This window comes from Uloborus diversus, chromosome 3, assembly GCF_026930045.1.
Source record: "Uloborus diversus isolate 005 chromosome 3, Udiv.v.3.1, whole genome shotgun sequence".
NCBI lineage: Eukaryota > Metazoa > Arthropoda > Arachnida > Araneae > Uloboridae > Uloborus > Uloborus diversus.
In genome coordinates this window covers 155,431,261-155,492,487 of record NC_072733.1, presented here as the reverse complement: position 1 = coordinate 155,492,487, position 61,227 = coordinate 155,431,261, and the positions used below count along the sequence as shown (strand labels likewise).

Below are 61,227 nucleotides of genomic sequence, written 5' to 3'. Positions count from 1 at the left end.
ACCCAATTTGCCCGGCGCGAACTTTTTAATACAAGCATGTCAAATTTAACGGAGTGCAAGTTAATTGAAATGAATGTGATTAAAGAAAATGAAATAATCTTTCCGGAAAAGTATCTTAACTGAAATTTCTAAGAATTAAGATACATTTAAATTAAAATGTATTCTTACTTCAGAACTACTTCCCTCATCTCAAGAGGGAAATCACTGCGCACACTGGCACTATCAAGGTAATCGCTTCAAAATAAGACATTTGTACTCCAGTTCTATGTTTTGCAATGCAGTACCAATAATCAGGGTTTAATTCCCATCAAAAGAAGTACAGAAGTGATATACAGTCGAATGAGTTGAATCTCAACTTACGCGAGAGATACATCCCATAAGTCGAAATTTCGCGTTGTGGAAAAAGATAAGTGTACTAATTTTTTATGAACATACTCAATTGAACATTTGTAAATACCCCTCAAACTGCTTTAACCCATTTCTTGACTGTATATTACCGTTCTTATTCATAAAAAACTGAATTTTTACTGTTTCAAAAAAACTGTGTTATTCAACACAAAATACTCTTACGATGAACAAAATCAATAGGATAAAGAGGCAAAAATTAAAGCAGTACGGTACGTAAAGTATGTAGTAATAAATAAAATGTAGCACTAATAATATTGTACAGCTCGCGCTCTCTCTCTCTCTCTCTCTCTCACACCCACCCACACACACCCACACACACACACACACACACACACACACACACACTGAGCTTAGGCTCTAATTTAGTTCAAATACAGTTTTTCAAAGGTTAAAACAATAATCTCAAGCAAAGCTTCTTTTTTTTCTTTAAGTAAAAAAAAGTAAAGCATTTGCTACCCTGAAAATTAACTTCAACTCTTTTAGACTGAAAGTTGTTTCACATTTCAGCAATTTCATAATATTTCCAATGTTTGAACAGCAAATAATTTAAATTAAGGACATATTTTGAATACAAAAATACATACAAAGGTTAAGAAAAATGTAGATGTGTGTTACAAAAATTGCTCTCAGTGTAAAAAAACTTCAGTAAACACAAAAATATATATTAAGGTAAGAAATGTTTTTAACAAAAATTGATATGAAGGCTCTAAATTTTAGGAAGATTATATTGAAATTGATCATATTTGGTCAAAATTGTCAAATTGGTCAAATTGACATATTGGTCAAATTGACAAATAGACCAATATGTCATTGATTGAAATTGGTCAAATTGACATATTGAATCTTTACTTTAATAAGAAACAGCAAAATGTTACACGTTTCAATAATTGCTAAGGAAATTAAAACTATTAATATTTTAACGTAAAAGAAAGATTTACAGCTCTATGAAGATTTACTGCATTAAGAATAAAGTCAATTGCAAATCTTACTTTAATAATGCTGAGACAATGACTTTTTTCCCCACTATTCTTCGTTTTAATTCTGTTTGTATTTTGCCAATTTCTCAAGTTCTCTGCCATTTGAAATAAATAAATAACATTAATATTGTTTTTATAAAATTTTCAAAATTCGTAAATTGAATCGGATTTTTTTTCATTTCGTTTTTATTCATAGAAGACTAAGTCGGAACCTTTACAATGTGTTTGATTTTTAGTCTAGATGTTTTATTACCTGTATCAATTGGTTAATATATATAATAATATATTTACGTACATATTCATTCTTTCAAAGTATTGTAAACAAAAGAATATTTTACAGTAAAATTTTTTTCCTGTAACAATTCCTGTAACTTGAACTAAGGCTGAACTTTCTCCCGGGGCCCTACCCAACTGGTAAACCACATCTGTGATAGGTACGGGGGATCCTGGGGTGTAGTAATGTAATGTAACGTATCAATTGGTTTATAGATAAAGAGGTTTTCAATTTATCCTGTAGCTACTAATGTAAACACTTTTTATCTGTTAAAATTAGCATTAAAATACTTGAATAAAATTATATATACAGGTTTTACATACAAAATTTTTTCTGATAAATCTAGTCCACTGATTTAAAAGTGTATTTATACAAAATTCAAGAAATGTCGTACGCTTCAAGTTTCATGTTCAGTTTCTGTAAATTGTTCAAAACTGAACGAAAATATGTTCTTATCCAAAAATGAAGCATGTTGGTTGGGAATGAGACCGTCATGGCAAAGGTCTTTCTTATAAACGATCGTTGAATTGTATTCTTTCAAAACTCATAACCACATTATAGACCAGGGTTTTCGAACTGGGTGCCGCGGCACCCTCAGGTGCTGAAGAAAGAGGCAAGATGCGCCGCGAAGTGTTCATGGTAGGTGAGTTTGCTACATAATGTCAAATAGACCAATAAGGCCATTCCCCCCTTTTTTGATGTAGCATAGTAAAAATTCGCTAGATCGTGACTTCATCGTTATCAGAAAGTCTAACTGATGATAAAGCGTTATCAACAAGCGGTCTTTAACCAGACTAAAGTGTAGCAAAAGTTATTACAGAAGATTGATGTAAAAAGAATCTGATATTATTTTTCTGCAGGTTTTGCTTCATGTGTACAAATATTCTTTTTAGTTTTTGTAGCCTAATTTATGAAGTTAAAGAACTCACAAAGATAAAGGTTGCTGTGTATAGTCATTTTTTTCCTGTGATTTCATAACCTAGAAAAGTATATTGTTGGCCGTTAAGGCCGTGGTTTGCCTTCTGAACACTCCGGTGTCCTTATAATCTGACACTGGATAATCGAGCTGAGAATATGATCATCTGCTGCACATATATGCACGAATTGTGCCCATTAATGACAAAAAGAAAAAAAAACAGAAAATAACGAATTATCAGTGGTCCCAGATATGACGATTGATCTTTCTCCCTTCGATGGAAGTAAGCAAGGAATTTTTGGTAATGTTCTTGAGGTTATCAAATGTGATTTAGTATGTCTTGATATTAAAGACTTTGAATTAGTTTTAGTTTCAAAATACTTTTTGACGTTATTGTCTTCAATTCTGCTTGAAGTAATCTTTGCTCAGAGTTTTCCTTATTAGGGTCTACGTTCATAATAAGGCCAAATCGTTTTTCTTTGTGAAAACTGTTGAAAAACATAATTGATCTTTAAATTTTCATTTGGTTTTATTTTTTTCTTAGTTTTTGTAAGCCATCTGAAATTATGCACAAGCCAGAGTAATTCAATCATAAAGGAGCGAGATATTAGGTTTTAAATTTTAGAGTAGGGGAAGCTGCTGTAATCACTAACAAAATTTACTTTTCAATTTTTGCTGGTATCTGGGAATGTTTCCCACTCAACATACTGTCGTCGCCTAGGTGTCACTGGGACGTCATCTGCTGATGATAGAGGCGTCCCGGCAACGTCACTCCCAGGCGTCTTAAGTCTGCCCCCATGTCCGGGTTCAATTTCACCCTGCAGACGTTCCCAGAAGGGCACCGTCTGACGTCCGGGAGACGGTCTGCGACTATTAAGGGACGACGCAGAGCCGTCCCAGGATCGCCTTAGGGCGTACTAACCCACATTAAAGCGACGGTCTCACGGCGTCTTAGAGTCGTCCACAGACGGACCCTTCTGCGTCAGGGTGACCGTTTATAGTGCTTTATATTCTGTGTAGAGTGAGCTATATTTGACTATTTTATTTTTTAATTCAATTTATTTTTTTTAATTCAGTTTACTTCATTTTGTAGCTCATTTAGTTACGAAATTGTTTATCATTACAATTATGATTTTTTCTTCACTTAAAAATTCATCAGGTTTACAGCACCAATGTTATTTGACAAAATGAAGCTAACTAATTTTTAAAAAATCTAAGTTAAATTAAGAAATAAAATAATCAATTAAAGCAATTTTAGTTCAGGATATTTATTATCGCTATAAAATATATATATTGAACGCCTTTCAGTTTTTTTTTTTTTTTTCAGATCAATTTTACTCTCAGATAATTAAAAGAGTTTAGTCATTCATTGCTTTGGTGCATAGTATTATGTTGTTTTTTTTTTTTTTTTTTTCCAAGCTCTTTGGAGAATGGAGAGTTCAATAATCTTTTCCTAAAGCAGCTTGAAAAACACAAAAATAGTTTGGCATATTGCATTCCTCGAAAGAAAATTTTTATTATCATTTTGTGTACCTTTTTACTTGCCTATTTATGTTTATGACTTTCCATTTTAAAAAAAATCATTAATATAAGAATTTATTACTATAGCTATTATAAGAATTTAAAATGCAAAATTTTAGTTCCATGTGATAAAACTTTAAAGAGGTAGCCCTTATTTTAAACATATAATTAGAGATTTTCAAGTTTTAAGCAACAGGAAACATTTACTTTGAATTTTCTTATACCAAGTGGCTTTAAAAAAAATCCTCTTAGTAATGCAATTTAAAACTACTTGAACTAGCTGTCAATAAAATATCTTGCCTACAATGGAGCAGCCCCTGAACTGCTTATATATTTTCACATGTATTTTATTTATTCCTTTTATTAGCTGTCCAAAACAGGAATATATATATAGTACAACTTATAGCCCAGTACATAATATTAAGATTGCAGACAAATTTTATTTTCAATTGAAAAACAATTCAAAAATCTTATTCACGATATAAAAAGTTGTATAAATGAACATGTACAGTTAAACAGGTTATTCTCAATTTATTCTCTGCATGTAAGGAATAAATATTAAACTGAAATACAGTTCCCCAAGTTGATAAAATTAGTGCACAATTGGTTCTTATCAATACACAATGAAATTCTAACTGAAAATAATTAAATACATTAAGCCAGGACTTAGTTTTGCAAAAGAAAAAGAGAAGTACAAGTAGAACAACATTCTTATGTAATTTACCTGAATTCCATTGAATGGATTCCATGAAGTTTGATACAAAGAGCAGTGCTAAAATAATATAATGAAACACCTTTTTGTCAAATTTTATACAATAGATTTCTATAATTATTGGCTGTTTCCCTTATCAGCTAGTCTGCTGAATGCTTCAGCCAGGATTTCATCTTTCCTTCGTCTATGTCATCTGATACCTTCATGTTTTTTCCAATACCATCTGGAAAAGAAATAATGAAGAGAAAAATAAGAATATTTTCAAAAATCACACAAAAAAAAAAAGGACAGTACAATATTAATGGGTTGGGGGGGGGGGAGAGAAAGAAAAACATTACTTGCTCAAGGCTCAATACAGGAAAAAGTCATGTGATTTTATAAGCTATTGTACTAAGAAAATTCTAGTTCCTGGCTTGACGAAATATTGTCCTATTCCTTTAGTCTCCACTGTAAAATGAGTAATCAAAAGATTCATCCCCCCTCCCACAGGGGCGGATCCAGAAATTTTTGTAAGGAGAGTCATGTTTCAATGGCTAACGTTGTACCACCTACGTAAAAAAGTATCAGTTAAATCCATCCCCCAAGGATGATGGCGCGCCCCCTCATATGCTACGAGGCACCCCTCCCCTAACCAAATGAGATCAAAACCCTTTCTAACTATGCCCTCCCAACTCCCTATTTTTTTCAATGTCGCAACCTGCACCACGAATCATATTTTTTCAAATTTTCATCATAAGTCATATTTCTTTTGGCAGATAGGCTGTTCACGTTACCATAAGCTTTGAATATAATGCAATAAAGTTATAAAATATTAGAAAAGCATACACAACACATACACACACATGTGGTTTGAGGTGGAAGAATTCTCTAAAAAACGTTGAACTCATTAGTCATGATTGTTATTTTGAAAATGAACAATTAGAAAACTCAAAATAGCAGTACCCCAGTAAACGAACCCAGTCACTCCTTTGAATTATGAGGCCCTGAGAAGAAATATCTTACAGAACGGGGGGACGACGACACACGTTAACATTCATTCCATGTACTATTTTTTCAGATCGAAAAAAATGAAGTAATAATAATCACAACAAATTATTGTCACATGGGGGGGGGGGTCAGTTGACCCTCCCCTGAATCCGCCCTCGCCCTCCCCTGCCCCCACACGCCAATAACATTGCAAAAACCTAAAAGGCACCATCATCAATGTTGAACTCAAAATCAATCAAGAATGTCTTCCAGTTTAAAGCAAAGGCAATATTTACTACTACAGGGGGGAGGGGGCACAAAACTTAGAAATTTCTAGTTTGATTGCCACTTCTCTAGAAATAAATAACCACCAAAAATTTTCAAAACTACTGCTTCAAAAGATGCTTTTATACACTTTTCTCGCTGAAAACATTTCTATTACTATTTTATTTTTAATTTTATTTTTTATTTCGCGATTTCATTTGAAAAATGAAATAATTATTGAATAAGAATACGGATAAAGTGTTTTATCTGCAGTATTTATTTTTATTACAGTTATTGTAAACGTTTTTACAGAACAATGCACCATTTTCCTTTGAATTTTGAATACCACAAACAAAAATACCAAAATTCTTTAAATTTGAAAGTACTAAACTAACACATTTTATAAATGTCATAAAATAGAAATTTTAGAAGTATTACTTCACATGTGCTTCACTGGCGTAGCGAAGGGGGAGGGGGGCTGAAAACACCCCCCAGAAGTATTGGTTTTAATGTAAATGCAAATTATAACACAGTAGTTTATGCATATGAAAAAGCTGTTTTGATGAGAAAAAAAAACCTTCAGAAGGTATTTTTTATCAAAAATCCCCTCCAGTAGGTACTTTTGATTAAAAAAAAACCCTCAAGAAGGTGTTTCTGACTGCACTAGTGATGTGCTTGTATGAGTAAAGAGTAAACACATCTATCCTTTTGAGTGATTAGAAAACTTAGATCAGATTTTTTTCTTTCATTGAAAGAAATGCATCGTATTTTTATTTTTCATGTTAATGCTCTTTAAGCATCCATTGTAACAAAAAGCAATGGAACACAAAATACGAAATCAAACTTCATTGATCATATAGACAGTGGCGTAGCTAGGGAGGGGCGGAGGGGGCGGTTCGCCCCGGGCGGCACTTTTTGAGGGGCGGCAATTTCTCACTTTTAATGCAAAAAAATTTAACGCGTTTTCCCAATAAGGAAATCATGCTTTTGATCTACTATTAGAAACAAAAAAGAAAAAAAAAAGTCTTCGAATTGTAAGGTTTTAGTACGACTATGGAAGTACAATTACTCTAATACGAAACGTGTTTTTCTTGTGGACATCTCAGCATTATATTGTCTGTTTTTTTTTTTTTTTTTTTTCCTTCGTCTGAACCTTTAGACGGAGAGAGGTGGTAATGTAAAGTCAAGGAACCATGTTTTTTTTTTGCTGTTAATTTTAACTATTACGGAGGAAACAATAAATTTCATAACCTTTCGTTAAATGATGAAGCTACCATTTGATATTAAGTAAGTTCCGAGGAAACCACCGTATAAATCAAGTACAATCACCGTATGCATCAATAAAAGTATAATGATTAAAGAAAGTCTAAAGTGTATATTTAGGACATCAACTTCAAACTTTAAAATCCCCATCTCATCCAATGTCTCCAAAAATAGCTTAAAGTTGGGTATTTGAAACTTAAACTTCAGAAAAATTCTAAGGTAAAGAACCCAGGTGTGCACGAAATCACATAACGTCATCACGGTTGGCTCCAAATTTCGTTTTTAGAGATTTCTGAGGGAAGACCACAAATTTGTTTTTCATCAGTGGTGAAGAGCTTAAAATGAGCAGCAGTTTTTTTTTTTTTTTTTTTTTTTTTTTTTAAGTGGGAAACGAACCTCCGAACTCTCTCATAACTTTGTCCATCAAACAACGGCTGAAATCGTGTTTTTAGGACGACATTTTCAAAAAGTTTCAAGGAGAGACATAAAAACTATCTGACTTCCAACATTTTTGGAAACATTTAGAAACTAATGCGTTTTTGATACTGCGTTTTTAAAACTTCGGCATCGAAAAATTTCCTAAGAGCTCCTGAACGTTCCCTATTTTCTTAAACGTCTTCAAAGATAGACTAAAATTGATTTCAAGTTAGAAAATATTTCGGGAGGAAAATTCAGTCTTTGTTGGAGTTAGGGGAGACCTTACACCTCAAGATACAGCCTATGTTTACTTGTTTTTCAATTTTGTTGAAAAGCTTTCCGGACAGCGCCCCCGAACCTTCCCCAATATCTTCACGTATCCAAAGATAGCCTAAAGTTGCTTTTTTTAACACTTCAGTTTCGGAAAACTTCCTTGAGAAGTCCCGACCCCATAACGTCACCAAAGAATGCATAAAACTAAGTTTAATTTTGAAAAAAAGAAAAGAAAAAAAAAGAAGGGAGTTCCAAGCATCTTTTCTACGAGCAATTCTAAAAATTGTTTTAAATTCCGAATTTTGACTTAACTTTTGGAATGTTTCGGTGAGGCTCTGAATTACTTTTTTTTCCCCATCTACAAGAAAAATAAAAAGGAAAAAAAAAGGTTTTTTTTTCTTGTTTATTAAAATCTTACTAAAATAATTTTGACTATTTAATGTGTCGACTATTTCCCATCAAAAAGGGCGGCAAATTGTGGAACCGCCCTGGGCGGCAGAAAGTGTAGCTACGCCACTGCATATAGATAGATTTCACAAGAAATATGTTTGGTAAAACCCTCCTCGAAACAAAAGTCTGGGTACGGTCCTGGGACATAGTATACAACACACAAATGATTTCTTATTTAAAAGATGTTTTTTATGGTCACAAAAAAAATATATATGTATAAAAATAAGCAATCGAAGTCCGAAGAAATGTCAATGTCTAAATAAAAAATAACCCACAAATGACAATAAAAAATAAATAAAAACATTTACACAAATAAATACAAAATTAAGGTATGAATATTGTAGTGAAAAGAAAAATAAAAAACAATCACTAGTTCAAAAAGTTAGTTATTGGAGGGGGGAGGCGAGTGGGTGGTTAGGGGCTTGACGATTTTTTACGGGGAAGTAACAATCTCAACAGATGGCGATTGAAGAAATTGCCAAAAAAAGAAGGCGAGAAAAGTAGTACAGAAAGCAAGTACAACTCAACAACACTCTGTTCAAGCAAACATGTATATCTTGAAAATAGTAATTGGTGTAAACTGTAGAAAAATTCTTTAAATCGGAAAGGGGGAGGTCTTGATGGAATGGGAATGGTGTTATTGAAACTGAAACAGAACAGACTGCACCTTTGAGTGCTTTCAGTTTCTTTTTTTTTTTTTTTTTTTTTTGGGGGGGGGGGGTATTTGAGTGTCTAACATTTACTTAAAAAAGGTTTTTTTTATTATTTTCACAAATACACGATTCTTTAACGCTATGCGTAATTTTTTTTTTTCGGGGCCCCTTAAGAAGATGGGGCCCCAGGCCCAAGCCTTAATCAGGCTCTGACAATAAGTAATTCAATTGTATTTGATAATGACTCAGTTTAGATAATTTCTTAAAATAATTCTACTTCACCCTTCAACATAACCGACTGATTTAGACTGTGTTATCTAAATATCCAACTATATATTTATCCTGACTGAACAAAACGACTGAAAAGAAAATTGAAACTTTATAATAGAAAGAGCATTTACCTTCTAATCGTTAGTTGGACAGCAAGAAGACACATCTTCATTTGTCATCCAGCTATCACATTTGTTACATCTATCATAAAGCTTAAAAAATATCATTGTCACAGCTGCCAAGAGCCAAGGCGGACCTCTTGTCAGTTTGTTCACCAAACCCCAGCCCTCCCATATTTTCCAACTAACTCGACAGACTCTTGTCAGCCCTGCATTTAAACCTGAGAACAACAGTAAGATCTCGTGTAGTTAATCTCAGAATTTATTCATTGAGACCAAGTGGTTTTAAGACTACTTTAGCCACTTTTCGTCATAGCACGGACATGAGCAAGCAATGGAATGACAACATAGTTGCTTTTGTGTGAGCATTAATTCAAAGTCATGGAAAAATATAAGTAGCAGATTTGCTACTCACAATTATGTGCTATTAAATATAAAAAAAATACAGTATAACCCCGATTTAATAATTGTCAAAGGACTGGAGAAAGTTATCGTTAAATAAGGTTATCTTTAAATCAAGGAGCGTACATTCAATGCAGTTAAATCCGGATCAGTGAAATGTGTCGCTAAATTGAGGAAATCGTCAAATCGAGTATCGTTAAATCGAAGTTACACTGTATTTAAAATAATTTTTAAATATACATTTTGGTAAATTTTATACAGATACTTATGACTAAAAAACAGCTCTAAACCTAACCATAGGAAAATATAAAAAATAATAAAACAATCAAAGGACTTAATTAAAAATTCAGTTGCATGAAAAGGGAGAGATATGGGGGGGAGGGGGAGCAAAGTTAGAACTGTAACTCTCTTAGTTAAAATTTCAGTATGAATACATTAAAACATTTGTCACAATTTGATCTTCAAGAAACCTAGCTCAACACATAAGCAAAATAACATAAGTCAATTGATGGAAATAAAAGGTGAAAAGAAAAGTTAGATTTACAATCTGACAAATAAAAACAAATATTATTTGTATTTGAAAGAAAGAGAAAAAGCATGAAAATTCAATACAGAGAGATATTACCTTTTAGACTTTTAAAATATAAGCATTTCCATCTGTTCCTTGATCAATATAAGTTTTCTTGCTTAAAAAATGAAGAAAATTATATGTAATGACAAAAAGTACAATAGTATGTTAATATGTATTTGGTACTTCATTATAGTACCCCTTGAATTTTCGATATAAGCTGTGTTGATATCACAATGTAGACAATTTTATGTAGCTTATGAAAACTGAAAACAGGCCATCACTAATGCATCGATTAATTAATCGATCGGTAACATTTTCTGGCAGAATCTACAACTTGTGATCTAATTTGACAAATTTTGTCAGGTGAAAATATCAAAGCTTTCAACTTCAAAAAATTTTTCTTAAAAACCATCTTTTATGTCCGTGGGTACAACACCCCGTTAACTCCGCGGACAGTTGCCTTTGTACCCATGGGCATATAAAAAAAATAATATATAAATAGGTCTGAGGAACTCAATCATACTCAATACATTTTTATAAGTCATTTTATATTGAAATACTTCAAACATCCATTGAAAATAACACTAAACAAAATATTCAACATAAATTAAACTTTGAAAATTAATCGAAGGTTTTTTCCCTTTTTTAATTTTCCTAAATTTTTAACAACAGTGAACTCTTCAAAAAAATTATTACTCTTAAGAGAGTTAAAGACGTTATGAATAAATGATATGTTTTTAAATAAAAAATTAACTAGATTCATGATAGTATGGCTCTCTATGTACCTACATAATAACTTCAATTTATATGCAAATTGAAACCTTTGACAAAATTAACCCATTACAAAAAACTCAGTTTAGATTAAACCAACAAAAATCTAGAAAAGTCGACTTCAAATGAAAACAGGTGGGATTGACGGTCTGCAGGTCCTACAACAGGTGGGGGTTACTTCAACACTGCCAGAAAATAACGCTAAAAAGCTAAAGTTTAATGAATATTTTAACATTATTGTATTATAGAAATGCTTAAAACTTACAATAGTAATATAGTAGCCTACTGATATTGATATGGTTTGGCTGGAGTTGATGAGCAGTAAGGGCAAAAAGCTACGCTTTGGAAACATTTATAGGCCACCTAATTCAAACCAGGGACAAGATGAACAGATGTACCGTATTATTAGTGACATGTCCAGTAAGGGATCCGTTATCATAATGGGGGATTTCAATTTTCCGGGTATTGATTGGAATAATTTTTATCCTGGTAATGGCAAAGAAGAGGAATTTTTAAAAGTAATTGGTGACTGTTTCTTAGATCAAGTTGTAACTCAGGGAACTCGAGAGAAGGCCATTTTGGATCTAGTTTTTTGTGACATAGGTAGTTTTGTTCAGGGGTTGAGTGTAGGGGAGCATATTGGAGATAGTGATCATAACAGCATTAGGTTCCGGGTTAAATTTGAAGTGTGCAAAGATGATAATTTTAGGTTTGTGCCCAATTTCAGAAACACCGATTTTGTTGCACTTAGGCAGAGCTTGAAAGAGGTTTTTTCGTCAGGGTTGGAAAATAGCGACGTAGATCAGCAGTGGACGGAATTTAAGGATAAACTTGCTAAAACCGTTGGGGACTATGTTCCATTTAGGAGAAAAGGTGTTAGTACCAATATTTGGCCTATGTGGTTCTCCAGGAAGACTAAAGAAGCTCTTAATTATAAGCAAGTCACTTTTCGTAAGTTTAAAGAAACTGGTCAGAGTGCGGAGAGGCTCCAGTATGGTAAGGCAAGGCGAAATTTTAAGTATTTGGTACGGATTCAGAAAAGGGAATTGGAGCAAAGGCTGGCAGATGACATTGATGGGAACCCTAAGAGGTTTTTTGCTTACGCTAATTCTGGGAAGCTCGAAACAGTCAAATTGGGCCTTTGGTTGATGAGTATGGAAATTTAATCCAAAACGATAGGGCTATTGCAAATGTTCTAAATAACTTTTTTTCCAGTGTGTTTAACATAACTGTATCTCAACAGTTGACACTAACAAGACACAAGCTATTATACAGCTTGAGGATTTTGTATTTTCCAGGGAGGAGGTTTTATTTCATTTGAAAAAGATTAAAGCAACTAAAGCTCTGGGACCAGATAATATCTATCCAAAAATTTTAGTTGAATGTGCAGAGGAATTAGTGGATGTTATTTTGAATATTTTCAATGCTTCTTATAACTCGGGGACGGTGCCAGAGGACTGGAAGCTGGCTAACATAACGCCACTCTTCAAGAAGGGGTCTAAAGGTATTGCTGGGAATTATAGACCTGTAAGTTTGACTTCGGTGATTTGTAAGATTTTTGAAACTTTGATCAAAATTAAGATCATGATGTTCTTAGAGACTAATAGTCTGTTGACTAGTTTGCAGTATGGTTTCAGGAAAGGTAAATCCTGTACTACTAATTTATTGCATTTCTACGACAAGGTTACCTCAGCTTTAGATAACAAAAAATGTGTGGATGTTGTTTATATTGATTTTCAAAAAGCTTTTGACAAGGTACCGCATGTTGCTCTTCTCAGCAAGTTAGCTGACATTGGAATAGGAGGAAAAACTTTACTTTGGGTTAGAAATTGGCTTACTGGTAGGAAGCAAAGAGTAGTTGTGAGAGGAAATCATTCTAATTGGAGTGATGTTTTAAGTGGGGTTCCTCAGGGATCAGTTTTAGGGCCTCTTTTGTTTATTATATTTATGAATGACATCAATGAAAATATTTCTGGAAGCATGAATTGTTTTGCTGACGATGTAAAAGTTATGGGGATTGTCGAAAATGAAGAACAAGTAAAACAGCTGCAAGAGGATTTAGATCATATTACTAAGTGGGCAGATAAATGGGGTATGGCAGTTAATGTAGGGAAATGTCAAGTGCTACACTTAGGTCATGGAAATAAGCGTATGAGATATCGTTTACAGGGTTCAGTCATAAATCAGGCAGAAAATGTTATGGATCTGGGTGTCTTTATAAATCAGGACTTCAAGTTTAGTCAACAGTGCAGTATTGCTAGTAACAAAGCCAACAAAATGCTTGGGTTCATCAATAGATCTATTTCAAACAAATCTAAGAAAGTTCTTCTGCCTTTATATAGGAGTTTAGTAAGACCTCATTTGGAGTATGCTGTTCAGTTTTGGTCGCCTTATCTGAAGAAAGATATTTTTGTATTGGAAAGGGTTCAAAGAAGGGTAACTAAATTAGTAAGGGAACTCTCAGATTTAGATTATGATACCAGACTTAATAGGCTTAACATGTATAGCCTGGAGCAAAGGAGAGTCAGAGGGGACATGATTCAGTTATTTAAATTTATCAAAATGAAAGATGTAAATGGATTAAATTTTTGCGGGGAAAGCAGGACAAGGGGTCATTGTTTTAAGCTATTTAAATCTCAGGCTAACTTGGAAATCAGGAAAAACTACTACTTTAGCAGGGTCATGGGAACTTGGAATAGCTTACCGGAAGAGGCGGTAATGAGCAAGGGAGTGGATAGCTTTAAGAGGGCCATTGATCTTCATTGGGGACTAATTAATTGACTAGGACCAGCCTAGCTGGGCCCAGAGCCTGTTGTTGGTCGTCACATTTGTATTTGTATTTGTATTTGTATATTTATATGCAGTGGTAAGCCTGGTAATGCGTAGCGCTAACGATTTCTCGCTAAATTTGGTGTACTTGTTTTAGATTTCTCCCGCCAAGAACAGCTTTTTCGATGGTCTGCGGTTGTCTTTTCGGGAGATTTTGGTGGTTATTGTGGCATTTTTAATGAAGTTTCCTCTTACGCAAATTCTGGAGGAGGTGCGTGAGTTTCGGTGGGAAAGTGAAGCCAAAAATCCTATGATGTCCACTGAAACCATCGTCAACTTATTCAGCTACATGCGAGAGGTTGCTGAAGTCTTTTCCTCCCACCATTCCAAACTTCTAGGGGGAGTAGGAAAAACCATTTGTTTGGACGAGACGTTCCTTACGATTAGGAAATATAATCGAGGAAGAATTACACCTAATATGACTCAGGTCGTACTAGGAATCTATTGCAAGTATGTGTTTTAGATGTTTCCGCTATCGATCATTTTATGTAGTGTGCACGTTTTGCTTATTCGTTTCTCCTTATCTTTCTAGGGATGATAAAGAAGGGCTTTTTTTCCTTGTAAATGGAAAGAGTAAGAGAGATTTGTGGCCTCTTATTAAAAAGCACTGCCACCCAGATACCAGCTACATATGTACTGATGAGGCGAAACAGTATTTTAACGTTAAAAATCTGTTTACCGATGCGGTTCACAAAAAAACGAACCATAGCAAGGGTCAGTTTGTAGACAAAAAAGATCCCACAAATACGATCAATCCCCTTGAAAATGAAAACAGGATCCTAAAAACAACCCTAAAGTCGAGAAGGTCGATATGCTTCGCCAATATATGGCACTGCATTATTATCGGCGTTTCCGTCTTCAGGGTTTGGCTAACAATGGCGCTCGACTTGATCGATTCCTCAGGGACATCGCTGCTGTCTATCCTGGTTACCGCAAACAAGGGTTAGAAATGCAATATATTGATCTCCCAACTGCTGAGTCTGAAGGAATTGAGCATTTGATGCCGAAATATAGAGTTCCGACAGATTCTGGTACAGAAGATTTGGAGGGAGACATTCCCTTTTTTGTAGAAGATGATGATGATCCGGATTTTGATCCGTGCCAAATTTGAAATATTTTTCTCCAAAAATATTGGTGATATTTTTTTTTGAGCAATCACGATTGCTTATTGCTTTCATTTGACTGTTTTTGGCGTGCTATCATTTTTCCCACCGGCGCGGCCCCACCCTCTGCCAGCACCACCCGTCGCGTCGGCCGGCCTCACGACGCTGCTCCTCTAGCGAAAACCGTCTCCAGGTTGCGTCCATATGCTACACACACACGCATACATACACACACCAACACACACGCAAACACATACACACACATACACAAACACCACCATAAACACACATACCCCTACACACTTACACAAACACATACACACACGCATGCATACAGACACCTACACATACACACAAATACACACAACTGCCCACACATTCATGCCTGCACACAGACACAAACACATATGCTTACACACACACACATACATATACCCCGCCCTCACGCACACAAACACTCATACACACAACTACCCACACACTCATGACTGCACACAGACACAAACACATATGCTTACACACACACACACATATACACATACCCCGCCCCCACGCGCACAAACACTCATACACACAACTACCCACACACTCATGACTGCACACAGACACAAACACACATGCCTACGCACATACACATACCCCCCCCCCCACACACACACACATACAAACACACGTGATCGCGAAAAACATAATTTGATTTCAAGATGACAAAATTCAAATTAACTTTTTTCATTTTATTATTAGCACAAATTCGTATGACCTACTGCAATGTAAATAGTGGTCATTATGTTCTTTGTTTAAAAAGTTGTAACTTTTTAAACTTAAAATTTAAAAAAAAATGTTTAAATGTGAAGATGTTGTCCTGTTGAATTGTCTTGGGAAAATGGTTGTATGATTTTATAGATAATAAGTGCTTAGATTACATTGAAATTCATTATTATCTTGTTTTCTTTCTTTTGCATAAATCTTGTTGAGCCTTTAAAATCATTTCAAGTTTTGGTAAATAAAACCCTACGTTTTTCCCTTTGTTTACGTTTCGGAAAGGAAAAATTATCCCCGCGCATGCATTGGTGCCAATGATTTGACGCCAATAGAAAATGATCGCCAGATTCCCAATTATCGAAATCTTCCCTTCTTGACGATCAGAACATTGTTTCTTGAATTTAGAAAACATAATTTAAAAAAACTTAAAAAGCAGGAAATTACTTACTTCACGTTAATACAAGAAGTCGCTAATTCATTTACACATCACGCTCGCAACAATACACAACCCGACAACTGACAACGTGGAAACATAGTAAATAGCCATTTTTCTAAACTGAAATTGTTGCGCATGAGCAGATTAAACAGTTTTCAGACATGTAAAAACTCGTCAAAATGATTACAAAAATTAGAGATACACGCTATATACCATAAATGTAAACTTTCAAACTTATTTTGGATTTATTTTGAAGCGTGTGCCAATTTCGTACTTTTGTCAACTATATTTGGAAAAGCCCAACTACGTGAGGAAATCTACATCGCGTCGATATCCGTTTGTGATATGTCATGAGTTTTGCACAAGTTCAACGATATAACAACGAATATTAGAAGATCTGTGCTGTCTGGGTTATGTCTTAAGCATGGGAGAAAAAAAATATAACACTTACTTTACTCTTCATTTTCTGCACTAATTATGATTGAAGAAAAAATTGTTTGTTTCGAGAAATATTTCGTTATACATTTATCTTTAACTTAAAACAGGTGTGTCTTAAAAGTTATAATCATTTTGTAAGACTGTACAATCAACTTCTGGAAAGTGCAAATAAAGAGCTTTGAGTCTTTGAAAATTATTTAAGTTTTTGAAATTTCTTGAAGAGTAGGGGAGACCGGGGCAAGATGACGAGCCGGGCAAGATGACGAATGACTTATTTTTTCCGTTTTCCACGAGGAAGCGTTATCAACTAGATACTACTGGCTGTCCTATTGGCTGTTTGATCAGCAATAGTATAGAGACGCTGAAATAGCCATTTTTTATTAGTTCTTAAGCTCTGATTGTTTATCGCTGCCACGTTCTAACTTTTATGCGTGTGTAAATAAGTTCTGCTAGAAATACAGGCATGATAGAACTTTTATTTTTAGTATTTATGAGTAACTTAATCTATATACTGTGCATTACTATGAAAAAACGTCATTTAATAGCTTTCCTTTATGGCAATGAGAACAAATACTTTCAAACAGGCAGTCCGGGGCATGATGACGGGCCGAAACACGGGGAAAGATGACAAGACTATCTCTTTACAAGTCCAGCTTTTAAAGAGAAATGTTGTGACCCTCCAAAAGAAGAACGGATCCAGTGCTACAATGCCAAGAGTGGTGGTATGAGGAATGTTCGAATTGTGAAAATGGCATTTTTATTTCTAACTATTGTTAGCTGTACAACTAAACGCTTCAACATTACGTTTCAATGCATTACACTTAATTTGATACTTTGTAAGATGTAAAAACAGTTATTCTTTCTTAAAACATGTAACATATTTAAAAGATAAAAAATATGTTCAACATTTTTCAGTGCTGTCATCTTGCCCCAAGGCCAAAGTCATCATGCCCCAGTACTGGGGCAAGATGACGATTTGTTAAGGCTATGAAAAAATAAAAATATCCTTCATTAATTTCATTTGAAAACTTTAATGGTAGTATATTTAATACTACAAAGGACCACTCTAGCAGCTCACGAAAAATTAATTTTATTATTATTAAAAAGAAATTAATAAACAACAAGAATTGTTAGCATAGTCATCTTGCTCCGGTCTCCCCTACTTTAATTTTGTCTCTTATCAATAAGAAAATAAAGTATGACTTGCCCGAATGGCCAGAATATTACTCTTTTGTTCTTATTTTCTGAATCTCTACACCATTTCTTTTAAAGTCTTTTGAACAATTTTTTCTTAGGGCATTTGATGAACTGAGGGGGGGGGGAGGGTGTTAGAGAAATGAACAAAAACAAACTACACTAAAAGCCGATATGAGCAAGTGACGATGGACTCCATTTTTCTCCTTCCTCACTTTTCCTCTCTGTCGATTAATGTCAACGATTTGTCGAACAAGCAATTTTATTTTATCTTGTCTTGCAAAAGAATGCTTAACTTTTAAAAAGTTTTGTTTGCCTATTTTTCTTCATATTGTTGCAGTCTCGATTACCCTCATATAAGGCCTCAAAATACAGATTTTTATATCTATTTTTAAAAAAATTCCCGAGGGAGAAACCCCCGGACCTCTTGAAAGAATGGAGTCTACATCCCACTTAAAGGACCACTCTCTTGTTATCCTTCCACCTACAAGGTGAATTTAAAAAAAAAAAGAAAGAAAGAAAAATAAAAGCATCGGGAGCATTAAAAAACGAGACAAAAACATGAGAGAGCTGTATCAGTAAAAAAGACACATAAGGGGGAAATGGTCTGTTTCACCTATGACAAAAATGTCCGGACCGCAAAAGGGAAAAACGTACCTGCAATAGCTCAGTGCCCCATCAAGTCTAAATCCGGCTCTGTAAGCCAGTTTAGAACTTTTATTTCTATATTAAATATTTTTTTATGCGTGTACGTGTGTCTACCCTACTAGCAAAATTTCTTGCATCAACCTTGACAGATCTTGATATTATACTGACGGCGTCAATATTGACGTGTTTCATACTGCATAAAGCTTGCATAAAGATTAAAAAGCAATATTACTATAACAACACGTATGCAACATTGCATTCATCTTAAAATATCAATATTGATATTACCTTAAAATAACAACATTGCATACATGTTGATGCCGTCAAGATGATATTGATTTCATGCTGTCGCCGTCAAGGTAATTAGTACACAATAGAGCAGGTGGACCTTCGTTGATACTTGCGCATGCGCACAGTTCTTTCTACCCAGCGTCCGTCGCACTGCTGGCACATTGATTCAGTCGGTTCAGAGGAGTTGCACGTGGCTTTGCATTTTTTAGGCTTCGTTAAGTTGGTTGCTTAGTTATTAGTGTGGAATAGTATTGTTTTAGGAATAACTTATGAATAACTGATATTTGCATTTGTTTATTAATATAGTACTAAACAAGTCATATCGCAGACGATGTGCGATCAATGTTAGAAATGGCCAAAAATAACAAAGGACATAAAGTCCAGAATTTCGTATTATCACTTCAATCTCACAAGTAAGATTAATTTTATTCAATGGTTATTTATGTTATTCTTTGAGATAAATTCATATGTTTTGTCCATGGGATATTTTCAATGCTGACATCCATTTGAAAATGTACTTTATTGTATTTATTTATTATTTTGCTACCTTTACTCTTAAATGTGCTATAAAAACTTCCGCAATTATTTCTAAATAGGTATTTTATGTCTTTATAATACAATTAGAAGCAAGAATTTAAAAAATAAGTCAAGTATTACGCAAAACGAAGAAACTTTCATTTTTTTAAATTAAATTGCGAGTACTATTAATATCTTTATATGAATTTCCGATCAGATGTCAGCTTTAAGAAAATATTCTCAGACTAGAAAACTATCTTGAAGAATAACAGAAATAATTAAAGAATGAAATTTAATTCTCGAGTTTGAAGTGAAAATAATACAAATAAATAAATGGATAAAACACCTTGCAAACGTGCTGATTTCATACTGTCATGTCAATGTATCCTGATATTTTCCTGTCATATCAATACGTATGCAATATTACAAAAGCAAGATCATCTTGCCTAGACCTTGATTTCATGCTGTCATGACAACATCTTGATATTATCCTGTCATATCAATACGTATGCAAGATTAAAAAAGCAAGATCATCTTGCCTAGACCTTGATTTCATGCTGTCATGACAACATCTTGATATTATCCTGTCATATCAATACGTATGCAATGTTACAAAAGCAGCCTACCTTGATATTTTCCTGATATTATGCTGCATACACCTTGTCAGTCAATATTGTGGCAGCCTGCTGACAGCATAAAGGGAGTAACATAACAACATTGAGGCAGTATTAATGCAAGATGATTTTTCTTGCATGTCAACCTTTATGCAATACTGAGGCAAGATATTTTGCTTACTGGGTACATATGTATATGTGCACATATATATGTGTTTGTGTCTGTGTGTGCTTGGGCAGAGTGCGAAACCGGGCCCCTCCCGAAGAAAAATTTTGGATACGGCCTTACTTCCTTCTTTCACATTTTTGCCTATAAGCCCCCCCCCCCCCTTCTTTTTCCCCCAAGATATGTTCGAATAAAATAACTGGTTGCACCAGTCGGATGATTTGATGACGTCAGTGGTTATTGCCGTGAGTGTCCGTAGGATATGCTTTCATTAGTTTTTATTAACCGGTAGCTCTATTAGAATATGATGAATCATCGTTCATCCGTTAACCGGTTGATACATTTGAAAATACTTCTAAATACACCTGAAATAATTGCGAAGTGGTTCGGAGGTAAAAACTTTGTCTTCTAAGCCGGAAGTCATGGGTTCGACTCCCGCCCGTGCCCTGCGTGTTATAACGTTCTCTCGTGTTGTAAATCTTTTCTTTGTGTGTCCGGAGGCATGGCGTCTTTTTAAGCAGTCCTCTATGTATGTGAAGCTTTTTAGCTTCTGTATAAATAAACTGAAAAAAAAACGAAGTGAAAAGGCTGCGTCCTTAAAACATAAATACTTTACTCTCAGAAATCTTGCCCCTGAATTATTCTATTGCTGATTTTTTTCATTTACGTTAAGTTAAAAGCATTAAAGAATACTATTTATAAAATCAGAAAGCAGTTTGAAATACTTTTTGACACGGAGGTCCAATATTTTTATGCATAATTTTTTTGGTGTGAACAAGAAAGATAACTAATATGTTACTATTTTGTGGCAACAGTAAAACATATAAAAATCAAAAGTACTTTCCCTTTAAAATTTTTGAAGGGTTATGAAGACCAAATTAAAGACATGATATTCATTTCTTTGAGGTACTTTTTATATTTTTTGACATGCATTTTATTATCTGTGCTTGTTATTTTGTATTGCTGTCATAAGCATCCTTGCTGTAAGAAGACGACAGTATTCTGTAACGGAAGACACCGTTTTTGTCGTCTGCCTCAGCCAAGGGAAACATTTTTTGCTGAGGAGTATTTCAAAAAAGTGTTTTTCAATTCTGAATTTTCTTTAAATGTAGAAAAAAAAAATGTTGGTTGCTGTGCAAATGTACTCGGATGTATGTAATGCACATATTAGTTTTTAGGTTAAAATAACTGATTGAACTTTTTCATATTGTGTATGAAAAGCAATGAATCGTAGGGCATTTTATGTATCGCTGGTGTGCCTATGTTTAACTTGTTAATTGATTAGTTTTAAAAATTTCCGGAATATTAACTGCCTTGCTTAATTAAAGAAATTAACCTTGCATTAATGATTTAACAGAATATTTATTTGGAATTGAACAAAACGTGTTTGCTTTTCACTGTTTATGTGTGTTAACTTTTTGCTCACTCAATTGCAACGTAATAATTTTATTTTATTGTACATCAGCATTTACTGTAAAAAAATTCACCCTTTTCATTTGATAAACAATTAAAAATGTATATTGTTTCTTCCTTAGCCTAGATAAGGTGGAATCTGGGCACGCTGGTCTGCTTTTCAATTTTTAATTTTTTTATCTCATCAAAAAAATAAATGAGCAGTTAATTTTCTACGATGAATGTCATTGAATATCTCGCATGACACCAGATTTTTTTTCTTTTTGGAAAATGTTCAAATCATTAACTTTTTTATGTTAATGTTTTAAGAGAACAATGAAATGGACCAACATGCCCTGTGCCAGGGTTATGTTGGTCCGCATTATAAAAACAACTTCTGTTACAATTTTTGAACCTATGGTTACTGCCAGAAAAGACGGTAGTCGCAGCGCTTAGATAATGTTCTAAAAAGAAAAAAATAAAGGGTAAGAAACATGTTCACATGAAAATAAATGTGTGCTTTTGTATACTGGTATATGAAAAGAGATTCTTTTTGGGAAAGTGATTTTCCATTATCATTGAATATCTCGCATTGATCATTGAATCGAATTATCGATCATTGAATATCTCGCATGACACCAGATTTTTTTTCTTTTTGGAAAATGTTCAAATCATTAACTTTTTTATGTTAATGTTTTAAGAGAACAATGAAATGGACCAACATGCCCTGTGCCAGGGTTATGTTGGTCCGCATTATAAAAACAACTTCTGTTACAATTTTTTAACCTATGGTTACTGCCAGAAAAGACGGTAGTCGCAGCGCTTAGATAATGTTCTAAAAAGAAAAAAATGAAGGGTAAGAAACATGTTCACATGAAAATAAATGTGTGCTTTTGTATACTGGTATATGAAAAGATTCTTTTTGGGAAAGTGATTTTCCATTAAGGTTTGTTTTCACAATTACGGTAGTGTTTCTTTTGCATTGAACTTATATCAATAGAAAGTTGCTTTTGAAGTTTTTGTAACAATTTTATAGGCTCGGTGATCTCTAGATTCCATGATATCAACTTTGAAGAAAATTCATGAATCTAGTATTCGGTATTTCTCACACTTTTGGGGTGTTCACTTACGCTCAAAACCAGGGATCCCTATGCCCGTGACCTCGATCGTATTTGATGTGCTTGCCCCTATGTGACGTTGATAAAAATATTTTTGTTGAAAAAAAAGGAAGAAAAAAAATGCTGTGTGAAAGTTTTCTGATTTTTAATTATTAGCTACACAAAAGTAGAGATGTGTGTCTAACATTGATAAAAAGCCAAGATTGAAATATGAATGGTCTCTTTTTATTTTTGTGCCAAATTTTAGCTATCAAAATAGGCTACAGTTGTGATAAGATGAAACCTGAGCTTAAAACTTTATTTTTTTTGAAGTTCGCTAAAAAGAAGCAGTCTTGGTCCGCACGGAGTTTAGTTAGCTTGCCTTCATAGCTGTATTGCGAAAGTATTGTAAATTAAATTTATACCAACAATACTCCTCCTTAATCAGTCAACTTGCCAAGAAATGCTATTTTACTAGCAGGAATGTAATCATACTTTCTGATTATGTACCAATTCCAATGTCCAATAAAATGACAAAAATCGTATTGACTTTGAGATTTATATTTTTAGTAAATTTATACTTTGTGTGTGTTTTTTATTCTTTTTTGTACACAAGCATATTAACAATATGTTTCATAGGTGAGATGATATTACTCCATTGTTAATTGACCTTAAAAAATTGATAGTGCCCGCCTTTAAGCCTGTATGTTAGAGCATGCTTTTAGGCTAAAAAAGGTTGGGAACCTTTGCTCCAAAAAGCTTTGACTAATGACCATTCAATAAAAAAAAAATTGCATTAGAATATGTCAGTATTCATTTCTTTAGTTTTTAGCTGGAATAAAATATGAAGAATATTATATTTTTAAATGTTCTTATCAAGTTTCATTGGAGAAGTTTTGCCTTTGTGTAAGATGTCCCTTCAACAATTAAAATTTTGTACCAAGCTCTCAGCACATTAAACTTAGACTCCAAACAATACTTGTTCTATTTATAATGATCTGATGCAGTTGCATTAGTGAAAAATCATAGAATCTGACATAGGTAAGGTTTTCAATTAAAAACAAATAGCATAAATCTCTAAACTTCACAAGACAAAGAGAAAATCACTTCCAATGTGATATATGTCGCAACAACTAATTAATAATGATATTTTCATCTAAACTGTAAACATTTTTACATTTTGAAGAACATTTTAGGTTCAAATATAAAACATCAACATTGAAAAAACATTAACCGACACATCTATGTTTCAAAAATATCAATATCGATGTTGCACCACTAAGTTCAGTTGCTGCATCTCTTGGACTTGAACAAATTGTTTTATTATTTAATTGCAAATTGTTGACAAGGCATCAAAACTTTTTTTTCATCTAAATCTTTGAATAAGTTTCCGAAATTAAGTTATTTTTGAAACAAATATGCTACAATTATTCATTTCGAAACTGCTTTAAATTGCAAAAAAAAAAAATTTCTTAATTTGTTAGAAATATATAATGTAAGATTCATTATAATGTAAGAATAAGTATTCAATAGTGAATTTTTTATGAGTTTGCTAACAACCAATTTCCCAATTGGTTAGTTAACAACCAACCAACTTTATATCTATATACTAACTGCACATATAACTGCTTGTTTGGCATTTTAAATTAATTTTAAATAGTAATTTGCTAACAGTATAACTTTAAATTATTATTACATTAGATTTAGCAATATCTAAAATTTCAGAAACTTCTGTTATTGGTAAAGTTTGACATTCTTATAGTGTTAGAGAATAAAAATAAATTAATCAAATTAAAATATCATTAATTAAAAAAGTAAATAAAGTATAATGGAGAGCTTCAAAATGATAATTATTACTTAGAATCAACAATTATAATTTTATCAGTTTAAAGTTGATTATTAGTACATTTCAAATTTGATTTTGACCAAATTTCATTTTAAAAAATTGATTTTTAAATTTCTTAAAAAAAAATAAAGATTACGTACTGACAAAAAATTGTAATGTGTTTTTTTTTTTTTCTTTTCTAGCTCTGTAATTCAACACTCCTAGAGGGCAGCCAGTTTCACAAGCCCAGGGCGGCTTCACACACAAATACGTCTCTGAGCTTTTGTCAGATGCTTTTCCATCCACAAGAGCATCTCTTTTGTATTGAAAAAAGAGTTCCTTGTAACTCCGAAACACGTGTATGCAATTCTCTGCAAATTTGTGCAATTTAATGTTGTAATAATTTTTTTTATGTTTTCGCACAAAGGTATTTCTTTATTTCTTATAAATTGATTAAGTTGTTATTCTATTCATTGATCATTAAAAATATATAATGTTACAATAAATTTTACTGATTGAATTTTTCCTCCCAGATACAATGTCTTCAACATATTTGCCTGTTGAAACTATATTAAAAGTAGATGATAATGAAATTTTAATTGCTGAAAATCCAAAGGATGAAAAGTCACCATCGGGAAACTATGTTTCCATTGGCACTCAGTGTGATTGGAAAGTTGAAATTACAGATCCTAAGTCTTATAATATGTGAGTATAATCGGATATTGTTTCTAGTAAAATTTTTTTTTAATTCTTGTGCTAAATTTCTACTTAGCTCCCTATGAGTGCTAATCAGAATGAGTCCTGTTATTAAAAAAGCAATTAAAATATTGGAGCTTACTTAACTCTCCTATCAGCAAGTCTGTTTATACTCGACCTAGTCTATGGAAATTAACATTGTGCTTGGTCCTGCTGTTAAGAGGGTTAATGCTCCAATTTTTTTTTCCTTCATTTTTCAGCATAAAATTTGGCAGTTATGTACTCTAAGTGAAACTTGCAAAATTAATACAGATTAACTCACTAATTAGGATTACTTACTAATACTTACATTGGTAGCAGAAACAATGGCATGAGTGTAAGCATCCAAGTTTGTTTGTATTACTGCCGAAAATTGTACCCTTTAATGGTTCTAGAAGGCATTAATTTGTTTGCTATTTGATTTTTTAATTGTATATTTGAGGCAATGAGAAGCAAAGGAATGTAAGTGCCAGAATTAAAAATTTGGAGAAACCAGTACAAATGGTAGGTGAACCTCTCCTCTCTCCTGGAACAAGAAATAGTACTGGTAGCCCTAGTAGGTGCTGCTGTACACCATGATTTAGAAAAAAAATCAATGAAAACCTACCTAGGACGTTATCTTTAAACACGTTTTACTCAAAACTAGGAAATTACAACTTACATCCATTTGCTTCTCACTGACTCATTTGCAGTTAAAAATATCAGAGGATGATTTCAATGCTCCTTAAAACCGTTTTACCGCGGAACTATTGACGGATGATCAAATTTGAGTAAATTTTTGAAATTATGTCTATTTATGTCTAGTAAATACAGAAATAAAATAAAATTTCCAGAAATTCTTTTTTTACTATGTTTTTCAGTGTGTTCCATTTTTGGAACATTGGTGCTTTGTATGAAGTTTTTTTTTTTTCAGGGAATTTTTTTAAACTAAGAGGTTTTGAATGCGGTTTTTATCTTAGCATACTTTATTGCGGAAAAAATAGTATTTTAAATTGCATTTATGTACATATCAGAATTCAGAAAATCCAATACAGAAATATCTAATGCCCATGATATGAAAGGAAGCATTGCTGGTGAAGTCGTTTGTCGCAATGAAAACATTTCTTAGTCGTATTTTTTTTGCACACCGCACAACGTGCTTGGGATGCAGATACAATATAATGTCCGTCAGACATTCTTGATTGTTTATGTAAATGACAACAAGGCCCTGGGTGACTTTCCACTCGTACTTTTCTTCTTAGGAGGTGAGTTTTAGTGGCGGATCCACAGGGGGGGGGGGCGATTGGGGCGATCGCCCCCCCCCCCAACAGACTTCGTGGTTTTTTTTTCTTTTTACTATTAGGTTCCATACCAAAATAAATCGTTTTTGTTTGAACACTTTCTGAAGAATAATCTAATTTTTTTCAAATTCAAAATTTATACATTAAATTTTTTTCATTTATGCTCAAAATTTAAATGATAAATGTTAAAAATTGAAAGCGTATTTCCTTCTCAGCGTTTGTTTTATATCGTTCGAAGGTGTAATCATTCCTGCATATTTATAACTGGTGCCATACATACGTTTTATTTTTGCTCCAGGGGGGGGGGGTATTACATATTCAGGGTTCGTACGCCCTTGAAAAACCTTGAAAAGTGCTTGAAAAAAAAAGTTCATTTTCAAGTGCTTGAAAACCTTGAAAAAGTTTTAAAACCTTGAAAAAGTTTCTTAGTGCTTATATTCTCTCAAAAATCAACGAATTGTGCTTAGAAGTTTTAAAAAAAGTATTTCACCACTGCAATTTTCTGAACATGTGCTCAGTATGCAACATCGCGAAAAATTGCTTCCGTGTTTGGGATTTCGATCCTTTTGCATCTTGTAAATATTTTGATGTTTTTTACAACCGAAAGATATTTTGACATATGGTAGCTTAGATTAGTTTATTTTTTGTTTAATTTCATTAATTAACAAAGAAATTAATTTGGAAACCATGACAACATTGAACTTACTCGAGTTTCGCGGAAAATTGCTCTTGTGTTTGAAATTTCAATCTTTTTGCATCTTGCAAATATTTAAATATTTTGGCTAATCAAATGTTAGTTTCGCATATGCTACCTTAGATTAGTATATTTTTTGTTTAATTTTAATAAAAAACAAATAAATTTATTTCATGGGAAACATGCCACGTCGAACAAACTCAGACTTTGCGAAAAATTGCTTCTCGTGTTTGAAATTTCAATCTTTTTGCATCTTGCAAATATTTAAATATATTCACTAATCGGATGTTATTTTCATATTTGCTACCGTAGATTAGCATATTTTCTGTTAAATTTCAGTAAAATATAAGTTTATTTTATGGGAAACATGACAACATTAAACTTAATTCGCGAAAATTTGCTTCCCTTGTTTGAGATTTCAATCCTTTTGCATTTTGTAAATATTTTATATTTTTGGCAATTAGTAGTTATTTTGACACTGCTACATCAGATTAGCTTATTTTATTTTAATAACTAAAGAGTTAAAGAATTTATTACCTTGGTCTTGTTTAATTATTTGCTTATTTATTTTTGCAATTTTGAATGATTATCTTTACCTAATTTTTGGTCATAACAGATTTTTTAAAAAAAAATTTAAATTTCAGCAGTTGAGCGCCTAACAAATTAACTTAAAGTTTGTATTTTAAATATAAAGTTGATTTATACAATTTTATTTATAAGTACATCATTTTTTATGTCTGCTAAAATAAATAAGGTGTATAACAGGGGTGGTTGTGTTATGATTATTCACTTGAAATCCAGTAGTGTTCGTTTTTATGTTTTTACTTCCCTATATCTCCAATTTTCCCCTTTTCCTCAAATGTTCAAAATTACTACTTTATTAAGGTTGTGGGTACTTGGAGCTTACTGAAAGAGGCTTTAATCAGCAAAGGGGTAGATAGCTTAAGGAGGGTCATTCATCTTCATTTGGATCTAATAAATTGACCAGTACCAGCCTAGCTAGGCCCAGTACCTGTTGCTGGTTATGAACACGCACTGGGCATTGTATTTCTATGCAGAATGTTTTGACTTAATAAACTATTTTATGAATTGTATGCATAGCAAAAGTTATTGTTGTACATATGTATATTCAAGTAATAGGGGTCTTAGTTTTAAAAATTATTCCCCCCCCCCCTCGCCCCATTTTGCTCTTTGAAACTTTCAGGTAATTTTTTATGAACTCACAAATCAAAATTACACCTGAATATTATTGCCTTTCTAAATTTAAATTCTAATTTCAACAATAACCCATTTTTTCCCAAAATAAAACTACTTTTGTCATAATATATGTCAACTTATTGTGAACCTTTTCAATTTCGAAATATGGCTCTATAAATCTGAACTTGCACATTTATTGTCTATTGCAAGTTAATCAATGAAAGCTGAATAGGCTCAAGTTTGCATTTAGAGTATTTATCACTGCTTAAACTGCTTTTGTATATTTTGAGGTGTAGAGACTGGACTGTAGACTTTCATAAACTTTTCTTACTTCCTAACTTTTAAATTTACTCGAGGACAGTTGAAATGCCTTATTGGCTGAACAGCTAATAAATACATACGAATAATTGATTTGCATACTTATAAATGATTTGCAAACCTAATATTTTTAGAACTTAATAGTGCAAACTGAAATAACTTTCTGGGTAGTGTTTTTGTCCTAACCACCCTTATATTGTAATAAACCACTGTATAGATATTGGAAATAAATGTTGAAACCAGGGGGGGGGGAGGAGTGACTTCAAAAACTCCTCTCTGGCAATGCCATTGAACATGGGTATTTTAGTTTCTTCCCATAAAAGTTAAAAGCACTTATGAAAGGTTTTTTTTTTTAAAGTATTAATTTGCTTATTCTAGAAAATATACAAACCTCTGACTGCTGCAACCTTTGAAAAACCTCAAAATCAAACCTCTTGGTATCTGCTTCTCTTTATGACCAAACTTTTCAAACATTTTCAGAAAAATTTTCAACGCAGTAGATCTTTCATCAAAGTGCCTCTCGTTGTAGAAAAAGCAATTTTGTTTTCCTATACTTTTTTGTATTATTGCCTTATTTCTATGTGTTTGTAGTAAATGAAATCTGCATACAATATTTTTAGTACAAATTTATGATATTGCCTTGAAAACAAAATTTTTTACCTTGAAAAGTACTTGAAAAGTGCTTGAATTTTTTTCTGCCTAAAGGGTATGAACCCTGATATTCCCTTAATTTGCGGTTTTTTAGTTGATTGATATGAAAATACGGGTTTTTTTTTCTCCTTTATCTATTTGATAAATTTAATTATTTTATATATAAATGTGAGTTGATGAAGTCAGTAGCATTGCTACGGTGGCGCGGATGGGTTTGCCCCAGGTGGCACCTGAAATTGATCTTCAACTTTTTTTGAAAAATTTAAATGCTTCAATTCTAAAACAAATTCCCCAACATTTCAATTTATATTAAAAATTATTTTGCAGGGCGGGGGCTAAGCCGGGTGACACCCCCTAGAGTGTGTCACTAAAATGAATATGAGAAATTTCGATATTTCAATTCTGAACTGTATTTCCAACATGAAAAAAAAAAAATTTTTTTTCTATCAAACATATTGGTCTCACTAGAAGGGCATTTGAGGCGGCTGGTACTCATATGGAGTGGGGCGGGGGGGGGGGGGGCGGAGACACCCAAAACGCATGTAAGAGATGATAATGTAAGTACCAACGGAAAAATGTAAATACCAACAGAGATTCGCATATGTTTTATAATCTCTCAAATGCATTGGTATCAATACGAGGGAAACGTTTATTTGGGATGATATCCCTCTCGGGGAGGGGGGGACACAATTTCGTTTTGTTTATGAATATTGTATGAACTTCGTTTCTTTCATTGAACATTGAATAAGGTTTTATTTCGCCTTCGGTTGATGGGGAGGGGTGAGGGGTGATAGCCCAGAGTACCACCCCGGTTGACATCCAAGTTTGCTACGCCACTGATTAAGTGTAATTTAACAATGCTGTAACAGAATATGGTTTTTTAACAGATCAATTTTTTTTTAATTGTTAAAAGATCTTTTCTGTCTCTTGTATTTCGCATTTCCTAGTAAAATCTTATTCAAACAAAAGTAAACTACACTTAAAATGTTTTATTTTGATCCTAAATTAATTTTAATACTGGTTAAATAGTGGAAAATTATGTTTTGTATAACGAAAATTAACCGCTTTATTTGCTTCTGGTTCTATCATATAAGCAATTTTTGTTACAAGATTTATTTCGATATATCTTTATTTAAACTTTTGTTTCGCGTTTTTTACTGCCGCTATTTGTAGTTATAGTGAACTTTGGTAGTTGCTTGTTTTCATTTTTTCTGCAATCATTAGACATTATTTTTATTCAAAAATGTATTACCGAGGAGATTCATAGAAATGCCTCATAAATCCATGTCATATCGATCTCTGAAAATCCCACGTTACATTAGAATGGTATTTTCTTTCATTCCATAATAGGATGAGAGAAAATATATAAAAAATGGCGATATAAGGGAATGTATTTCCTTTATTTGTAAGACTCAATTTAAAAGCTCATGAATGATCTTCGCAACGAAATAGCTTTTGTGCGTCCGATACTTCTGAGCGCATGTGAGAACGGATGGGATGGAATCATAGGCGGCTCGTGGGAGCAACTCTCCTTTTCAAAAACAAAGGGGCACTGCCCCTCCGTTTTTCTAACTTCAAAGTTATAGATCGACTGGAAAATGCTGGTGCTGATCGATTCACGTGTTTAAAGAAAGAAGAATTGACTTAATAAGGGTACTTTAAATGTTTGTCACGTTTTTTGATGAAGATTAAATTGGAGCTTTGAATCGAAAGAAGGAAGTCTACTGTTGATATTTGTCTCGAGATTTCAGGTCGTGTCCCTAGGTTTTTTTTTTTTTTTTTGAGACGATCATTTAATCAACAACAAAAATACCATAGCCCAATTTTATAAAATTTAAAATAAAATAATAAATAAATAAATAAGGGCGCTGCCCACATCCCCCCTCCCGTGACTTCTCTGACCCCTCCCCCCCCCAAATTTTTTATGGACCAATCGCCCCATGGATAAAATCGCCCCCCCCCCCCCAAAACAGGCCTCTGGATCCGCCACTGGGTGAGTTGTTATTTCTCTTCGGAACTCTAAATGCTTCATCTTGACTTCGTGTAACTCACAATGAAGTAACCAACTAGCTACAACTGAAATATTCAGAGCATTACTAAAAAGATTACACCACCATTTTTTACTCCTCAAATGAGGTCTGTAGCTCCCTAAAAGTTTATCCAAGACGTCCACACCCCCCATTCCTTCATTGTATCTCTGGATAAGATGAGGTTGTGGCACATCTATCTTGCATTTCTGCGCATTTGAGTAACGTTTTACAGATGCAAGTGGCTCATGTGTATAAAAATTAGATGCTACTGTAACCACTGCATTACCATTCCAGTTGCACATGTACACTGATCCATCAGATCGATAGTCAAAATTTCCTCGATCTTCCTTAGAAAGGGCTTTTTTGGATTTCAGTGGACAATGGCCAGTTCGGTTTTCACGAATTGTTCCTATTGCTCGTACACCTTTTTTTGATAGCTGAGAAATTAAGTCATATGATGTAAAAAAGTTATCAAAGTATACTTCATGCTTAGACGTGTCAGTCAAAACTGATAATAGATCATTTTTCAACTCTGGATCCTAATTGCACATCAGGGGATCCTTCTTTTTTACTTGAATAAATCTCCATGGAATATGGGTATCCACTTGAAGAGCACAGCATCCAAATTTTGAAGCCGAATCTTATTGATGTTCCTCTAATAAACATTTTACATGAATGCCGACCGTAGTAGGGAACCATAGATTCATCTATGCTCAATTTTTCATGAAATACACCAAATTGTTGAAGGTTTTTTCACAATTCTTCGTAAATAGAGTATACTTTTCCAAGTTTGTCATTTTGTTTTAATTCATGGTTGTCCATCAAATTAAGGTGGTTTCTTATTTTTCGAAAACGATTTTGAGGCATAACTGTTGGTACAATTGGCACAGATGTATCTTCTGCACTGCTCCAATACATATCTTCAGAGGGAACGGAATGGTACCCACTCAATAGCAGCAAACCAAAAAATTGTAGGATTTCATCTCTGTCAACAACTATTTTTCCTCACTGATATTGCCTGGTTCATCAGGGGATAATTGGCATTTATCTACATCTGAAAAATCCGAATCTGACAATGTCTCTAAATAAACCACAGCTTGTTCTACAGTAAGAAATCTTGTAGACATTTTTTAACATTTATGAACAGTTGGTATACGTCAAACAGAATTTCGTTTCGCTCCAAAACAAAGCTAGTGAATTATTGAACTGCATTTAAAATATGAAGAATAAAACGCTTACTAATATTATTTTTTATTATCACGTGACAATGCAGCTGTCCGAGCAGCTTCGGAGCCATATAGTCCGTCAAACAGTAGACTGTTATTATTTTCTTTGCTAACGGAAACGTCATATCCTTTCAAAATATAAACTTACTTGGTTTTGCCAACATCTGCATCAGAGTACATTCAAAATGAGAAAAAAAAAGAAACATATATTACGAAAAATGAAATTTCCCCTTTGAAGTCGAACGATTTACTTCTTGGAAATTTGACTCCCTAAAAGCGCCAATGTTCCAAAATTGGAACATGCTATTTTGAAGGGGTACACCTTTTGGAAATGTCATTGTACATTTCTACAAGCATTTTAAAATCATACATTGAAGTATTTTTCACAACTATAATAAATATCATCACATTTTCTGAAAAAGCCAATTTTTGGTAAATTTTATAAGAAAAAGTTGCAAAAAGCTAAAATAACACTCATCTTTGAAAAATCACAATAAATAATTGAAAATATATAAACAATCAAGCAGGAAATCAAAAAATACTTTGAAATAAGACTAAACTGTGTTTAAAAAAGCTTGTTTATTTTAATGTTATTTCTTGGGAAAAATTTTACTTAAATATGATGTTCCATTTTTGGAACATTGGCGGGTAAACGGTTTTAAAAGTACTTGGATATAACCAGAGATTGCTTTGGTACTAGAGTGCACTGGAACAACATTCTGGTGTTGCTTTTCTTGAGGAATAGTTGCTCTACTTAGCAAATTAACTGATATAGGAGTAGGAGGGAAAATTTTCATGTGAGTAAAACTGGCTGACCGGAAGGAAACAAAGGGTAGTTGTAAGGGGAAATTATTCTAAATGGAGTGAGGTTTTAAGTGGGGTTCCTCAAGGATCATTGTAAGGGCCTGTTTTGTTCATTATTTTTCTGAACGATATTCATAAAAATATTTCTGGGAACATGAATTGTTTTGCTGATGATGTCAAAGTTATGGGGACTGTAGAAGATGAAGAACAAGGAAATCAGCTGCAAGAGGATCAAGATCATATTACAGAGTGGGCTGATAAATGGAGTATGGCTGTTAATGTTGGGGAAATCTCAAGTCTACATTTAGGGCATGGAAATAAGTGTACAAGTTTTTATTTGCAAGGTTCAGTCATTAGTCAGGCAGAAAAAATTACTGATCTGGGAGTCTTTATAAGTCAGGATTTAAAGTTTAGTTAACAGTGTAGCATAGCTAGTAAAAAAGCCAATAAGATGCTTGGGTTTATCAATAGATCTATTTCAAACAAATCTAAAGAAGTTCTTTTGCCCTTATAAAGAAGTTTGGTAAGACCTCATTTGGAGTAAGCTGTTCAGTTTTGGTCTCCTTATCTTAAGAAAGATATTAATGTATTGGAAAGGGTTCAAAGGCGGGCTACAAGGCTAATAAATGGACTTTCTCATTTAGACTACGATTCCAGGCTCAGAATGCTAAAAATGTACAGTCTTGAGCAAAGAAGAAACAGAGGGGACATGATTCAGTTGTTTAAATTTATTAAAATGAAAGATGTTACGGGGCTAAAGTTTAGCACTTAAAACAGGACAAGGGGTCATTGTTTTAAGTTATTTAAGTCTCAGACTAACATGGATATTAGGAAAAATTATTATTTTAGCAGGGTAGTGGAACCTTGGAACAGCTTACTGGAAGAGGTGGTAATGAGCAAGGGAGTAGATAGTTTTAAGACTGCCACTGGTTTCCAATGGGGATTGTAAATTGACTAGGAACCAGCCTAGCTGGGCCCAGAGCCTGTTGCTAGTCATCACTTTTGTATTTGTGTAAATTCAATTGCATTGATTTTGAATTTTACACTAAGCATTCATTTTTTTTTCTTTTTTTTTCTTTGTCACTTGTCCAAAAATGTTCATGGAATTCGACAAAAGAAACTAAGGGCTAAGATCATACTTCTATAAAATAAATAATCAATCTTCAACCTTTTTGGCAACCTTTCTCTCTATATATTCTAAGCATGGAATTCTATGAGAATTTATAAGAATTCTATACTTAGAACCTCATCTTTCTTGCCTGCAGAAGCTTAGTGACATGACAAGAATTTTCTTTCATGGAGGAGAGATCATACTAATACTTGTAGCCAGGGCTTAATTTCTACCAACATAATACGAAAATTTGAAATTAAAATATTAAAAATTTGATGAAATATTTAAAGAACTCTATTTTTCACATCATGTACGAAAGATAGTAATTTATAATCTTCATAATTTAAGGCCTGAAATTCATAATAAAATTCTGCCTCAATATCTTAAATATTAAGAAGGATATCGGTGATCTAATGAGCCAAATTTCAATAATTCTTTGATAGACAAAAAATCGTAAGGGGTCACTTGCAAATTTGTAACTCTTGAATGAAATTGTTCAGTGTGGTTCATGATAAAAACAAATTATTTGAGAATAATCCCTCACAATTTGTCGCCTACTCAAGAATTATTGAAATTTGAATCGCTTGATCAGCGATATCTTTTTAAGTATTTAAGATAGAGCTGAAACTTGATTATCAGTTAGGGATCTACAAGGGTCTTTAATTATGAAAGTTATCAATTGCTATCTTTGCGGATGCACAGTAAAAAATTGTTCTAAACATTAATATTTCGTCAAATTTTTGATACTTAAATTTCCATTAAGTGTCACTTGTATGCTGTCAAATTTTCTGATAGTTTTGTAAAGGATGACAAAAAACTCAGCATGTTATGAGCCAAAAACCTGTATAATTGCAGGTTAATTTACAGGTATTATTATTTACAGGTATAAAAAAAATTGTATTTTTGAAAGAAATGCTTATATCTTCCTAAATTTAAGGGATATTTTCACCAAAATATAAAAATTAACTCCACATAGTAAAACTTATTTCTAAAATTTATAGCTTATTCCCAGCTATTTTTTTTATGAAAGATGATCAGAAACTTTTTTTTCTCAATTTGTTTTTAGTCCTCTAAATGCAGAGAGGATAAAATTTTTATTGGAAAATGACAGCTGGAGCGTACTTTTCATGTGCCAAATGTTACAGAAAAATTTGTCTCCTAATTTCTCAATAAATGCGTAAAAATGAATTTTTTTGAAAGTGTCCCAATACTTTTGTTGATCTAGTGTAGATCAGGCATACACAACTTTTTTGAGCCAAAACAACCAGAACACGTCAAACCAAGGGCCACTTTGAGTACCCCCCCCCCCACCTATAGCTTCATGCAAAATACATTCTTAACATATTTCCCTTGTCAGTAAAACTCTTTTAAAATACATATACTTTTTGTTCTGTTGGAAAAGAATCTGCAAATTTATAATAACACAGCTAATTACCTTGTTTCAATAGAGATAATGTAAAAAAGAATTGAAAAATATGATACAAAAATTAACAAAGTTGGTAAACAACAGGTAAGACAAATTAGATAACTTTGAATTTCTTTGATCAAGCACTGAATTCAATACATTGAAAATTAACAAAAATTGTTGATGGAAATTTAAACACATGAGTATTAACATATATACAAAATTTGTTGATTTGAAAAAGAAAATTGGAACTGTAAGAGATAAATGTGGCAAAAAAATTTATTGAGATGGTTGAGATTGAATTTTCGAAAAAACAATTTTTTTTAACAATGGGAGTAATATCAGTAGTTGCTATGTGTAAAACCGAAGTAAGGTTTTCGTCTGGTAACCTGTTTCTAGTTTTAGACTTATTTAAGTTCATTATTGAAAATGTTTGCTTGCAGATATACATACTGCCTAATATTGTGGCACAAGCAGCTGCATTTAATTTTAAAAGAGCAAACTCCTCTGGCAAAGAACTATAAAAGTCCATCAGTGACTTTTCTTTAAATTGGTTCCTAAAAAAAGTCGGAACAATGCAAGTCAATAAGTGCCATCTGCATAGTTTCTGGCTGGCTTTTAAACAAGCACAGCTTTTGTTTGAAAGCACAAATATTGTTCATTAGTTGAAAAATAAACAGGTTTTTCCCCTGCAATTTCACATTCAAATCATTTAAACGATGTGTGATGTCGGCAAGGAAAGCCAGGTCACACTGAAAGCTTGGTTCTTTTAACCATCTGGTTTCTTTCCCATTATTGTCTAAAAAATCCACAATTTCATCAAACAATGCAATGAATCGCTGCAATGCAGCTCCCCTACTAAGCCAATAACGCTGCTACACAGCAAACATGTTATCACACCTTTATTATTTATAAAACCATATTTTTCTGTCCAATCATAGTGGAATTTCAGATTCTTCCCGGAATCCCCTTTCATTTTTCCGCTCATTTTGTAAGCTTATGTACACAGAGTTCGACGCTATTAATTTTAAACAATAGGCTAAAGACAATGAAACACGAGGGGAAATAAGCTATTTTTGGCAAGAAGCAATACGGTTACAGTGAGCAAAAACACCAGGAAGAAGTAAAAGTTATAATCGAGAGGAGAGTGCTCGCTCGCACTCATTTATTGTGCGTATTAGTGCTGTTACCTGATTGGAGAAGAATCGTGTGCTGCTTAGTTGTGGCGAGTGGGCATTCAGATCATCGCTGAATGGTATGTGCGTCTCTCTGGATAGCTTCCTCTGTATTTCCAACGGATTTGCAGATCAAAGCAAAAAAGTGGAGCTTTTCTTAAAAAATTGACCACAAAGGACAAAATGTTCCAATATTTTTTTTTTATTTTTTTTCAAAAAAAAAAATTTTTTTTTCATTGTGGCCGCAGTTCACTTTGACGGGCTTTGCAGGCCACATTTGACCCGCAGGCCTTAGATTGTGCATACCTGGTGTAGATGAAGGCTATTTAGTATGCATGTAAACTAATTTTTAAAGCATCTTTCCCATTTCATTTGAGAACTCCAAAATGTGCATATTGAAAGCATTGATCGCTTCTTTGGGTGTCTAAAATCGTTAACCTTGTGCTTTATTTTTGATGTTTGGGAGTAAAAATAAGTCATTGGGTCCAAATCAGGGCTGTACGGAGGATGACTTACCAATTCGATGTTTTTGAAACCTGTATTTTGCAATTGTTACATTTTTGTGACAGATGATCTTGTAGAAAATTGTATATTGTTATTTAGATTACAAGCCTTTTTCAAACTAAAATGTTCTACTATTCATTTTAATATTTTAAAGAATTCATAAAATTTTGCAGAGCTTGTTTTCCATTTATTTTGTATAGTTAGCATGCAATAAAGTAAGTTTAAGCTCACAGATTTTTATGATAAATATCTGTCAAATGTATAATACACTGTTGTCAGACTGAGTTAAGAAGCTTTTAAAATTTTCATGTTTTTTTTTTAAATAAAAGTATAGCAACTATCAACACAAATAAAGCTAATTAAATGGAATGAGTTTACTTTTTTCATGACCTCCCTAGTTTGTCCTAAAATGGAACTTCCGAATTAACATTTTTTTCTTAATAACCCTACTTTTCATTTTAGATGCTTATAGGGAGCGAGGGGAATCCCATTGTATTTATTTCAACAGTTTGTACAAAATAAGCATATTCATATGTTTGATAGGATATAATTCTTTTTTATAGGTTATCTTCTGTGGAGAATGATTCAAAAATTAATCTATTTAGTACAGAATCCTTATCTGTACCAGAAAGGAGCACTAATGAGGTACCATTGGTTATTAGGAACTGGCCTCCCCACTCTGATCCTAATGCTTGTGGAGAACAGAAACTTATTGTTCCAGCTGCATTATCACAACAGTTTTCTTGCAATATTCAAGCTTTACCAGTTGATGAAAAGTTTTTTCTGCAGTAAGTTTACATAATAATTTGTATTTAAAACAATAGTCTAGTCAATGAGTGCTCAAAACAGGGGTGTTACGTGCATGGAATATGCAACAACTGTCGACTTCAGAGTATTGTTGGGGGTAGTTTGTAAGTAAACATACCCTGCCCCTAGGGGATGAGCTAAAGGTGGGAGGGAGGGGGGAACAAAATTTTGGGTTTTTCGAGAAAATGTCGGAAATGGAGGAAAAAATGCCTTTAAAATAAAAATTCAAGCTAAAGAAACTTCCTATGAAACTGTTTCTACACATATTTCTCAAATTTCCAATAATTTCCGGGTATATGTTCTGAAAATCATTGATTTTAGGAAAACTTCTCTCTTTTTGTCAAATATTTGGTCCTAGTGCTTCCCAGAGCCAGTAGCTATGAAAATTATCGATGACAAAGTTGTAGAGCTTTAAATTTCCTTCAATTTGATATGCTAGTTTATTATATTTTATTCAACCAATCAAAAGTTACAGAATTTCAAACAAGTACTTTCATGGCAAAAAGTGGAACACTTGCCATTCACAAATTTCAAACTGACTCAAAAGGATCACACTCTTCCTCTTTCCTCAATGAATTCCACAATCCTGATGGACAATGAAGAATTATTTGTGGATTACTATAAGAGAAATGTCACGCTTTTGGGGAAGGGGGGTTTCATGAAATTGACTTTGTGACAAGGGGAAAGGAAAGAGTAAGAAGTGTGACATCGAACATTTTTTAATATGAATTTGTTTATAAAAATTAGTTTATGAAAAGTGATTTGTGACAAATGGGAAGGGGGTCAAAAATGTTGAAAGAAAGTATAACATCATTTATAGACAGCCCCTTACCAAGAAATCGAAGATTTGCAGAACTACGTATATGCAGTATGAATTAACTCCATACCTATGGCATTATTTAACGAAAGTGAACTGAGGAAAATAATTTAAATTAAGGACATATTTTGAATACAAAAATACATACAAAGGTTAAGAAAAATAAAATGTAGATGTGTGTTACAAAAATTGCTCTCAGTGTAAAAAAACTTCAGTAAATACAAAAATATATATTAAGGCAAGAAATGTTTTTAACAAAAATTGATATGAAGGCTCTAAATTTTAGGAAGATTATATTGAAATTGATCATATTTGGTCAAAATTGTCAAATTGGTCAAATTGACATATTGAATCTTTACTTTAATAAGAAACAGCAAAATGTTACACGTTTCAATAATTGCTAAGGAAATTAAAACTATTAATATTTTAACGTAAAAGAAAGATTTACAACTCTATGAAGATTTACTGCATTAAGAATAAAGCCAATTGCAAATCTTACTTTAATAATGCTGAGACAATGACTTTTTTCCCCACTATTCTTTGTTTTAATTCTGTTTGTATTTTGCCAATTTCTCAAGTTCTCTGCCATTTGAAATAAATAAATAACTTTAATATTGTTTTTATAAAATTTTCAAAATTTGTAAATTGAATCGGATTTTTTTTCATTTCGTTTTTATTCATAGAAGACCAAGTCAGAACCTTTACAATGTGTTTGATTTTTAGTGCAGATGTTTTATTACCTGTATCGATTGGTTAATATATATAATAATATATTTACGTATATATTCATTCTTTCAAAGTATTGTAAACAAAAGAATATTTTACAGTAACTTTTTTTCCTGTAACAATTCCTGTAACTTGAACTAAGGCTGAACTTTCCCCCGGGGCCCTACCCAACTGGTAAACCACATCTGTGATAGGTACGGGGGACCCTGGGGTGTAGTAATGTAATGTATCAATTGGTTTATAGATAAAGTGGTTTTCAATTTCTCCTGTAGCTACTAATGTAAACACTTTTTATCTGTTAAAAATTAGCATTAAAATACTTGAATAAAATTATATATACAGGTTTTACATACAAAATTTTTTCTGATAAAGCTAGTCCACCGATTTAAAAGTGTATTTATACAAAATTCAAGAAATGTCGTACGCTTCAAGTTTCATGTTCAGTTTCTGTAAATTGTTCAAAACTGAAGGAAAATATGTTCTTATCCAAAAATGAAGCATGTAGGTTGGGAATGAGACCGTCATGGCAAAGGTCTTTCTTATAAATGATCGTTGAATTGTATTCTTTCAAAACTCATAACCACATTATAGACCAGGGTTTTCAAACTGGGTGCCGCGGCACCCTCAGGTGCTGAAGAAAGAGGTGAGATGCGCCGTGAAGTGTTCATGGTAGGTGAGTTTGCTACATAATGTCAAATAGACCAATAAGGCCATTCCCCCCTTTTTTGATGTAGCATAGTAAAAATTCGCTAGATCGTGACTTCATCGTTATCAGAAAGTCTAACTGATGATAAAGCGTTATCAACAAGCGGTCTTTAACCAGACTAAAGTGTAGCAAAAGTTATTACAGAAGATTGATGTAAAAAGAATCTGATATTATTTTTCTGCAGGTTTTGCTTCATGTGTACAAATATTCTTTATAGTTTTTGTAGCCTAATTTATGAAGTTAAAGAACTCACAAAGATAAAGGTTGCTGTGTATAGTCATTTTTTTCCTGTGATTTCATAACCTAGAAAAGTATATTGTTAGCCGTTAAGGCCGTGGTTTGCCTTCTGAACACTCCGGTGTCCTTATAATCTGACACTGGATAATCGAGCTGAGAATATGATCATCTGCTGCTCATATATACACGAATTGTGCCCATTAATGACAAAAAGAAAGAAAAACAGAAAATAACGAATTATCAGTGGTCCCAGATATGACGATTGATCTTTCTCCCTTCGATGGAAGTAAGCAAGGAATTTTTGGTAATGTTCTTGAGGTTATCAAATGTGATTTAGTATGTCTTGATATTAAAGACTTTGAATTAGTTTTAGTTTCAAAGTACTTTTTGACGTTATTGTCTTCAATTCTGCTTGAAGTAATCTTTGCTCAGAGTTTTCCTTATTAGGGTCTACGTTCATAATCTTGGAAACAGCAGGTAAACTGTGTTCCGAATAAAAGTGAAAGTTAACTAAATTTATTGTGAAATTGTTTTTATACATATGTCACATTTCCAGGTGTTTTTTATTTATGGCGTTCTTGAAAACCAATACTTTTCGAGAAAAAATATCTTGTTCTTTTTATCTCTGGACCCTGACATTTTTCTATGCCTTGAAAATCCACGGACTGAACACTTGAACTGCAGATTCAAACCTGATACAGTGAAACCTGTGTAAGTTGACCACTTGCGGTCACTACTTTAGTGGGCATCTTAAACAGGTGGTCACTTACAACGGTTGATTTATATGATAAAGGCTAATTCCGTGCCTGAAAAAAAGCGGTCAATTTAGACAGGTGGTCGACTTACAAGGGTGGTACTACTGTCACAGGTTCTACTGTACCAAAGAAATACAAAGCCTATGCCCATTCATCGCGACACCCAGCTGACAAGCAATCAAAAACTATGAAGTTCTAGCATGTACTCAATAATATGTGACGCTATAGCATGATAATAAAAATTTTAGTAATAGTAAAAAATAAGGTAAATGTAGCTGACCAACAGCACCTTTTTGTAATTATAGTTTTTATTACATTATTACTAATCATATTTTGAAAGTGTTTATATGGAATATAGACTGACAATAATTAGAAAATGAAAATATCATCTTTAAGGTGACATTTTGCTTTTATTCTAAGGTGGAAGGCTTATTTCACTAGCAGTGGAGAAATTGTTCTAAGAAATTGGTTATGTATTGATGTCATCGCCGTCCCCTACGTCCTGGATAAATATTTTGATTCCTTTGTTGCAAATGTCCTTTCAATGGAAGCTTCCGACAGAGTAGTTTAAAGATGATTTTCGACAAGTGACCTTCGGGTCACTTGTAGAAAAAAGCAATCTGTCAAAATCATCTTCAAGATTCCGTCAGGAGCAACGTCTGATTCCGAGTGTTTCGGCACAAGTTGGTCATTCCCACTTTCCCAAACCCTCAATCGGAACTTAACCATTAAGTTTGCTCGGAGCTTAACCATTAAGTTAAAAGCTACAGGTGTACCTGGTAGTACGCCAGAGTTGGAGATTACACTTGATGTTTGCAGCTACTTTGATAATTGATCTGTAACTGAACTTGTTGAGGGACTTTTCTGTGGCTAGTGCACCATACCGTGAGAGATACATATGACCCCAGCAGTCTCAATGGATTCAGGGGAAGAAGAACTGTTGGTATATACCTTAGATACATGTTGTATGATTTTAGATTTACGGTACATTTTGACAGCAGAATGTTGTGATCAGTTTGGAATTTGGCTATCAAGAAAACAACAAGGAGGACTTCCTCTCAAATGATATCTAGCAAAAAATTTTGCCATCTGATGATAGCCGTCTTTGCAATATTAACGTTAACATCGCCTAAGCTCGGAGCGTATTTGTCTCGTTTTTTAACAGCTTCATCATTAGCGGATTTGTCAGCTGATTATTATTATGAAAGTTTGGACAGAAACCTTGTTTAACCCTCGTTATAGTGCCTAGAAAGAGTAGTGTGCCGATCGACGGGGAAAAAGTGAGGTCAGATCTGAGGAAAAACCAGATGGCGCTATGCTCGAGGTGTACATTATGCTCCTCAATCAGACTCGTTTTAAATCAGCGATTGCATGCTCATTTCGCAGTTTAAGTCCCGTTTTTCGGATTGAACTTATTTCTGCGCAAAAGACAAATTCTGTAATAAGTGTTATTTGTTACATGGGTGTTCATTTATTTTTTGAAGAATATAAAATTACCTTATGCTAATTTATCTTCAATGAAAATAGTAGACTATAAGGGGCCATTCATTAAATATGTAAGGGTCCCAAGGGGGAGGGGGGTTGGAAAAGCCTCTATGTACCTATGGGGGGGGGGGTCAAACTCATTCTTACGTAAATTTTCCAAGTCTGTATTTCTCATTAGAAATTGCGCGGTCAACAAGTGATTTGGCAGAGATTATGTTCTATTTGCGTATGGAAGGTAAGAAACGCGTTAGGATAAGACGTTTTTTTATTTTTTTTACAAAGAATGAATAGTGTAAAATATAATAAAAGAGTCGCATTATGTATGGCATGTTTTATTTTTAATTAATATTTTTAAAAAAAAAATTAAAAAAAAATGTCAAAAAAACATTTAGTTTAGATTATAACTTTTCAGTAACTATTTCTTTACGCAAAAAATTAAATTTAATAATGTCAATTTAAAAACGATTCCAGTGATGTAACGATTCCAAGATTTGTTATTTTATCATTTTGAAAAACGAAATGGAATCTTATGTAAGAATAGGGGGAGGGGGATAAAAAATTGCCAAAATCATTATTACGTAATTAATGAATGGCCCCTGAGTATTAAATAACTGCGCGTCTCTTATGTCTCTACTAATAATAAAGCTACGTGGTTATTTCATTTTCATCTGCGGAAAGATCAAGTTTTATCTTTTTCAAACAAGGAACATTTTTTTAACTGCATAATTTCTGATGGATCTATTCTTTGGTAATTTTTTAGTAAAGTATGTTGGCAGATTTGGGAAAATTGTCGGAATAGCCTCATCTTTCAAAAAAGGTTTTCCCCGAGGAATCAAAACTTCCTCACCATTTAAAATATGCTTAAAATGCGTTTCAATAAAATGTTTTTCGAAATGCAGAGCACAAAATGAGCAATATTGATCAAAAACTTTAGCTAACCTGGGAATTAACGAGTTCCACTTTAGTTTTTCTTCATCTGCTGGAAAAAGCGTAACTTTTTCCTTGCATGTTTTGTACCCACTTTTGCACCCTGGTACGAAACAAGATAAAGCTTTATTTCTTCCAATGTTCAACTTTGATGCCTCCGTTAAAAGCCTTAAACGCTGTTTCATGAAATATTCACGAAATAAAGGTAGAAAAGAAAAACGCGGAACTAAATTGTAACAAAATCCCTCGTCTACTAATATAAACACCGCGAAATTGAACGTACATCTCGACCGCACTGCCATCTAGCGGTTTTCATACAATTTGTCTTCAAGAATCGTGGGGAAAAAAGCGCCGGTCGGCACACTACTCTTTCTAGGCACTATACCCTCGTTTCAATTTTCAAACTGACATTGATGTCCATATGGTTTATACACTCATCTCTCTTTGCCTAACAGTTTTGTAGACTATGTATCCTCAGTGACAACAAATTCAAATTAAATTAAATCAATGTCTTTATCAATTTCCTTAAACAGTATGTATGGTGCTGACTTTCTGCACGTGCTTAGTCCATTAATTCATACTGCATATAAGTAATTTTGCAAATCTTCGTCCAATTTCTTGGTAAAGGGCTGTCCATAAATAATGTCACACTTTTTTTCAACATTTTAACCCCCCCCCCCTTAGTCACAAAGTTCGTTTTTCAAGCTACTTTTCATAAACATATTCGTATTAAAAAATGCTTGATGTCGCACTTACTCTTTCCTTCCCCCTTGTCACTAAGTCAGTGGCGCAGCCAGAAAATTTTTCTGGGAGGGGTTTTCAAAATTGAAAATTGTTGCTTTCTTTCCCATTCATTTACAATGCGTAATTATTCAATATCAAAGAATTTCTACAGATTAGTAATTATTCATTCAATGTAACTGCTTAAAAACAATTAATAATTCGTATTGATATCACTATGAAATGAAGAAAGTGGAAAAAAGCACAGAATATTTATTATTAGTTTTACTTTAATCTTATATTCATTTTTTGTGTTTTTCGTGAGATCATTTAAAATCTCCTCCTCAAATACATTCATGTCTTTATGAATGTCAAATGCTATAACGGTTTCGATCTTTCGATAAGAATTGGTTAAGAGCCTCAGAAAATCTGGTAGTACGATAGATTTCCTCTCTCTAGATGTCTCTAAAACAGATTCGTGCAGTGATGGAAGTGCTGAGAGACCATGAAACCTTGTAGAGCTTTATTGACACTGTTTTAGTTATCTTATACCAGGGGGACGTGGGTTGCTCATTATGAAATACAACTTTTATATTTAAGAATTGAAACATAATTTCCGGCTGCTTCCCGATCATTAAAAGCAGTAAGATATTTTGTTGAAACCTATTCCGCTCGGAAAAGCTCAAATACTCTGCTTTTTCCCCTTGATTTTAAAGGAGGAAATGAATGTGCTTGTGTTCTGGGAGGGGCTTTAACTCCAAAACCCCTCCCATGGCTGTGCCACCGCACTAAGTAACAATTTCACAACCCCCCCCCCCCTTAAACATTTGTTGTAGTAATCCACAAATACTTTATTGTCCATCAGAATTGTTGAATTCATTGGAGAAAGAGGAAGTGTGCGATCCTTTCGAGTCAGTTTGAAATTTGTGAATGGCAAATGTTCCATTTTTTATCATGAAAGTGTGTGTTTGAAATTCTGTAACTTTTGATTGGTTGAATAAAATATAACAGTATAGCATATCAAATTGAAGGAAATTTAAAAAGCTCTACAACTTTGTCATTGACAATTTTCATGACTACTCATTCTGGGAGGCACTAGGGGGCAAATGTTTGAAAAAAAGAGAATTTTTCCGAAAATCAATTTTTCATAACATATACCCAGGAAATTGTTGGAAAATTGACAAATATGTGTAGAAACAGTTTCATATGAAGTTTTTAAGCTTGAACTTTTATTTTAAACGCATTTTTTCCACCGTTTCGGACATTTTCTTGAAAAACCTAAAATTTTCTTCCCCCTCCCTCCCATCTTTAGCTCACCCCCTAGGGGCTGGGACTTTTATTATGTTTACTTACTAACTACCCCTAACAATATTCTGAAGTTAAAAATTATTGCATATTCCATGCACCCTACAATGTGTTCATTGACTGGACTACAATGAAACTTATTTAGCTGATAAATGTACACTAATTTTAAAACCAATATTTTAAAAGTATTTTATGAAAGATTAGAAGAGGACACGTGGTGTTATTACAAGTTTATTAGAAGTATTTTATCTTAAGTTATGTGGAGAGTGTTTATATATATATTTAGCACTATTGTCAAATGTTAAATATTTTTTTTAAGTGTCTTGAAAAAGAAAATTGGTAATCTTAAAATATTGTTTGATTTGTTAAGTTTTTACTAATTTTAGAAATATGTATTTCTTTTGAGTAATGATCAGTTTCTACTTAATTGGCATAAAGTATCTTATTTGTTGTATTACTTCAGTTGGCAAAAGAAACTATTAACAAAATTCAAATTCATAAGTATACAAACGTTTTTGCCAAATTCATATTTTATTTAAATTTTAAAAAGTTATCTCAATGCATTTAATTTATTTAAACAACAAACTGGATCTTTCTTATTATTGTGAGATGAATCTGTATAACAAATTGATAAGACATTATTTAAATATTGAAAAAAATATCTTGATTATTCCACAATTAAATCATTCAAAATAATATCTCAAATTTTTGGAAGAAAAAAATCACCTGCTAACCAATAATTCAAAAGTATCACTAGATAGCTAGTCAATTAAACATTTGGAGCACTCGACAGTCGAACCTTTTTAAGCCGCCCCTTACCTTTGGCAAGAAAAATTTGGGAAAGCATTCTGTATAGGAATGCAATACAATTTCCCTCCTTAAACTGCTGTTCGCCAACCACCACTGATTTTCGACGGAAACTGCATACTTAGCATTATAATATTACTGTTTAAACTGCCATCTTGAAAGACCATTCCAAACTGAGAGATAACCCATTAAGGAGAGTGAATGTCCCTGAGGAGGCACAAAGGAAATTGTGAAATAAGGCAGGGAAAAATAAAGGGATGTAAGTGACCAAATTAAAAATTTGGAGATAACCAGTATAAATGATAGGTGAACTTCTCCTCTGTTGTGGGGCAAGAGATAGTACTAGTAGCCCTGATAAGTGCTTTTATGTAGCATGATAAAACTTTTTCATGAAAGCCTATCTAGGACCTTATCTTTAAATGCGTTTCACTCAAAACTTGAAAATGTCCACTTACATCCCTTTGCTTCTCACTGCCTCAAATGCTAGATGCACCTAAATTAGCCACTCCAATCAGTACACAGGGTAAAATTGTGCAGCTTTCTCATCTCTTTTTCTGTTTAATCTACCCCTATGTTGCACTCAGTCCGCATGAAGCATTGTTTCCAACATCTCCACAAATTTTTCACTTGATTTTATCCACCCTCCTACCATTTTCAACCTTTTCATTTTGACATTCACTTCTCAGCTATGAACGCATTCATTCTCTACCCCTTTTCTGTTCAGGTCAAGGAGGGAGAAAGGGTGAGGGTTAAAGCTTAATCTGCCATTGACATTGTGTGCAGACTTCAGCAAACCATGGTTCATATCACAATTCTCTCAAGTCTTTTGTTTCCTTCTAGAAAAATGTCAAAAGCAATGTAAACATGCATGGAAAAATTTCAATTAGGGTGTTTCAGAATAAAACAAATCTGCAAGCCATCAATTTATAGCTAATGTTTTTTTCAATCTTTTGAGGGGGGGGGAGTAGCTGAAGAACTGTCTGTGACACAGCTTCAAGTTGCAAAACATGCATTTGAGCAAGATTGGAGGAAATTCATTAGACTTCAATCCTTGACTTCTTCCAACTTTCAGTCTGTCCCTAAGGTTGGCCGTTTAAGGAGGAGGTTCGGCTGTATATCCAATCATTTGATTATGAATACTCTTGTGTGTGTACGTAACCTTTCCTGTAGGAAGGATGCAATCTTTATCAACCCATAGGAATCATATGACAAGTTTTTCTGGCATCAGGTAGAGGCAATCAGGACTCATTGAACCACAGACTAAAAAATATTAAAAGTATTAAAATTTTTGGACCAGTCTTCAATAATTTTCATACTATAAATATTTTTTATTTTAATTTATAATCAACAAATAGCACCTATAGTCCTACAAATCGTATGATGAAATAACTTGTAACAGTTATACAATGGAACCCCAATTTTATGTTTTCTGTGGGACCAGTAATAAAAACGTTCCAAGTGGGAAAACGTAAAATTAGGGCCGTTTTAAAAATCTAAGTATATTGTTTAAAAATGGACTCTTATCCCATGAAATAATCATTATTTGTTGTTTTTTAGATACAATTTCATTTATAGAATGATCTGTACTAACTTTTTTTTTTTTTTTTTTTTTTTTTGCAAATTTACTTCTTTCCATTCACAAAAATAGTTTTAGAGCTTTTATACTTAGAATCTCTTGATCAGCTGTGGGGACACCGTTAATTATTTCTTCTTTGTCTCCTTCATTATCATTGAAAGTGAGGAGTTAATCTGATAGTGAAGGAATTTCGATGTGATGAGTGATGACACAATACGTAAGTTACCAATCTCTAGAAGTGTGTTATCAGCTCCATTCCTCAGTTGTCATGAAGGAAGATTGAACAATCAAAGGAAATTCCTCTCGCAGACAAAGGACAACTAGATAGGACAAAAAAAATGCCACAGCAGATTCTAGCAGGTATAAAACAAATCTATCCTGAAAAAACAAACTTCCAACTCTCACACCTCTTTTGACTTTTTTGGTGAACCAACCAACTATGCTTTAAACTTCATATTTTTTCATTCTGAACACAAAACAACATATGTTAGTTGCAAATATTGGATTATATTTATCATTAAAATTGTAACAGAAATGCTTTCAATATAATGTCGACCAGTGTACCCCGGGTTTGGTTGTACTTTGGTCCATTTCACCAAGTTCTGTTTTAAAGATCAATGCAAAAATAGTTAATGAATTGAACATTTTCAAAAACATCTTAGACGATGAGTGTTAAATGAAACTCATTTTAAAAAGTCAAACTGCTCATTTAATTTTTTGATGAGACAAAAAAATGAAAAGTAGAAACGTGGACCAACGTGACCAGACTCCCCCTATACAGGGTGTTCCGGTTAAACCTGCAAGATTCTATTTTCTCAACCATTAGTCCTAGATGCATACTTCCAATTACAAAAATGTTCAAAATCGGATGTGGAGTTAAGATATTGAAAGTTTAAAGCAAAAATGAAAATGAGTCGAAAAATACAATATTTAACTTTTTATACAGGCCCTAGGTCCTCTAACTTATGTTTAGACAAATAATCCCCATTGAAAGCTATTACTGACACAAAATACTTGATATTTGTATGACAAAAACTGAAGGAGATATTCCAGTTCAAAGTTTTAGGGACCATAGAAAGATGAGATTGAAACTTATCTCCCTTTCGGAAGCATGATAGGTTGTTGAAGTTAAAAAAAAATATATATTAAAAAAAAAGGTACAGCAAAACACTGTTTATATGCTTCTCTTTTACATGTTTTATCAATTATACGATTTTTAAATTGGTGCCTGCAGATTTGAATACATATTAACCTCTACCTATTATGTTTTTTCATTTGTGTGCTATTTTCATACAGTCACTTCAAAAACTTATAAACAGTGCTTCACTGTATTTATATTTTTCATTGCTATTCAAAAATAAATGAAAATGTTATGCCATGATGCGCAAAAACACTACAAAACTTCGGAACAATTTGAAAAATACATTCTATGCACACACATAATTTCAAATTTGTTAACCACTATATTTCCCCCAAAAGGTGTTATTGACAAGATGTTATTGAGTGTCAAGTGGTATAAGTCCCAAAACACTGTGTTTCATATCTCGGTGAATATTGGTCATACTAATTTCAAACGTTTTTGTTGGAATTATTTTTCAATGGAGATTATTTCCCTAACTATAAATTAGGGAAACCTGGGGCCCTTATAAAAAATTTCATTTTCTATTTTTTGACTTGTTTTATTTTCACTTCAAACTTTCAATATCTTAACTCTGCTACTCTGCATCTGACTTCGAACATTTTTTGCGATTTGAAGTATGCATCCTGGACTAACAGTTGCAAAAATAGAGGTCTTGCAGGTTTAAATGGAACACCCTGTATATCTAGGCTTTTCATAAGTAAATCTAAGTAGTAATAGGTCTGCATTTAATTAAGGAAAAGTTGAAATGAAAGTATAAGTTTTGTGGACTAGTAAAATAATTCTGTTTTAAATGAATGTTCATGATCTATATGGTGCATGACGTATTAAAATAGATATTGCTAGCATAACTTTTTGATCCAAGTTATTTTCCAAAATCTTATGATCTGGGCCAGATTAGTTTATCTAATGGGACCAAACCAGGCTTGTATTGAGTAATCAAATGAATAATAAATACTTTTATGGTTGAACTTCATATTTTATGATTTAAAAACACTTATATTTTTTACAGATTTGACTATAAAACAAGAAATAAATTAAAAACAAAACAAAGGCGGTTGGATCCGTACTATAGAACTCAGGAAAGAGTAAGGCAGCGAACAGTTATGAGAATAAAACGGCAAGATCCCCGATTCAGGGCAGCTGAACGGGAAAAAGGACGCTATCGAATGCGCTTAAAAAGATTAGATCCTGTGTTTCGATCTCAAGAAAGAGAAAGACAACGAGAGCGTATGAAAATAAAAAGAAGTAATCCAGTTTTTCGTGAAAAAGAAAGAGAACAACAAAAGTCTAGGTTACATGTAAAACGTTTAAATCCAGAGTTCAAAGAAAAAGAAAGGGCTCAGGACCGTCTTCGAATGAGATTGAAAAGACAACATAATGGATTATTTTCAACTGTACATACAGAGAAAGTTAAGCTTTTAGAAGAGTCTGAAAGTGATGGCATGTCTGAAAGTCAAACTTGTAAAGATATTTCTGATACTTGTGAAACACAAACATTGAGAAGCAATCAGTCTGTTTTCCCAGAAAATTTTAATGCAAGATTTCTATGTTTAAAGCCAAAAGAAAACCTTGAATCTTTTCATTTCAAAAAACAGCATATTCTAAATTTCAATTTTTATAATAGTAGCAAAGAACAGTGGGCTGTGCCTGATGATTTATGTGCAAAAAATATCACCCCTTTTAATATCATTGGAGAGTGTGAGAAACTTCAAGAATCCATCAATTCAAGTCACATTGCTCTTTTTGATAAAGCAAATTCAATAGGTTGCAAAAAGTCACACATAAAAACTGATGTGGAACTTGACAATCCAATTGATGCTAAGCATGAGAAACCATCAAATGTACATTCTGAAAAGCAAGAGGATCCTTCGTGCATGAATGATTCTCCCATTTCAAGATTTCCTTTGCCGTCATCACAGGTATTGTCTTTTCATTAATTCCTGCAATTTTTTTCATACATGTTTTATTGCCTGGAAAGTACAAGGAAAACTGATATGAGATGGTTAAAACTTTGAATAGTTTCCAAGTTTTGAACCATTTCCCTCAAAATTTCATTCATTTCATAATTATTCAACTTGTGAATCTGAATGGGTTTCTTCCTCTTTATGCCTATGCATTAATGAAATTTGTTCAGCATTATGAATTTCATTTTGGCACAAGGAATTCATAATGCTAAATGAAACATTATGAATTCATTATAGCATAATGAATTTGCAATTGGAATATGCGAAAAAGTAAGTTATACATCTCAATGCGGTTTTATTAAGATCAAAATCAGCTAGAAAATGTTTTATGCTATTTCTTATGTATATTCAGTAAAAAATGGCATGACTCATTTAAATCTCACCATGCATTGAAGGGTTAAGCTCCTGTATTTACATATCCATTTTTGAACTCAAGGAAAGACCACCTTGAATGCAGAAACTCTGAGCAACAACTACAAGAAAATTTCATCTGCCCATTCAGATTTGTCATATGAAGCAATGAGAAGCAAAGGGATGTAAGTGACAAAATTAGAAGATAACAAGTACAAATGACAGAACCTCTGATCTGCTTTGGAACAAGAAATAGTACCAGTAACCCTAGTAGGTGCTGCTGTACAGCAGAGTTCAGGAAAAAAAAATTAATGAAAGCCTACCTTAAACTGAACTTTAAATGTGATTTGCTCGAAACTTTGAATAGTCTACATACCTCCCTTTGCTTCTCACTGCTTTATATGTGGTAGAAAGTTTAGATTTATTCCAGAATGGGTATGTTATCACCAAACTCATGTTTTTGCTGTCAGGTTTGATTTTTTTAAAATTCCAGTGGTGAAAAATCGAATTCATTTTCTTATTAACAGACGAAAACAGGAGGTTCTGAAGTCGACCCATATACATATTTTTTTTTATGTATGACCATGAATAACTTTTTACAGAACAGTCCAATTTTTATATTTTTTTTTATTGGAAAGGGTATACTCTGAAGTTGGTCCCATATAAATTTTGAAAAAAAAAATTCCTGCAGTTTCCCACCCTAAAGGGGGGGGGGGGAGGATTGTAATTTGTTGTTCACTCGTAGATTTTTGACTTTTTTTTACGTATCACCATACATAACTTTTTACAGAATAGTCCTATTTTGATTATTTTTTTATTGGAAAGAGTATACTCTGAAGTTGGTCCCATATAAATTGGGGAGGGGGGGATCCTACCCTAAGGGTGAGAAAAGGGGGGTGATTTGTTGTTTAATCACAGATGTTTTGATGCTGAGTTGGGTGTTACAAAAAAAAACCTCACGATGAATGATCTTCCGACCTGTCTTGTCTCTTGTGTGTAGTGCCACGGGCAGGTAAATGGCAGTATCTGCAGAAATGAGTTTTTGAGATATTTGAAGAAATGTGTGTTGGATTCAATATATTAACTATACGAAAATGTAGGAATTAGAAGTTTTTTTTCAGCAGAAACCAAATAAGCAAGCTTGTACAACAAAGTTAACGTACAATAGATGACAAAATGCAAAAAAATTGCAGTTACTCCCCTTTATCTGCCAACGGCAGTGTAGATCTCGCACTCTCTGGTATTTGTGTTTGGAATTAGTTTTTAGTGCCAGTTGTTTGAAAATTTTTATATTTTGGATTTGTATGAAAAATAGAGTGAAGTTTAGTGATGTTGGTAACATATTATTATTGAAATACATTTACACTAAAAACAATGAAATAAAAATTTAAAATTAAATAATAGAACAGACTTCAAAAACTGCAGCTGGAAATTGCTCTGAAAAGTAAAAATAATTTCATTCTTTGAATAGCATCTATACTACTTTTTGAACATAATTTTTGAAGTCGGTGCAAAAACGGTAGATAAAATCATGCTTAAACATAATTCAATTACAAATGTAAATTTTAATGGACCCAGGTACTTCAATAGGATTCACATACAACATTTTTAACGACATATTTGTGAATCAATATAAATGTTTCATTTGAATTTTGACCGGTTTTTATGAAAAATGTAAAGAAAAAAGTTTACACATTATTTTCCCTGTCATTTTTGCACAGATTTCAAAAATTATGTTCAAAAAGTAGTATAGATGTTGTTCAAACAATGAAATTATTTTTACTTTTTTGACCGATTTCCAGCAGCAATTTTTGAAGTCTGTTCTCTACAAGAAAGGGTCTAAAGGTAATGCTGGGAATTATAGACCTGTAAGTCTTGACTTCAGTGGTTTGTAAGATTTTCGAAACTTTTATCAGAATTAATATTATGAATTTCTTAGAGATTGTCTGTTGACTAGTTTGCAATATGGGTTCAGGAAAGGTAAATAGTGTACTACTAATTTATTGCATTTCTACGACTAGGTTACCTTGGCTTTAGATAACAAAAAGTGTGTGGATGATGTTTATATTGATTTTCAAAAAGCTTTTGATAAGGTACCGCATGTTGCTCTCCTCAGCAAATTAGCTGATATAGGAATAGGAGGAAAAACTTTACTTTGGGTTAGAAATTGGTTGGCTGGAAGGAAACAAAGAGTAGTTGTGGGGAGAAATCATTTTAAATGGAGTAATGTTTTCAGCAAGGTTCCTCAGAGTTCAGTTTTAGGGCCTCTCTTGTTTATTATTTTTATGAATGACATCAATGAGAATATTTCTGGAAGCATGAATTGTTTTGCTGATGATGTAAAAGTTATGGGGATTGTAGAAAATGAAGAAAAGGTATAACGGCTTCAAGAGGATTTAGATTATATTACTAAGTAAGCAGATAAGTGGGGTATGGCAGTTAATGTAGGGAAATGTCAGGTGCTACACTTAGGTCATGGAAATAAGCATACAAGTTATCGTTTACAGGGTTCAATCATTAGTCACACAGAAAATGTTATTGATCTGGGTATCTTAATAAATCAGGATTTCAAGTTTAGTCAACAGTGCAGCATTGCAAGTAACAAAGCCAACAGAATGCTTTGATTTATCAATAGATCTATTTCAAGCAAAAAGGTTCTAAGAAGGTTCTTCTGCCTTTATATAGGAGTTTAGTAAGACCCCATTTGGAGTATCTGTGCAGTTTTGGTCGCCTTATCTGAGGAAAGATATTTGTGTATTGGAAAGGGTTCAAAATAGGGTAACTAGACTAGTAAGGGGACTTTCAGATTCAGATTATGATACCAGACTTAATAGACTTAATATGTATAACCTGGAGCAAAGGAGGATCATAGGGGACATGATTCAGTTGTTTAAACTTATCAAAATGAATGTTTTTAATGGAATAAATTTTTGCACCGAAAGCAGGACGAGGGGTCATTGTTTTAAGCTATTCAAATCTCAAGCTAACCTGGAAATAAGGAAAAACAACTACTTTAGTAGGGTTGTGGGCTCTTGGAAAAGCTTACCGGAAGAGGTGGTAATGAGCAAGGGCTGGATAGCTTTAAGAGGGCCATTGATCGTCATTGGGGACTAATAAATTGACTAGGACCAGCCTAGCTGGGCCAAGAGCCTGTTGCTGGTCGTCGCATTCAGTGGCGGCTCCGCACTATGGGCCGGGCCCACCCAACAGGCCCACCCAACAAAATAGTGCATAATTAGATTATTTAAAGATGTCTTTTGTGTTTCAATTTTAAATAAAATCGGGGCATGAAACTGATTTTAAATTTCTAGCACTCTGCTAATCGTTAATATAAGAAAAAAAGTGTTCCTTTTCGATACAGATGTGATATACCCCCCCCCCCCCCCCCCCCCCCTTGGCGAGGATAGAATTTTTAGCTCATTTCGAAAATCGCCAACGTTCACGACAAAACATTTTCCGGTAGCCCTAGTAACCCTGCAGAATACACCTGGGAAGTACAGATGTGAACTAATTCTTTTCGCACGTGTGTCCGTGGAGGTAGGTGCACATATGTTCCGCTCTTAGGGGGATTTTAATTTGAAGTATTTTTAAGTTGAATACTCTAAAATAAAGTTTCAATTTAAACTTTATTTTAGAGTATTCTTCTTATTGTTACTTTTTTCTGTTAATTTAGTTGTGCTTTATAATTTAAAATGAGTTCTGTTTGCAGTGTTATTGAAAAATATCAATTGAACTTTATGAATGAGTCATCTTTTAATTTTTCGTCAGGTCGTCCAACCTTTGGGCGTACCAGAGTGCTAAACAAATTTTTTATTTACAAATTAATTGAAAATAAGGATGTTTTTTTAGAATTTTTGAGGGAAATTGGGTTAATTCGAAATGAAATGTTATGTTCTAGATGTAATTCCGTAATGAAAATTAAAGCAACAAAAAGACGTTCAGATGGGTTTGTATTTGTTTGCAAAAAGGTTATTGGGGTTAAAGTTTGTGGTAAAGAAACAACAATTAGGTGAGGTTCATGGTTCAGTTTAAGTAAATTAAAATTAGAAGAGATATTTTTGTTGACATATGAAATAATAATAGGAACAAAGAGTGTAGATATTGAAAAGCAATATTTTCTTTCATCTCATACTTTAGCAGATTGGAGAAATTATATAAATGAAGAAATTTTAAATCATGTAGAATTAAAATCCGAAAAAATAGGGGGGGATGGGAAAATTATTGAAGTAGATGAATCAAAATTTGGAAAGCGGAAATATAATCGGGGTCACGCAGTTGAGGGACAATGGGTTTGGGGGGGGGGGTTGAACGGGGTTCGGGCAGAATTTTTTTGGTTGCTGTTGCGGAAAGGCGGAGGGAAACTTTATTTCAAGCCATAAAACAGTGGATATTGCCAGGAACTACAGTTTACTCAGATTGTTGGAGGGCTTATGATACAATAGGGGAAGAGGGATACAATCATTTAACAGTTAATCACAAATTACATTTTGTTGATCCTGTTACTGGCTGCCACACAAACACGATTGAATCCACATGGAGGCACGTAAAAAGTAGTCTACCAGCATATAATAGAGGGGGGGATTTTCAGTGTTATTTAGCGCATTATTTGTTCAAAAAGAATTGTGAGTATAAAAATGAGGACATGTTTGTAAAATTTTTGGAAATAGTACGTGACGTTAATTGGGCAGAATATCAAATTAAGCAAAAATAAGGATTTTTTTTTTGTCAAAACTAACACAGTTTAATAATTTTACCGTAATAATAAAAAAGAGGATAATTTCCGTAAGAGCGGGACATATGTGCACGGCCTGATGCGGGGGTGGATGGAAAAGAATTCAAAAAGAGGTAAGTGCACTTACTTTTAAGTATTGTGTTCTTAGATAGTTATTGATATCTTTGTTACATATATCGCAATGTTTATTATTGTTTCATGTTCTTTTAATGATTGTCTTCTTAAAGTATTTGTTGCTCAGTCCTGTTGGTGCCAGGAACAATGTACGACATATCTTGTCATACATCGTTCTCTTGGCGACACTTTTTTGGCGCCAACAGGAAAAAGTCGCCAAGGGTGGGGTATATCACATCAGTTCCTCCTTTTCTATCAAATAGCGACAGCGCTTTAAGAATTATTCTTTAGGCCATTTTAATGGCGGCCCACAACTTAACCAACTGCAAGCATTAAAACAAAATAATGAAAGCGGCAAGCGACATCACCCCGAACGATGCGTATGGGTCATGGGGTGGTTCCCTTCCTGCCCCCTCGAAAAATATCTTCATCCAATAGCAATAGTAGAAGCAATGGGAGAAATGTGTCTCGTCTCGCGTCGCTTATACAAAGTTTCAGTGAAGCGATGGGCAGAATTTTCGGAGCCCTCCCCGCGGGGAAAGGAAAAGTTCTCATCTCTTTCTCTCTCTCTCGTTTGATTTAATCCATTTTTTTCCTTTTTTTAAATCTTAAACAGCTGTTACTATGATGTACTGGAGTTTACAATATTTTGGGTTCCCACTCATTTCATTGCATGGGATGTCCATTTTAATTTATTTTTCTTTATGGAACTTAGAGCGTATTCTCGAAATTTCTGAATGGACATTTTATTTTCGAAAAGGCGTTTTCCATTTTTTTAAGTTTCAGTTGGTTTTCAGTGTCGTGCTAATATAATAAGACTTTAAATTTTTGAATTAAAAGCTGTACCTAAAATAATCTTCATTGGGGGAGATTTTTTCAATTTTCTTATAAGCTATGATATTTGGTTAAAGTAATAAGTCTTAATCGTGTTGGCCTTATTATCATGCCTTTTCTACGCTGGCGTATTCTAACGCTTAGCAAACCTAAATTATTACACAATGAAAATTAAAAGTAATTTAAATTTCTTATAAAAAGAATATATTGGTAATTAAGTAAACTGTTTCCAGAAAAATTAGTTGCCAGTTTCGTAATTTGATACATATGAGGCAGTGAGAAGCAAAGGGTTGTAAGTGGCAAAATTAAAAATTTGGAGATAACCTGTACAAATGGCAGGTGAACCTCTCCTCTTTCTTAGGGCAAGAGATAGCACTAGTAGCCCTGGTAGGTGCTGCTATACAGCATGATTTAGAAAAAAAAAATCTACGAAAGCCTACGTAGGAAGTTATCTTTAAACGTGTTTTACTCAAAACTTGAAAATGTCCACTTACATCCTTTCGCTTCTTACTACCTCGTATAATAACGAAGCATGTTAAAGTGAAAGTTAATGCTGCTGCATGATCCCAGTCACAATCTAATTTTTGCTATTGGGGGAAAAGGAGGGGGGGGTCTTATTGGTCTTCATTGCCTTATTATTTGGCACGCCCACCTTAGTTCTCTTCATTTTATGTTTTCCTTTTTCTTGTGAAAACTTTATACAATCGTCAGAGGCAACCCTACATTTTGGGATGGGAAGAGAGCGGTTGAGTTCTCAATTCACAAAATGAAACTCCGAACTTTACCGAATGATATCAATAAAGCATGCACACATGCTAAAACATAATTAGAAGATACATTAGGCCTGAAAAGCTATATGAATTCCAAATTTGCCAAATAAAGAAACTTATGGGAGGCCACAATGACCTCCATCAAAGCGCCCCTGATAACAGCGGGACCACCCACCAAATTAAGCCACGAGCCGCCACTGGTCACATTTGTATATTTCAGCTGCAGTGGTGTCAGACTAATGTTCCAAGTACACAATGATGTTTGTTAGATTACTATAATGATTTATGCAAGAATTGTATATTTGATCAAAATGAAAAGCAAATGTTTGGCATACTTCTAGTTCCATTCTTTCAATCATAACTTAAAATTATTTTTTAAGTGCACATGAGAGTTTTTATGAATTATAAATTTGAGTGGGATAAATGTGGGCCGGATAAATGAGGTTCTTCTCGAACTCGGTATGAAAAATTACGTATTGGTAGATAAAATAATAGAATTCAATGGCTTTCAGAAAAAGAAGTTTTTGGAAAATAGAGAATCCTTGTAATATTTGAGTTATGTGCAACCACACACATATGCTATATAAAAAATATCTTGAAAAATATAAACAGGAATGGATTTGTAAATTAGTATTATAAAGAGCTGTCGTTATTTAAATTTTAAATTATTACATTTACATTTCTTACATTTCTTTTATTCCATCAGTAAAAAAAGTAGCTAGCTGAAAATTGATTCTGAAATTTTGCCATTTTTGGTTCTTAGATATTACAGAGTTGTTCCAGTGCATGGGAAATGGGGTGATATGAGGAAAGTAGACAATGAGGTCACATTGTAATTTCCCCTCTCATTTCAAAAAGAGGCTTCTTAAATCTCTGAATTATTTATTAATGATTTTCATTGTAAATTCGCTTCAATGAGTTGATATTTCCTAGCTTACAGTCAAACTTGGGTAAAATTGACTTCAATTTGTGGGGGGGGGGATTTTTTTCAACAGCTAAAAGATGAAAAGAATTGCATATGCTCATTTTCTTTTGCTTTGTATAGGTTGCTGAATGAATATGCTCCAAGCACTTTTAAAGTTTGATGTTCCTATTTGATGAATTATATTCAAGAAGAAATGTGTTGTTAATAGATGCTTCATGACTGATGTCGAAAAGCACCAGTTAACTTAATGCTTTAAAATTATTACAGATTATATAATTTAAAAATATGAAAAAATACTATTTTAGCTCATTATTCTTAGATATATTTATTCAGTGCTAGTATTGCTTCAATACTTGTATTTTATAGAACACAGTAGCTTTATTCCTTTAATATTCAAAATAAATGATATTGTCTTCATATGTTACTATCAATGTTACCTTTAAAATTTCATTCCATGAATTTAAGTTCTGTGAAAGCCTAGTCAGACTTATGTCTTCGTTTTAAAGCATTCATGCCATTTGTGACATTTTTACAAGAATTGTTTTGTAAAATGAAAGCATTAATGTGTAAATGTATACAGAAAAAGAACATGAAACTGTATTCACATGTGTTTACATTTTTCATTAAAACATGGCTAACATGTACCTTTAAACATTTATCTTGAATTGTGTGTTCATTTTCTTCTACAAAATATGAATAAACCAAAAGAAACCATAGGAATTTTAAGACATCCCCAGTTTCTTTCATTAAAAAAATCAGAAGTTTTCCACTAAATAAAAAAAAAAGTAAAAAAACCTGTCTTAAATCGGTCAGTGATCTATTTACTGTATTTGGAACCCACAAATAAAAAATATAAATAAAAGATGAAGAAAGAGGGGAAAAGCTGAAGTGCTTTAAAATGCAAAAAATAATTCTTATTGTTATTTAAATTTAAAAATATTGATTTCAATCATAACTGGATTTTCAATCACAATTATTCTAAGAGTTTTTACAAGAGACTCTTTTTAAGCTTTTAGAACATCAGATGACTTCAGAGAAAAAATTTTGCAAATTATGAGGCTATAAAGAAGAAACAACCAATAAAAGTTGGGTAACTTTTTACATGCATATTGTTGAAAATGTATCTAACTTTAATGCTGCTGTATTTTTGCAACCAAGACAAAAGCTACCTATCTCAAAATTTCACTTTTGACACCAAATTTTAAAATTTTTGTCTGACACTTGCATATTGCTAAGTAACCAGGTTTAAAATCAAATTTTGTCACCTTAATAACTGCCCCCACCACCATTTTCCCTCTAGTCAATTAAAACTATATTTTTAATTTAAAAAAAAGACAAATTTGTAGAGAAGTTGTTCTGAATCGACCAAAAAACAGAACTTGCATTTGGTGGTGAGGCAGGTGGGAAGAATGCCTCCTCCTGATCCCAAGAAAAATCACCAATAACACTCAAATCATTAATGACCTTATTAAAAAGTATTTATAAAGTGCATGTATTTAGTTTTTTTTTTTTCTAAAATGTTGTTCAAATACATAGATTCTTATTAAATCATTCATCCTTAAAGCTATAACTGATCCTTGGATATCTATTTTAACAATACATTACAGAAAAAAAAATAATCAGACAGTAGTAAAGCCTTTTTTATTAAAGTTTTTCGAACAGCTTTTGCCCTTTGTTTGAGGCCACTAGTTTTTTTTTTTTCTTTTCAGCCAACAGGACAGTTTTTGACAGTTGACTGAAATAAAAAAAATATTAAATAAAAACAAAAATGCGGACTGCATAAAAACCAAAAAAACTGAAAAGAAAAATGTATAAGCGCAGTAGTTTAGAATGTTATTAAGTACTACTGAATAACAACAC

General features: G+C 33.2%; 1 protein-coding gene across 1 annotated transcript; it reads left to right on the top strand.

Moving 5' to 3' along the window:
* The first annotated feature begins 21,018 nt into the window (after positions 1-21,018).
* Positions 21,019-60,023, top strand: LOC129218525 (putative uncharacterized protein DDB_G0271982). The gene is made up of 6 exons (XM_054852814.1): positions 21,019-21,130; positions 24,742-24,965; positions 25,072-25,243; positions 38,232-38,456; positions 50,687-51,596; positions 59,488-60,023. Exons 2-6 carry the CDS (start codon positions 24,950-24,952, stop codon positions 59,497-59,499), a joined length of 1,335 nt encoding a protein of 444 aa, XP_054708789.1. The 5' UTR covers positions 21,019-21,130; positions 24,742-24,949; the 3' UTR covers positions 59,500-60,023.
* The last annotated feature ends 1,204 nt before the right edge of the window (positions 60,024-61,227 follow it).

Excerpts from the sequence above, each read along its gene's own strand:
- LOC129218525 (XM_054852814.1), top strand. Across the intron at positions 25,244-38,231 it reads GATCCTAAGTCTTATAATAT|GTTATCTTCTGTGGAGAATG; the intron begins GTGAGTATAATC and ends TCTTTTTTATAG. Across the intron at positions 38,457-50,686 it reads GATGAAAAGTTTTTTCTGCA|ATTTGACTATAAAACAAGAA; the intron begins GTAAGTTTACAT and ends TATTTTTTACAG.